This window comes from Delphinapterus leucas, chromosome 10 (genome assembly GCF_059928025.1).
Source record: "Delphinapterus leucas isolate spDelLeu-1000000601 "Yukka" chromosome 10, BTC_Dleu_Yukka2, whole genome shotgun sequence".
Taxonomy (NCBI): domain Eukaryota; kingdom Metazoa; phylum Chordata; class Mammalia; order Artiodactyla; family Monodontidae; genus Delphinapterus; species Delphinapterus leucas.
This window is the reverse complement of record NC_143138.1, coordinates 40,627,169-40,693,210: the sequence shown is the minus strand read 5'-3', so window position 1 is coordinate 40,693,210 and position 66,042 is coordinate 40,627,169. Positions and strand designations below refer to the sequence as shown.

The following is a 66,042-nucleotide window of genomic DNA, read 5'->3' as shown; positions in this document are numbered from 1 at the left end:
TTCACGTGCCATGGGTGGAGGGCTCCCATCCGCGGGTCTCTTGAGCCCTGACCGAAAGCCACGTCACCACCACCAGCATTACCTGCAGACTAGAAAAGTAATACCCACGGAGCTCGATCATTTCTCAAATGTATCTAAATGCTTCGGTGTTTACCAAAATACAAATTCATTTAAAGGCGTTACTGAGTTCCTAGTAGTTTTTTTTTTATCATCTGTTTTCTCAATCAACAGATACTAAAAGTCTAATGAGTATTGCAGGGGGACTCATAGGGAACAAATTATGTTGAAAAATGAGTCCTAGTTGAAAAGGTTAGAAGAGATACTGCTGTTGGCCAAGACAGGGGTGGAGTGAGGGGTCCAGAAAGGGGTCTGATACGGGAGAGATGGAGGCTCAGCCTGGGGAACTTGAGGAAGGCCTGTCTGGGGGCGTGTGTGTGCAATGAGCAACAGGGAAAGGCAAGGACAGGCAGGGAGACGGGACTAGAGGGAGGGTTGCGTGGGGAGGCCGAGGTGAATGCTGCTGGGGGTCTGGGCACGCAGTGGGTGCAGAGGGGGTCGGGCCACGTGGACCGGAGGTGCCTGTCTGGCCCCCTCATCAGTCTAGGCAGGAGGGGGGTTGCCTGAGATCGCCAAGGTGTGGAAGCCTTCGGGACCGCATCCCAGTACATCCGAGGGGGAGGGGTGCGTTCTGGGGAGGAGATAATTGAGAAACGGCTTGCAGCAAAAGAAGACTGCAAAATAAAATGTGTTGGGCTGCAGACTCAGAAGCAGCGTGGTTTATGGCCTGCCCTCTCGCCTCTGAAGCTCTAAGGTACGTTTTGCAGGTAGCTCAGAGCCAGAGGTTTGGTACAAGTACCATTCAGTGTATCTGTGATGCCGAAGGGAGCATTTTTTAATCTATTAGAGACGAGAGGACCAGAAAACCACTTAAAACTGCCGAGGTCGTAATGGGCAGGAGAATTTTGGAGTTTCTCATAGGGCTGAGGGTTGTGTATCATCTGGGGCCATCAGGGCCTGGAAGGCACAAGGTTATTTTCTGGGGGGAAAAAAAATCAAGTTTTAAAATCCATCCTATGAATGACTCAAGGGCTGTGGGGTGGTGAGCCCCTCCATCTGCGCAGTCCCAGCCCGGTAGGATCAATACTGAACGCTGGGGGAATTCACACATCACCTTCTCAGCCATGGCTGAAAGATGAGGCTTTGGAGAGCATCTATTTCCTGGGGAAGGCTTGATTTCCAGAATCACAGAGCAATACTTCATATTCCTGACTTATTTCCAAGCCGATGTTATCCTTTGAGGGAAGGTTTTATTCCCCCTCTCCTTTTCTCTTAACATTTAAAATCTTCCAATGTTCCTCCAGCTTGAGGACCAAATGCGATTTTAATACAACGATTATTAGTTTAGAAGCCCTTCAGCTCCTGACAAATGTCCTTAGCTGCAGCAGTGATGTTCTGAGCTTGCTGTCAGGGCGGGAGACGCATGGTGTAAAAATGACTCAAAATCCGAACGCCCTGGAAGGGCTGCTCCGGGGGAGGGCTTCTCCCTTCCCAACTCCGACAGAGCCAGACCTCATGACAGCACCTTGGGACCTTGGGCACCCCTGGCCGTGGCTGGGGACAACTCCAACAGCCCCTCCCAGGCAGGCTTGGCTCCTGGGGACCTCTCCACCTGGAAGCTGTGCCCAGGGTCTTGGATACTGCTAAACACCCAGACCTGCACATTTCCCAGCCTCTGATATCCTTCCCCACACCTTTCTCTAAGTCACATGACCAGCCACCTGCCTTATGAGCCAGAGATAGACAGTCTTGCCAGTTGTTAGTATGGCATCTTTAGGACTCTAAGAAGAAACAGCTTTTTAAGGTCAAAACACAATAGTGGGGTGGAGAAGCGTGTGTGTGTGTGTGTGTGTGTCTGTCTGTCTGTCTGTCTGTCTGGGAGTGTGTGGTCACCGCAGGCCACAGGGCTAAGCTGGTCAAGTCTGAAGGGTGAGGCTTTGCCCAGCAGAGGGCAGCAGCAGACGGGCCAGAACCTCCCAGAGAGGAGGCCCTTGGCCCAGCGATCAGGGGCCGCTTTCCCCAACTGCCCTGGGTTTGTCAGGCCTGTCTTCAGAGAGCCTGGACGGTGGCTGAAGTGCCCCTGCCTTTCCCAGATGGCTATTTTTAAAGAGCTTAGAAGTTACCATCAAGGTGGACATCCCCCCATGTTCCCATCTCTACCTGTCACCTACCTGCTTTTTCTAAAGGTTGTCTGGCAGGGGCCAGGGAGCTTCCTGACATGGGTGAGGCACACTTTGAGGAGTGGGGTGCCTGTTTCGATTCACAGGGGAGGGACCCCAAAACCGGAGACGGGGCTTGCCGAGGAGGTGGGGCGAGGGTGATGGAGGGTCCATCTGAGCAGAGCGGAAGTGGTCTTCAGCATCTACCTGGGGGTGGGTGGACCCCACACTCCCTTCGTTGGACATATGGGCCAGCCTCCCCCTACCCCCAGGTCCCTGAACAAGCCGATGCTTGACGCTCACAAGCTTGATTGCTGTTCCCTTGGCGGCCGCTGATGAACAAGATAGCAACCACATGGGAAGGATTTCTTTAGGGACCCTGCTCAGAGCAGGAGAAAGCAGGGGCAGGCTGCCGGCCATGGGTGGGCTCAGCCTGGCCTGCCGCCCCCAGGATGCCCTGGGACGGAGCACTGGGACGGCCCCAAGGACCACAGCCCCTTTGAAGAAGAGGAGTTTCTCAGATCCCCGATAAGGAGCCGGCTTTGTGGGAGCACTACGGGGCAAGGGTGCAGGAAAACTGCACAGTGGGGGCAGGAGACGCAGTTCTGCCTAGACTCCCCGTCCCTTCCTCTCCGGGACTCAGTTTCCCTCTCTGTAGTGAGAGCTGCTGACCCAGCCCTCTTCTTACCCTCCCGTGGGACAGCTGGCCTTTCAATTCAGCAAGTCATTGTGGTGGGGGGAGAATGGGGGAGCGGAGAGTGGAGGTTGGCAGAGATGCTACCAGATTGAAAGAGGCTCAGAAGACACACCGACCTGATGCCCCCTGATTGGATCTTGGTCCAAAGCATTAAAAACAATTTAGGGGGCAATTAGGGAAATTGGAATGTGGTCTGGATGTGGCCGTCTTTGGAGAGCCAATCATCTTGTCAGTGGGGTAAGGCACTGGGGTTAGGTAAGGACCTGTACTGAGGTCTCTGAGGGGAGTGCGGTGATGTCCATAGATTACTTCAAAATACTTTAGCCTTAGAGAGTACAGTGAAGGAAATATGGCAAAACTCAAACAGCTGTGGAAATCCAGACTGAGATTATGCAAATTTCATTGTGTCATTCCCTCTTTTTTTCCTGTAGGCTTAAAGTCTTTCATAGTAAAAAGGCTAAAAAATAAACCAGTAGCTTTTAAAAACTGTAGAAGCCTAGGTCTTGCCCTGTGCGATCTGAATCCCTGGGGAGGGGCACACCATGGATGTTTTCAAGGCCCCCAGAGAGTCTGAGGACTCTCTGGCAGGCTCAAGTTCAAGTCTGTTTTACTGGAGGGGGGGTAGAAGAGCCCATGGGGAGGGTGACCCTAAAGACTCTGCCACTGCCCAGGGCACTGGGGGCCCCTAGTGGTGACACATCTCTGATGGCCTTCGTCCACACTCTCCCTCCATTGGCGGCGCCCGCACCCAGGCCCCAGCCGCTGCCTGCGGGTGCTGACATCTTCTAGCCCTGTGGCCCCTCTCAGGCGGAAGGGTAGGGCTGCTGGGACAAGACATGCCGTTCCCAGGGCCCATGCTGCCCAGTTCTCCTGGGACAGCTGCCTCTGTGAAGGGTTAAACCCAGAGTGGCGTGGAAAGGATGACTGCAACCTCTGCACCTGACCCCACAGCTTCCCCTATAGTCCCGGCTCGCCTTGGCCCTCCCACCTTCATTCAGGAGTCAAAGTTCCAGACTCAAGAACATCCTAGGAAGCGGAGAGACGGGGGAAGAGCATATGACAGAATTTCTATGTTGCTGAACTGTGCCAGCACCACCACCACCACCCCCCGCCCCAAAGCACAGACACACACAGACACACCGGCACCTCCACAGAGCGGAGTCCTAGTCATGGGGTCCTGGACAGAGATGAGGCCCATCCCCTCGGTCCCCCATGGTTTGAACAGGTCCTGTGGCCGTGAGACCCTCTCTCCCCTCGCTCAGGCGCCATCAGGGCCCTCCCTGCCCATCCCTATCCCCCGAGGCAGAACTCACCAGAGCCTCACTAGTGGCAGGACTGTGGGAATGTGTGGAAGAGGGGGTCCGGTGGAAAGTAATCTTCTCTTTCAGTGCCCGCCGTCTGTGGTGTTGGGCAAAGGCCCTTCCCGGGGTCCCAGCGTGGAGAAGTCACCGTCCACTATAGCACTGGTGGAGAGGTCTGCCCAGACTCAGGTCTGCCCAGAGGGCTGGGCTGCAGAGGCCTGGGGAGGAGAGGTCACCTGACCCTCGGGAAGGGCCTGCAGGGGCTGGCTGGCATGGCCAACTGTCAGCTGGTGTTGGGTGGCTCTGGGGCAGGGCCAGAGGGTGGGAGGGTGTGGGGCGGAAGAGGAGGAAGAGGAGGAGGTGTTCTGCCCGCTGTCTGGATGGATGTCAGGCCCTGTGCACTGAGAGCCAATTGCCCCAGGCCCCTGGTTAGTTTTTGATTCCCTGTCCAGAGGGTAAGGCTGGGGTGCGGGTCATGTTCTCCCTTCCCCTGTCTCCCTGCCCCCACCCCACTCCCTACAACCTCACTGCCAGTTTGTCCCAAGCAGTGGCTGCCAGAGAGAAGGAAAGTCTCGCAGCAAGACATTCAATCAACAATCAGCTTGAGGACAATCAAGCATTTTTTTGAGGCCCTTGTGGGTGCTAGATACTCTGCTAGGCTGACCCAGGAACCTGCCAGAACAGTGCCTGTTGTTGGGAGATTACAGTCAGGGGCTTCAGCAAGTCAAAGGGCAGTTCCAGGGTAAGTGTTTGGTGGGAGGACAGTGGGCTTAGGGGGGGGCCCCTCACCAGCCTGGGGGAAGCAGGGAAGGCATCCTGGAAGAAGTGACCTGTGCAGACCACCTGAAGGAGAAGGAGGGTCGTCCAGGTTTGGTTCAGGGGAGGGTGGTGAGAAGAGCACATGCAAAGGCCCAGAGGCAGCCGGGGTGGAGGTGGGGGGTGGAGAGGTGGAGGCACTCAGGGTGGCTGGAGCAGGCAGGGAGTGGGGCGTGATGACACATGAGGCTAGGGGGTGGGAGGGGGTGGGAGTGGGTGGGGAGGCGGGCCTCACAGTTCTCTGTCTTCAGCTTCTCGGGAGGCCCTCAAGGGATTTATGCCGGGGGTTGGGGGGAGGGTTGGGGCCCTGGTGTGTGCTTAGAGGGCTCGCTCTGCTTTGAGGAGAGCGGACTGGGGAGGAGTGGATCACAGGTGGGCAGGCAGGTGATGAGGCCCCAGGTGCTGTCCTCCAGGTGAGTCCCAGCCTGGTGCGGAGAGCGGGCAGTGGGGTGGAAGGGAGCAGGCAGGTCCCTGAGGTGTTGAGAAGGCAGGCTTGACAAGGTCTGGTGACGAGTGAGAGATGGGGCGGGGTGGGGGCAAAGGGCAGAGACTCAGCAAGGGACAAGCTTCAGGTCTCAGTGACCCTGGGCCAAGCATAAGGAAGGTCTGACGTCCGCCCTTCAGGTGACTCCAGCTACCCCACACTTGTGGCCGCCGTTCTTGTGGGCGCTGCGCAGCCCGCTTGTCCTGACCCCAGCCTGTCCCTTCGGGGCTTCTCCATGTGTGGGTGCTCGGTTTTCAGAGGCCCCGCAGCAGCCTTGGGGTTAGAGGCTCTGCCCGGCCCCCTCTGCCAGCTTCCCCCTGTGGGCGTCCGGCCTCTCTCTGACTCTGGGCCGCATCCCCCAGGGTCCCCTCCCCCCCTGCCCCGGTCTAACAAGGACCCCCGCCCGCCCTGCAGATCTGTTGCTGCAGCACTGAGGCACGTGGCTTGCCCCGCCCCTCCCCGAGTTTCCACGTGTCCGTGGAGCACGCACTCGGGGTAGTCTCTCCCTCACTGCCCACTCACGGAGCAGGTGAGCACGGAGAGGAGGCAGGACTAGAACCTGGTCTCCTGGTCCCTGTCCCAGAGGTGCCCTAGGTCACTGTCCACTCAGTGCCCACAGCACCCACTCTGGGGCCTGGCACAGCCCGTGCTGCTCAATACATGTATTATCGGCAAAAGAAGGGGCCTGGGGCTGGCCGCCCACAGCCCAGCTGCCCTTCCTGTGGCCAGCCTCCTTTCCCGTTCCCGCCACGGGTCCTCCCCCGACAGGGCAGGACAGAACAGGGATTCCCAGGGCACCCTGAGGCCTGGTTTAAAGTGGAGCGAGGATCCCGTGCACCCCCAGTTGCTGCCCGGCCCAGGCCGGCGATCCCATTTCACTAGGGAAAGCAGACGGTCAGGCTGCCCCTTGAGCCTCCAGCGTGCTTGGCCCCTCACTGCCCAGCTATGCTCCGGGCTCTGGTTACCTGGCCGTGACCTCCCTTCCTCCCAGCCCTCCCCCACTTCCCCTCTCCCTGCTGGCTGGACTCAGATCCCTGTTCTGGGAAACTTAGAGCCACCACAGGCTGAGCAGGAAGCCCTTAGTGGGGCAGAGGGGAAGGGACCTCCCCCCTGGACGGCTGGTGAAGGGCAGGTGCTGTGTGGACCCAGGGCCTCAGGAGGGTCCGTTCACCTTCCAGTACCTGGTTTCTGTTTTTGTTTTCTGTTGTAAAGAGCAAGATTCCACGCTGACTTCTCATTCACCCATTTATTTCACATTTTGGAGCCCCCAGTATGTGATCCGAAACACACAGCAGTAAACAAAAGCACCCATGATCTTGTCCTTTCTGTTACGCAATTGGATACGCTGCTCTATTTCTGTTTTCTGACTGCAGCCAAGTTCTCTCCATGGTCATTTCCCTGAAGCTTGGCTTCCCCTGCAAGATGCCTGCTGCTCTGCCTTTTTCCAATGCCACCCCGTCTGGGACCCTGTGACACTGGGTCTGGCTCTTATCTCTCCTCCAGGAAATCAGTCCTGACCAGCAGCCAGGCTCTTCCGTGCACTGAACGTTCCAGACTAGCTCTCAGATGTCACCATTTGAAGGCAGAAAATGCCTGGGGCTCATAAGCACACTGCAACTATTTGGGGCCCATCCTCAAGGCAAAGGGGTGGGCTGGTCCCTCCCTGACCTTTCCCCCCACAGACTTGACTGACCTTTTAGGACACCCACACCCCCATATCTGCACTGCTGCCTTCCCCACCAGTTCATCCAACTCCACATCTTGTGGATTTCATGTCCCAAACTGGTCCCCTTTGCTCCATCTCTGTGGCTACCACCCTGCTGTCTCCGGCACCATGTCTTCAGTAGTTCCTCCCGCTGTCCTTCCTTCTCCTCAACTCCCGTAAGCCATTCTCTCCAGAATGATGTTTTGGAACAATTTGGGTCATGTCATTTACCTGCTTAATACTCTTCAGTGGCTCCTGGTCCTAAGAATAAAGTCCAAATGCCTCCCAGGGCCCAGCTCCCCAGCCCCATCTCGCCTCTGTGGTCCAACCAGACCTTGCACAGGGCCTTTGCATCTGCTGTCCCGTCTGCCCGGGATGCCCTTCCTCTACCTCTCTGCCTGGTTAACTCCTCTTCACCCTTCAGATGCCAGCTCAAGCATCACCTCCACCAGGAAGCCCTCCCTGACCTCTCCAACACTGTCACCCACCCAGTACCTTTCTTTAGAAGCACCTATCCCAGATGTGGCCTCACTCCTACTTGTGTGATTATTTGCTCCTGTGTGTTTCCCTTCCTTGAGGACAGTGACTTGGCTCATTTTGTTTCACACCATGTCCCCAGCATGTAGCACAGTGCCAGCCTCCCAGTATGTGTTTGATGAATGAATGAATGCATGAACTCATTCTGGGTCTCTGGCTTTCACAGCTGGGTGTGTGTGGAGTCATGAGCCTTTGGGGATTTCCTCTTCTCTTCCTGGCCCCGGGCATGGAGTCCTTGGCCTGGTCACTGTGATATCCTTCCTTAGCAGCTCCCCTCATGACCCAGTTTTCTTGTTCTAGAGACAACAACAACCCTCTGTGTTCCAGGACATGTCACCACCCTCTTCCCACAGGGTAAACATCATGGTGGCCACAGATGCTGCTGAGCTGCCCAGGTTCCGGCAAAAGCCCCTCCTCCCTCTTGCTGCACCCAGGCTTGGCATACCGCCCTCCCCTTCTTCCCCTTTCCCCTCCCTGGTCGTGTGGGAGCTTCCAAGACAAGTGTGCAGACCACTCCCTCTACCCACTACCCCCGCTCTGTGTGAGGAGCCCCATTTTACAGGCCAGGATGCCGAGGCTCAGAGCAGAAACACCCTCAGTTGCGTGATCCCCTCCACATTCTCTCTCTGTCTCCCTCCTTTTCCCGCCTGTCGGTTATCACCTGGGCTGTCTTGGCTTTTTCTGTCTCTGTTTTTTCTTTTTTTCTCTTGCGTTCTCTTGTTACCTTTTCTGTTTCTGCTGACACTTCTTGTTCTCATGCTGCTGTGTTCAGGCCGCATGTGAGTGTGGCGTGAGTGTGTGCATGTGTGTACTTGTGTGTATGTATGAGTGTGAGTACGAGTGTGTGCATGTGTGTGAGTGTGCATGCCGGCAGCTGCAGGTGAGCATCCAGATGTGGGTGTGTGAGCACGTCGATGGGGGGGAGCACGCTGGGCTGAACAGGTATGTCCTAATTAGTGGGCCTTTGGGATAGGCTGCTCTGGGGAGGACAGGGGTATGGGATTCTGCCCAGAGACTTGGGCCCTGAGGGACATCACATAGGCCCTGGGTGCTCCAAAGGGAACCGCAGAGCAAGGTCCCAGGCAGGGAGCCCCTCGGCTTCCTTTGTGGTTGACGTGTGGATCTCTGTCACCTGCCTCCCCAGTTCTCCCTGAGTCGTCCAGGGCCCCCCCTCCCCCGCTGGGCCCTCTGGGATTTGGCTGCCACCTCCTCCATCAGCTACCACTCCCTCCCTAGAAAGCCCAGGATGGACCACGTGCTGAGAAAGGTCACCGGTCACTGGCAGCTTCTCGCTGTCAGAGGAGGCTGGGCAGCTGGTGACTCCCCCTGGACTGGGTCTGTGCTGGCCTGACTGAGCCCCTCGACCCCACCTGGAAACTTGTAGCCTGGATCCCATCCCGGGCTCTGCATCAGAGGCTGCCCGGGCTTCTGTTGGGCTCCCAGATGGCTGATGAGCTATGACCCCTTGGGGCGGAGGGCCGCAGGCCACGGCAGGCACCCCACTTCCTCAGCCTCCACTTGACCCAGGGAACCCTGGAATCTGAGGAGACTGCACACTGGAGGGCAGGTGTTAAACCCTCTGTCAGTCGGCTGGGCTGCCTTGACCAGGACACAGCAGGGGTGTCACCTACCAGTCCTGGGAGTAATGTCAGGGGGAGGGGAGAGCATTGAGGGAGCCACCAACACGGCCACCATTCAGCAGGGGCAGGGAGTAGTCGGCGGGCACCCATTCTTCACACGCACACGTAACCTCATTTGACCCTCACATCCAATGTGAGGTTGGGGCCATTATTAACCGCAGTTTACAGCTGAGAAAGAGGCCCAGGGAGGCCTCATGGCACACAGCTGGTAAGTGGCAGAGCTGGGATTTGAACCTGGGGTCCCCCGCTCTCAACCGCTATCTTATTCACCAGGCAGCCCCACAATCACACACCCGTGGTGCAGGAACTCACTCCCCGTCGGTGGGGGGATGCCTGGGGTGATCCCCCCACTTCCCCAGCCAAGCCCAGAGCCAGGTCTGGGCTGGGGAAGTGGAAGGAGAGAGGTGTCATCCGGTGCCCACATGGGGACACAGGGAGGGGACCTGGCACAGGGCTGGTTACGTACCCTGCTCACATCTGGCTGGGGCTCAGTGAGGACGCCTTCCCCAGGCAGTGCTCAGGGGGGCAGATTCTTGTGGGCTGTTAATCCGAGCAAGAGACAATGGGTGGCACTGAGAACCCAGTTACACGTCAGGACAGCAGCATCTACCTCCTTTGCCCCTTAACTTTTATGAGGCCTCCCCGGTGGCTGATATCAAAGGCCATCAGAGGGAGGACCCTGCCCTGCCCTGCCCTGAAGCCCGGAGACTTTGCCACCGTTTCTAGGGCGGAGGACTGCCCTCCTGGAGGGCACAGGCTGCCACCTGCTTTCTGGGCATGAGGGGAGGGGCATGGGGGGACGGCCTTCCCCAGAGCAGCTCCCCAGGAGGTGAACCCACTATTCGTGCCTTTAGTTTTCACAACTTTGTTGGTTCCGCTGGTCAGAGCAATGCTTTATAGAAAGAAATGAACTCTCAGAACATCTGAGCTGGTGGGACCCACAGAGGCCACCAGCTAACCTTTTCATTTTACAGGAGAGGAGAGAAAAAGGGAGGCTGCAGAGAGATGAAAGGACTTGCCTAGAGTCACACAGCGGCCAGTGGAGGATCCAGGCTTGAACCCTCGGCCCACGCTGCATGCGATGGGGGGCTGGTGAAGAGTGTGGACTGAGATGTGGACACACCTTGGTTCGGAGTTCCAGCTCTGCCATTTCCCGGTGATGTGATCTTGGACAAGCATCTTAACCTCACCCAGCCTCAGTTTTCTCATCTGTGAAGTGGGGATAATTTTCTTAGGGTTATTGTGACATTGCAATGACATAGTACAAGTAAAAAAATGTTTAGCACAGTGTTTGACAAAAGGCCCCCTCCAAAATGTTGACTATTATTATTATTATAAATGCCAGCAAGTCCTCGTGTGAACTGGGCCTCAGTTGGGGAGGGGAAACACAGTGGCCACACTTTCCAACCCTGAATTCAGACTCATGCCCTGACATGGTTATATGGGGACAGTGGCCCAGAATAGTTGAATCTTAGGCTGTCCCCCCAATGCAGGACCCATGGGTACCACAGAGGCACATATGAGGTTCTGTGGGAGTGTAAGGAGGGAGAGATTAGTCGGCTTGCCATTGGGGGGTGCACTTCAAGGCATCCAAGCTGGACCTTGAAGGGTGCATAGGAGTCCCCAGGCAGAGAAGGGAATGAAGGAAACAGCAAGGGGACGAGCATGCATGGAGGCTCAGAGGCCTAGAAGCACATGGCGTTCCCAGAAGCCTTCAGAGTGGCTGGAGTAGGGGCGGGGGCAGCGAAGAGAGGACCTTTCGTCTCTCCCCACTTTGAGGGGTGCTGCATTTTGACTGTGAAGCTAGGACCATAGTTCCTGGCAAGGGCAACCCTTCATAGCTCACATGAACTTTTTCTGTCATTTCGCAGATAAGGAGCCAGAGGCCCGCTGAGGGGGTGACCTACTGGGGACCCGCAGCTGGGGGGGTAGAGCCAGGTGGGAGCCAAGATCCACCCGCTCTCAGGCCAGGGATTGACTAGCAGACGTGGGTGGTGGGAGCTGGGGAGGATTTACTTGGAAAACTGGGATGCACAGGGCGATGGTGCGGGGCTTGCAGGAAGGGCCAGGCTGGGCCTGTAAGAGTGATGGGCAGGGGTGACAGCTGGGGGGCGACTGACACACATTATTTATGGCTGTTTCTCCGCGAGTCCTTCAGGGCCGCAAAGGTAATTGAATAAGTGAGCATGAGCAAACGTGGGCGATCATTTAATTGTGGCAGAAAATGAAGTTGGTTGCAGCTGGGGGCTGCCAGCCCATTGCCACTGGCCCTGGTTTCTGCTGAGCTGGGCAAGAGGGGCTGGAGCAGCCATCCATCCTTGGCCCGCCCCCATCTGTCCCTGGGCAGCCGACCCCATGCCAGCAGGGCCCAGGGAGGCTGGTGGTCAGGGAGTTTGTTCTTTGGGCAGCCGCTCCCCAGGCCCGCTTCTCTGCCCCAGGAAGGCCCTGGAGGCTGCTACAGACAGTGAGGGGCCTGGGAGGACCCAGGAGGGCAGGTTGAATGCCTGAGGCCTGGTGGCAAGAACAGGGGTTCAAATCATGATATTTTCACAGCAATGTCAGCAGACATGTGAAAGGCCCTTGCTAAGTGCCTGGCACTGTTCAAACCACTAATTTTTTTTTTTTTTTTTGTGGTACGCGGGCCTCTCACTGTTGTGGCCTCTCCCGTTGTGAAGCACAGGCTCCGGACGCACAGGCTCAGTGGCCATGGCTCACGGGCCCAGCTGCTCCGCATCATGTGGGACCTTCCCGGACCGGGGCACAAACCCACGTCCCCTGCATCGGCAGGCAGACTCTCAACCACTGCGCCACCAGGGAAGCCCCAAACCACTAATTTTTATCAACTCTGGTTAATCCTCCCATCACCCTACGAGGGAAGTGGTATTGTTATGCCCAAATTGCACAGGTAAGGAAACTGAAGCTCTGGCTCCTGACTCCTGGCCCTGGATTGAGAAGCTCTGAGATTCTGACGGGCCCGATGGGGGGCTACAGCAGTGATCAGGTGAGATGTAGCAGGGGCCTGGCCACGAGGATCCCACAGGGCCCCGTAAGCTTTCTCTCCCTCACCTCTTGCCCTATTTCAGCCTGGCTGGCCACCCACTGGGCAAGACCAGGGCGGAAGACTGGATCCCAGGTTCTGAGGCAGGAGGAGGCCCTTGTAGGCCTGGGCCAGCTCATTCCTAAAGCTCTGGCCCTCTGGGCTTTGTTCCTCTGATGTCCTTTCCAGCCCTTCTGAGGAAGCAGAGAAAATTAGGCCTGAACTGTGAAAAGCCAGTTCACCTTCCCCAGTGGCGGTGGCAGCAGGGCAGCCACAGTGGCCCCGGGGCGATGCCACGAAGGCCCAGCCCAGCTGACTGGGGGGCCAGAGCAGGGCTGGGGGCTGGGCTAGACCAGGCGGGTCCCTGCGCTTCCTGCGTTTTATCTGATGACCCTACCTGCTTCTGGCCCCAGTCTTCCCCTCCATTCCCCTCCACTCCCACGCTGGCACTGGCCCTCACGTCTCACGTGGAGGGCATCCCCATCCTCTCTGTGCACCCAGCCTTCTTGGGGTGCAGCCGTCCTCACGCCTCCACCCAGGCTGCGGCAGGGCAGAGCAGTGGGGCAGGGCTGATCGTTCACCTTGCACTGGACCTCCCCGCCGCCCTGCCTGTGCCTGGAGCTTGGCTGCCCAGATAGACTTGACCAGCCACCCCCTCCAGCCTCCTCTCATGCCTTCTCTGTCCTCCCCGCTGGTGCAGTTGGCGTGCTCGACGTGGCAGCCGAATTCCCATAGCCTGTTGGCTGCATGGCCACCTGCAGAATCCATCCCGTTCTGAGTTCTGCTGCAGGGATTTGTCTATCTGCTTTCCCCTCCCTCCAGCCTGCATCCTCCATCCCATGGGGCTGTGAGGTTTTTGAGAGTAGAGGGTCGTGTTTCTCTGCCTTTCATTCATTCGTTTATCCAGGTGGCACCTGCTACATACCAGGCATTGTGCTGGGTCTCAGGGGGTTTACAAAAATGAATCAAAGATGTCCTTGCAGTTGGTCCACACGTTGGAGTGAACACCAGGTCCACAATCCCTACTAAGTGATAGCAAAGGGGTCAAAAAGAAGGAGCCACAAGGACAGAGAGGATGAACCAGGAGAGGGCTGTAGGGGAGAGAATCAGTTTTGGGAGATGGAAAGAGACAAACGAGTGGTAACCAACTAATGTCCAGCTTTCTCCACTTTGGGGAAGGCCCGCAGTCAAGGGATTCAACAAGGAACAGGGCGGGGGGGCCTCTGAAACGAGGCAACTTATACACCTGATGCAGGAGGATGGGCTGAAAGCTGAGGAGTGGCAAGACCACATCCCCTCCCCAGCGTGGCTCCAGGGGCTGGTGATGTCCTACTTCTAGATCCGGGCTCTGGACCAGGCCCTGCCTGCAGGGTCAAGGCTCCCACAGGCAGAACAAGGGAGAGGGAATACAAGGAGGCCCCATGACTCAAAGCCAAGTCAGAAGAAGCAATCATCATTTTCCCATGCGTTCCAGTGACTAGCTCTTGTCCCACGCCACTCAACTGTGAAGGAAGGCAAGAAACACAGGCCAGCCAGGTAGCCCCTCTGGCACGTGGAAAGAGGGAAAGCAGATCCTGGTGGCTGCCAGCAGTCGGCCACAAAGGGGTCAAAAAATCGAATTCCCATGCAGCCTGAGTCAGAAAGCTCTTAAAAGATGACGTCCACCAAAATGAGGAGAGAAACCAAGAAAGAGAGCAACCCAGCACCTGGCAAGCAGGGAATCTAATGTTGGAAGGTGGTGGAGGGGAGGCCCAGGACCTCAAGGTTCTGCAGGCCTGGAGAGCCTTGCAGGTCAGATTACCAAAGGGATGTGACCACCCTGAGAGGAGATGTTTCTTCTCTTTGTGTGTTTTGTTTTGTTTTGTTTTTTTCTGTGCTGCATGGCTTTGAGGATCTTAGTTCCCTGATCAGGAATTGAACCCAGGCCCCGGCAGTGAAAGCGCCGAGTCCTAACCACTGGACCGCCAGGGAATTCCCCTGAGAGGAGGCTTAAGGTCTGGTCAGAGAGTCTGGCGTAGACTGATGACAGATGCACAGAAATCTCAAGGAGCAAACAAACAGAAAGCCTCAAAAGGCAACTTACTAACTTCAGGAAACAAAAAGTTTCCCAGGAGAGAAAATGTAATCCTGAGGCACTACAGGACTCAGATTCAACCATATTTACACGTTGTGACAGGAATGTAAACAGGAGATGCTGATTTAATAAAAATGGTAATAGAAGCATGAGGCAGGAGGGGGAGGGGAAATGGCAATAGATTAGTTAAATCCTAATGGGAAGTAAAACTCTAATCTACAGTAAGAAATCAATAGAGGGACTTCCCTGGTGGCACAGTGGTTAAGAATCCACCTGCCAATGCAGGGGACACGGGTTCGAGCCCTGGTCCGGGAAGATCCACATGCTGCGGAGAAACTAAGCCCGTGCACCACAACTACTGAGCCTGCGTGCCACAACTACTGAAGCCCGTGCACCTAGAGCCTGTGCTCCCCAGTGAGAGAAGCCACCACAATGAGAAGCCTGTGCACCACAACGAAGACCCAACGCAGCCAAAAATAAATAAGTAAACAAATAAATAAATAAAATAAGTCAATAGATAAAACCTAAAATAGAAAAATCACGGGCTTCCCTGGTGGCGCAGTGGTTAAGAATCCGCCTGCCAATGCAGGGGACACGGGTTCGAGCCCTGGTCCGGGAAGATCCCACATGCCGCGGAGCAACTAAGCCCGTGCGCCACAGCTACTGAGCCTGTGCTCTAGAGCCCATGAGCCACAACTACTGAAGCCCACGAGCCTAGAGCCCATGCTCCGCAACAAGAGAAGCCACTGAAATAAGAAGCCCGCGCACCACAATGAAGAGTAGCCGCCGCTCGCTGCAACCAGACAAAGCCCGCATGCAGCAACGAGGACCCAACGCAGCCAAAAGTAAAATAAATAAATAAATAAATAAAAAAGAAAAGTCACAAATTTGTAGTATCTGCACATTGTGTGGAAATGAGACAGAAGCAGAAGAAAATGGCCAACAAAGGTGAAAGTAAGCCTGGGGGCGGGGCAGGGGAGCTTTCTTCATCAGCCATGAAATACTATTTGATTTTTACAATTATGTCCATGTGTTACTTTGATAAAAGTTAAATTTACTTAAAAAGGAGGGGAGCGTGTTTTGCCAGAATAAAAAAAAAAAAAGGAAAGGAAAGGAAGAGGCCCTCCGGCATAACGACCTAATGCACCAAGGTGGACCCCCTTGCTCAGCTGAAGCCCGCAGGTGGATCTGGGCAGGTGGGCGGGGCTGTGGTTGCAGAGGGCAAGGATGAGGGAGGTCCCAGGCTGATGTCAACGTGAGAAGCTAATCCTAGCTAATGGGTTAATCGCTCCGCCTCTCAGATGTCACAAGGGCCTTCAGCAGCTTCCTGCATATGCTCCAAAAATATTCACTGGCTGCAGTCAGTAACTCTAAATCAGAAAGCAACTCCTGGGGGATGCAGCTCAGGGCAGCTACCCTGGAGAGGTGTTGGGAGGGGACGGTAGAGACCATTCTATCCTTGCCTTCCCCGGAGGGTCATCTGGGCCCAGAGCCTTCTCTGTTCTGTATTCCGTGTCACGCACAGGAGCTGGAGGGTGAGATTTGGGGGCGGGAGCATGTCCGCACATGTCGTTTCTCATACACCCACAGGTGTGCCCAAGAGCCCACGGATGTGCGGACGTGCGCACATGTGAATGGTGTCTGGTTGGAGGGCTGCGAGTCTGTTCTGTCTGTTCTCACTCCCTGAACCCAGGAGCAGCACTGGGAGGCTTAGCTTCCGTCCCCTGCAGGTGTCTTTAGAGCTGGCCCTCACCCAATGCTGTGTAGGCAGGGAGGTAAGTCCTGAGAAACCCACTCCCCTGCTCTCTCCCTTGGCCTCCTCACATTTTTTCTTCTCCAGGATGCTATACATTCTCTCTCTTCTTTCCTTTGACAAACCTACTCTTAGGTGAGGCTCTGATGGGTTTGCATTTTTAAAAAGGACAAAGTGTTAAGCTAAAGGAATGAATTTTTAATGGTGGAATTTTAGGTCTTTTCCTCTTAGGAGAGGTTTTATTTGTTTTGGCTTTGGTTTGGTTTTGCCGGGGAAGCTTCCCTGTGTCCCTGGAGCCACCCTGAAGCCCCAGGCTCCCTCTTGGATGCTGCTGGACAGGTCATTCTCCCCACGAGTTACCAGAGCATTCCCTGGGGTGGGGGTCATTAGCTTCCTCTGGCTCCAAATGGGCCCCCAGCCAGGGAGGGTCTGCTCTCTGATCCTCTGCTCCACCTTCAGCCCGCCCCTTTCCCTCCTGCTCTGCCCTGGTACACCCTCCCCAGAGGGAGGTGAGGGGGGCTCTGGGGGCCAGGAGTGACCTGCACGCCCTCCCGAGGGGCAGGGGCTGGGCAGAGGACACCCCAGCCACCTCTGAGTCTGGTTGACGGCTGTGACACCTGGGCCTGGCTTCCCTACCTCAGTCTGGGGCGGCAGCTGCCTTCTCTGAGCGGGGAGGCCTCAGCGGAGCCAGTGAAGGAATGAATCCCTCACACACCCTCAGCCCCCAGCAGCCCACCCGGGGGCTCTGTGCACCAGAGCGGGCTGCAGGGGATGTACTGGGCTCCCCCTCCCTGCCCACTCTCAGAGCAGCCTAATCGCGGGCTGGAGGTCAGGAGGGGAGACGTGCCATCTTTGGGTACGTGGCTGAGTCCCTGCTCCTCCCTGGACCTGGTCTCCCCATCCTCATTCTCCTGGCCCTGGGAGGCCCCCAGTGGAGCTGAGGGAGGGCTCAACACAGGGCGGGCATGATGGATCCTGGCAGCCCCCACTGTGGAGATCAGAACAGATGGCCGGGTCAGCTACCCGAGTGACCCTTCTGGTGGCTGTACCCAGAGCTTCGTCTCCTGGGGTGCCAGCATCACTGTTCTGGTCTCCCCAGTCTGCCCAGAGCCCCCTTAGGTCCACTGTGTGTTCAGCCACGGGGCTCCTTATGGGAAACCTTAGAGCCCTCCTTTTCCCATCACCCCTGCCCAGACCACTGGGTGTCAGGACTCTGGCCTGACCTGCCGGACAAGCCTCAGCCTGAGCCAGAAGCAAGGCCGCCTGGCTCGGGTATCCCTGCTGTCCCCACAGCTAGTGGGGAGGTTGGTGGTGACCTCCCTTATTCCTGCTGTGCTGCTGACCCCTGCTGGCCATCCTCACACACCTGGGAGGCCTCCCCTCCCTGCACAGGCATCAAGCGCAGGGTTTGGATACTTCCTGGGACGGGGAGCTCATCACCCCAGGCAGCAGCCTGCTCCAGGCAGAGATGCTTCTGCTTCTTGGACAAGTTCTTTGTAATGAGCTGAAGTCTGAATACTGGTTAATTCCATCTGTTTATACATTGTCATCATCCTCATCATTATCGATACTGTCTATGCACCAGGCACATTGCAAAATGCCATTTAATCCTTTCAACACCTGTGAAGTTGGTGTCTATGTCATCCCATTATCTAGATGGGAAACCTGAGGTCCAGAGGAAGTGTGTCACCTAAGTATGTCACACAGCCAGGAAGTCACAGAACCTGGGCTTCCAATCCAGAGCCCAGGCCCTTGCCAGCTAGGGATGTGCCCATCCCACCCCCACTGTCCGCTTGGTCCCTCTCTCCAGCTGTTCTTACTTCTCTGCCAGGAGCTGCTACCCCACATAAACTCACACCTTCTCCCCCAGACCCTGCAGCTGGATTAACAGCTCTTCCACGAAGCCCTCCCGAGACAGACAAAGGTTATGGAGGGAGCCCTCTCCCCCAGGTATCTTCTAACAGTGAGAGGAGGAGAGGTGTCACATTCAGGAGGATTCCCATGGATCAGAAACCTTGGTTAAGGGCTTCCCTGGTGGCACAGTGGTTGAGAGTCCGCCTGCCGATGCAGGGGACGCGGGTTCGTGCCCCGGTCCGGGAGGATCCCACATGCCACGGAGCGGCTGGGCCCGTGAGCCATGGCCGCTGAGCCTGCGCGTCCGGAGCTTGTGCTCCGCAACGGGAGAGGCCACAACAGTGAGAGGCCCGCGTACCGCAAAAAAAAAAAAAACCACCTTGGTTAAGCTTTAACCAAGAGCTTCCCTAGTGTCATGCCATCTCATGTAGGGCAAGACCTTCAAGCTCATCCAGTTCCCTCCATCTATTCCATGCTAGCACCTCTGTTGAATGCCCATGCGGCCTCTGCTTACATACCTCCAGTGATGGGGGGTGCTTATTACCTATCAAGGCAGCCCAAGGCTCAAAATAGCAAGGGCCTTCCTTCTCCTACAGAGCCGAGGTTTGTCTCCTTGAGGCTTCTGCTCCCAAGGCCCAGCCCTGCCCCTCAGGGGTCATCAGAACTAGCCTAACCCTTCCCTTATGATGTTTGGAGCAAGGGACCATCTTCCTGCTGAATCTTCTCCCAGTCACAGCCAAGAGAGGGGGCCAGTAAGAGACCCCTCAGAGAAACTGGGAGGTGCTGGCCAGACAGGAGAAAGACATGTCACTCCCAGTCCTCAGCTGAGCTGCCAAAACTCTGAGCCTGGCCCTGTCAGCTTTGGGGTGCAGGGTGGAGAGAGTTCTTGGAAGAAGTGACCTGAGTCTGCCCCCACCCCTACTTTGACCACTTTGACTTTGGGAAGTCCCAGGCCTGTCTCTTGCTGAGACGTGTTTGAAGGGAGAGGCTGCCTGGGGAGGCCCTGGCCATAGGAAGGAGAGATGGGCATGGGGGCCTGATTACCAGGTGGATAGCATGGAGGGCAGTTGGGCTTGAGCTGCCTGAAAGGTACCTGCCCAACGGGACGGCCTGACCACACGGAGCTTCAGACTCAGGTGCTCTGACTCAAGGTCCCCACTAATCTCCTCAGTCCTGGGTGCTATACCTTTATTGATGCGGCCACAGACCGACCTCCCCATTGCTTCCCATAGAACTGACCATGATCCCTAAGCCCCCAGTCCCCTGCTGGAGCTCAGCCCCGGCCCCTTCCCCACCCCCAGGTCTGCACAGTCAGGTCTGTGGCCCTGAGCGCAGGCATTTCATTGCCTTCCTCCTGTGAGCCACTATTCCTCCCCCATTCCTTCATGCATGGAGGCAGGGCACAAATAAATAAATAAAACAAAATAAACATGCTTGTCCCGGTTAAGTTTCATCTCGTTAGATCCACCCCATCGCTCCGGCCTGTCAGCTTCCCTTTAGATCCCAGCTCTGTCATCTGACCTACTTGCCATCGTCCCCCACAGCTGTGTGGCATCTGCAAATTTGATAAAGTACATGGAGCGTGTTTGTCTCAGATGAAGCCTCCTCCCCCCATTGGGTGGCTGGAGCACAGCCGTGCATACATGCCTGTCCACACACACACACACACACACACACACACACACACTTCCCTCTGTCTGGGTCCTGTCAGCCCTGTCCAGCCACCTTCAAGATCCTGGTGGGGACACTGGGCACCTGTGCACTCATTGTGCACGTGTCCCTGTGGGGGATAGGCCACTCTGGGGACATCCACACCTTCTCACTCCACTGGCCACTGTTTAAACAGCCTCTGAGCTGGCCACGCCCTATCAGCCTCTTCCACCAAGCTTGGGGCAAGGCTGGCCAGCCAGCCTGGGTCTCGGCTCTCCGGGTCCTCCCTCCCCTGCTAATCAGGCAGCACATCCTCCTCTAGGTTGTGGCTGTCAGTGTAGAGCCAGCCCGACTGCCTGGGGTGAGGACTCCTTCTCCCATGTGCCTGCTGTGCACGTCTCTCTGATCCTTCTCTTCAGGGGACCCCAGACCTTGTCTTTGGAGTAATTGCATAGCTGGGGTAGCCAGCTTGGAAAGATCCAGATCCTCACTACAGAGCCTGCCAGACACTGCTTTAGCAGAACGAAAATAATCCCAGGGCCTAAACTGATCTTCCAGAATCTTCTAGTCCATTCCCAGCCTCCAGGGTGTAGAGGACTCAGGCAGGTTCCTCCTCCTCCCCTACTGCAATACCAGCCGTTCGTTCTTCCCTCTGGGCAGGTGGCAAAAGTTAGTCGCCTGTATCTGTCACCTGATGTTAGTAACAAACACCCCCAGATTCTGGGTGGCTTATGCCAACATACGGTGATTTCTCACACTACTGCACTGTGGGTCCGCTGGGGATTCCGGTCCAAGACGTCGTTGCTCCAGGACCCAGGCTGTAGAGGCAGCCCCAGCGGCGGCACCACTGCCAAGGAAATGAGGCAGATCGGTACCAGCTCTCGAAGCCCCTGCCTCCTAAGGCCATTGCCACTTCCATTTCATTGGCTAAAGCAAGTCACATGGCCAGGCCCAATTTTCAAGAGAGTAGGGAAGTGTGATCTTTTCTTGTGGCAGGAATTTTGGCAAATGGCCTCAGTGACACCTCTGCATACTAGCCGTTCCTGTCCCTCAGTCACTGGAGTTCCCACCGTACCACTTGGATGCCAGTTCTCTGAGCCCAGCATGGAGTGCTCTTACACCTCCCTCCCTATGGTCTGTGTGCCCAGGATTTGGCCCTTGTCTCTCACATTTCTGCTCTGCAGTGCGTGTATTTTCTCTCCTCTTCCGGTCTCAGTGTCCCACCCCTTCCTTTGAGAGGCCCTCCTCCCATCTCCTACCTTCAGCACAGGATGTGCCCTGGCCCAGGGGAGGCCCAGGTTCAGTTCTGAGCAGCCTCTGGTTCCGTCCCCAGTGATTGGCTGGGAGGCGGGGCCCCCACTCATGTCTGTCTGAGCCCTTCCCATCTCTCCTTCCTTTCGATGTCCTCAGAGCAGTGGTAGCCAGGTGGAGGAGACCTCTGAGAACATGTGGCCACACCCAGGCCCTGATGCTCCCCCTGCACCTGGATGGAGCTGCTCTGAGACCCGCCCACCCCTGCCTCTCAGGGGACTGGCTTACCTGAACCAATGCTTGCACCTTGTGTTGAAGTTTGTCTGTGTTTCTGTTACTTCTAACTGTAACACACACTCCTGGAGATCTTGTTCATACCTGTATCTGTTCTATCACAAGCAACAAACCACCCGAAACTTAGTGATTTTGTGTGATAAAATTTCATAGAAACACACACGAAGCGCATGTCAAACTGGTGAGACCTAAATAAGGTCCGTGCCTGAGTTAATAGTATTGTACCAAGATCAGTTTCCTGGATTTGACAATGTACCACGGTTCTGTGGGGTCATTGGAGGAATTGGGTGAAGGGTACAGGAGAAATCTCTGTACTATTCAAGCATCTTTTCTTGAGTCAAAATATTTCAGATGAAGAAGTTACAATAATCGTACAGACTTAGTAGCTTAAGACAACGCCAGGCGTTTACCCCTGATCCACTGATGTGCCAGAAGCTTCTGGATTTGCCCCTGGGGTCTGGTCCAACCTCCTTACTTGGGATGCGGGGATGGAGGCTGGAGAGGGTCATGGGTTTAGGGGCAGAGCTGGACTCCCAACCCAGGGCTCACCCCACCTTACCCCAGGGAAGCCCCAACCTCACGCAGGGCCACTTTACCAGTCTGGCATCGCTGCTTGGGATTCTGCTTTGCACATGTTGGTGTTTGCAATCAGAAAGTTCAGCGGCCCTTCCAGTGTGCTTAAATTAGTCCCCATGAAAACCAAATCATTTCATTTGCAGAGAAGGGCTTAATTGCAAGGGGAATGAGGCAAAGGGAATTCTGTTGCCTGTTTTCATTGAAGAAAATTACTGTACTTTCCCCTGTCTCCTTACTAAACAGAAGCAGCTTAGAAATCGGGCTGTAATCACCAGTGATACCTCTGCTACCCTTTCTTCTCAGAGCCTGCTCAGTAATTCCCCTCTCCTGAGACCCTGCTCTGAGCTGTTCTTGCCTGTCTGCCTGGCTTGAGCAGCCGGTTCCAGCCCTGGTGCTGGGTAGCACCTCCCCGGTTTGGCTGGAGTCTCACCTCACCCCTGCGATGTTGAGAGGATCGCCCGAGATGTCACAGGGGCCTCAGCCAGGGATTGGCCCACACTCTTGGCAGGAAGAAACATCTCATCACTTTCTTTCGAAAACACATGAAATCTGCTCCAAGCCCCCACTCACCAGGGCTGCAGAGAAGTCACATTTCGGACGAAGGGCATCCCCAATCAATATCTTATACAAATCCTGGGGCTCGTCTGCTTTGCTGCCTGGCAAAAGGTAGGGGACCTGGACCATCTTCACCACAGCTCCTTCTGTCCTAGGATGCTGTGGACTGGCAGGTCCTCGGGGCTCTGTTGGGTGTCCCCCAGGAGGAACTCCAGCAAACAGACCCCCTCCTGTCTGGGGAGGCTTGTTCCCTCTCTGTTTCTCTGCCCAAGAACCCCACCCTGGCTCTGATAGTCCAGCCCGATTCCCACTGTGGCCAGTGTTTCCCTGGGGAGGGGCTATGGACCCTTCAGGGAGCCGGGTGACAGGCTGGTAACCTGCAGGGGGCAGGAGCATGAAGAATTAAAATATGTAGCACGTCTCGTGTTAAGAGAGAAATCCAGGAGGACTGGGCCCTAGAGGGTGTGCAGGGTGGGAGGGCAGCTACAACTCCCCATGGGGATGGTGGTCTGGAGGAGGGAGTGAGCCACGTGTAGATTGGGGGTGGGAGGGATCAGCAGGGTGGGTGGAACAGCTAGCACAGAGGCTCAGAGGCTTGAGTGGGCCTGGTCAGGGCGAGGGTGGCAAGGTGTGTGGCCCGAGTCGGGGGAGAGCGAGAGGGCAGGTCAGAGGAGCCTCCCAGAGCCTCTGTGAGGTCCTGGCTGTTTGTCTGGAATGAAGTGGTTTTATTCTGTTCCGGCAAACCCACAGCAGCACAACAGATCTGAGAGCGGCTTCCTCTTCCTTTCTTTGGAGAAGGGAAGAGAGCTGGGCTGTCTGGGTTCAAACCCCGGCTCCATTACCTTCCTGACCTCGCCACGCCCTCAGTTCCCCCCCCCCGCCCCCACAACCAGGGGGGGTAACAACAGCACCTGCGGCATGGGGCCATCCTGAGGCTTCAGCGTGCTACGGTGAGCACGCTACAATGCTATCCTGTGTTGAATAATTTTATCATGTCTTTTAAAAAAAAAATTTTTTTTTTAAATTTTTTGGTTGTGCCACGCAGCATGTGAAATCCTAATTCCCTGACCAGGGATCGAACGTGCGCTCCCTGCATTGGAAGCGCAGAGTTCCAACCATTGGACCGCCAGGGAAGTCCCTATCATGCCTTTCTTAGTAACTTCCCCTGCTACGGGGATAAGTTGACTGGCCCGAGGTCCCTGCCAATAAAGGGCAGAGTTGGTCCTGAGAATGCTGTGTCCCCACCCCCACTCCCCTGGAAACACGGCAGCACCAGGCAGCATCGTGCCCCCCACTCACCCCTTTGCCTCTCTTTTCCCGGGCGCATCATGGGACCCGCTGTCCAGATTCTCTTCTTCTCTCTTGAGCTTTCTCTGGGGATGGGGGTGCAGAAGCTGGCCTGGCTGCCCAAGGAGGGCTGTTTTGGAGCAGTTGGGTTGACTTCCTGCATAACTGCTCCCCTGATCCCTCCTTTTGGGGGCGGCTGATAGGATAATGGATTTGAGTCCACACACCTGCCTCACCGAAAGGTTTTTTTTTTTTTTGAGGCTCAAAGTCAACGGTGTATTAATTAAGGGGGAACAGCTGCTACAGCAGTTCTTATGATAAGTCAGTGACAAATGGCTGTGTTTACCTTTTTCCCAAGCAGAGTCTCCGGAAGGTGGCCTGGAGCTCCTGGGTGGACGTCCACGGGCGAGATTTGTGGGCTATACCTCTCCCTCCCTCAGCCCTCAAGCTTCTTTATTGGTGCCCCCCGAGTCCGAGGGGGCCGTTTGTCACCGAGGAAGACAGGGCTGCAGCTTGCGGAGCCTTGGAAGGGACTGCGCGGAGCAGCAGAAACTTCTCAACAGTGGCCCCCACCCAATGATGCCCTCAGACCCCTTCCTCGGGCAAATCCCGCCACCCCACGCTGTTCCTTCTGAAATCAGAGTCGCTGAAAAGGGGGCTTGGCCCTTCAAAGCTGAGAAAGGGTGCAGAGTTGAGCCGAGACGCCTCGCTCGGGGCTTTTGTACCAGGCGCTCTCTACCATAAAGGAAGAGGCTGGACATTGGGGGCCTTTTGTCATTTCTTTATTTTGATCTCCCTCCTGCTGTCCAAACAGCATCACAGAAATAGAGCCTTGCGTTAACTCCCTCCTCAGCTTAAAATGAAACACGGCAGCGCGAAAATCTTGTACTGAAAACCAGAAAAAGGAAAGATGGGCTCATTTTTTTTCTGAGTTGTGTTTCTGGGTCCTTGACTATCAATTTATCCACCGAGTTTCCAGCTAATGGGAGGATAGCAGGATGGCGCTCACGTACCAGTAGGACCTGTGTGGACGGGCCGGCAGGGTGGTGGAGCAGCCTTCCTCCCAGGCTGAGAAAACGAAGGCCCCGCCGCAAGGGGTGCGGACCCCCAATGCCAGCAGCTCACCCGCTGTGCCGCCAGGGTAGAGGCAGTGCTGGTGGAGAGCAGCAGGACCCCCAAAGCACTCCCAGCAAACCCCTGCCTCCACTGCAGGTGGGGGACCCCCACGTGTCCCCCGGACTGTGCTGTTCTCCCCAGTGACCGGCCCAGAGGAGACAAGTCTGCCATCTATGTCAACCTCCTGCCTCCCAGGAGACACCATCAGCTGCCAAGAGGCCTCGTCCAACCTCACCCGCCTCTTCCTTCCTCCCCCTCCCAGGGCTGGTGCTGAGCACCTCCAGGAGCCTCTGGGGCCTCGAGGAAGGCAGAAATGGGGCAGGAGGAAAGAGGCTCTATTAGCCCCCACTCCTTGCCACCCACAGGAACCAGGCATGCATCTTGCGAGTTCACCCTGCAGGGTAGGTCGTCACACCGTGTTATAAACGTGGAAACCAAGGCTCCGAGGTATGTGGTTTGCCCGAGAACCCGTCACAGGGAGGCCGCTCCCACCTTCTCTTCCAGCTGACCTCTCCCGGGCCAGCGCTTAATGACTCAGGACGTTGCCTCTCCTCACACATTGCTTTGAGGGGAGAGGAAGAGAACCACGGACGAGAAACACATCCATTTTTAATAAACAGTTTATTTATCCAACAGTTTCAGCCCTGACAGTGAAGCCTGTTGCAGTCTCTTCTTCTGGTTGGAGCCTGATTATGAGACTGTTGCGTTGCCACGGCGCCGGCGCTCGGACTCCGGCCCCGCCGATCACCCAGACATCAGTGGAAATGAGAGAGAGTATTGCTCAAATGAGAGAGACTGGCGCTTTATTAAGGAAACAAAAAATACCAATAGGACCAGAGAGAGGTGCTTAATGCCTTTTGGAGGCAGCTGTTCCGTCTCCTCGGCTCGGTCCCTCTCCCGCCCGTCGCGGACGAGAACTTGTGGAGATGCTGCTCTGATGGAGAGGCTCCCGGCCCTTAACTAATAAGGTCCCCGCGGAGGTTTCCGGAGGTCGCTCCGCCTGCTGGGGAGGCTCTGGCGGGCGGGCGAAGGTCCGCGCAGCGGGGTCGCTCCTGGTGGCCAGCAGAGGGAGGAGATGCGGCCGCACCCAGCATACTGAAACCACTGGCTGAAGTTCCCGCCAAAGTGCGCGGGGTGGGGAGGCGTGGTCGCCGTAAACGAGACAATCTTCGCCCATAGGAAGTGCGAGGATCCCCAGGTCCCGGAGCGCGATCCGGCGATGCGCCGCGGCTGCAGGCCTGGACTGGGGAGGCCGCCTCCGGTGGGGCTGCCGCCTCCGGTGGGGCTGCCCAGATGGGTCTGGCAGCGGCTCGACCCTCCTCTCCGCTCTGGGGGGCGCATCGTCGCCGACTCCAAGCTCCTCCTGGGGCAACCCTAGCTGCTCATTCCTCCCGACCTGAGGCCCCGTGTGCCCGGGGCCGCGTGTCTAGACAGTTCTCCTACAATACTTGTTCTAATTTCTAGCACCTTACCCCTCCGGGATAAGAGGCCCAATCCAGCTAGAGGACAGGCTTTCTCCCCTCACCCTTGAGCTCCCACGTAACACCCCCCGAAGGCACATGACCAAGCTGCTCCCCAACCCCTGCCGTCCCAGCCACCACCCCGACCCACCTCCCACGGGCGCGGGGCCCACCTCCCTGCCGCGTGCTCCACACACCCAGCTGCACACTTGTTCTGCAGGGGCTCATGGCTGCTGAGCTTTTATCTTTCCATGAAAAACCCTTCTCCCCTTTCTACCAGCAAAATGGGGCAGAGAGGATCGGACCAACGCAGAGGGCAGCTGCCCACCTGGCCTTTCGAGGAAGCCCACGCTTTCCTTCTGAAAGCTCGTCTCTGAAGAGTCTCACAGAGACACCTTTGGAACCAGGGTCAGGAGGAGGGTGATAGTCAAGGCAAGTGTGAACTCAGCACCAGCAGGATGGTGGCCCTCTCACACCCCTGGAGGGGACTGGCCGGGGACAGGCTGATTGGGAACAGGCCCCGCCCAGGGTTTATCGCTCTGAGTCAGAGAAGGAAGAGGGCTTAGTCCATCTCCACACCAGCATGTCTTCTCCGGCCACGCGGTGGGACTCTGTCTGGATCCGGGATTCGTTGGAGGCCAGGAACTCCACGGCCCGGTCCCAGACCCGCTTCATGCGTCTCCTGCAACGAGGGATGGGGGTGCAGGCTCAGCAGGCAGGCGGCGCCCTTGGCCGCTGTGCCCAGCGCTGCCGAGAGAGGCAGGCTGGTCTCTGGATGCCCTCTGTACAAAACGGGGCACAAAGCTCCAAGATCCCACACAGAATTTGTCTGCGGGAAGAAGAGCGGTCAGGTACTAACTTGGCTCCTGCAGAGGAGAGAAATTTCTTGGGCCGCCGAGGTTCCTCAACATTCTCCGCTCCCAAAGCGTTCAATTAGTGAGAGCTGAAAGGGGCTGGAGCCCCCCGCCCGCCAGGTGTCCAAGTGGGAAGACTCTTGCTGGGACCCACTACTGCTGCAGCCCAGCCGGGCGGCGCCCCCCTCCAGTGCAGGCTGCATTTTAATGCCTCACGTGGGCTAATTAAAGAGTGGCCACTGGGCTGTTGAGTGCAGGCTCCACAGCACTTCAGGGGACGGGGATGAACCAGGCATCCACCCGGGGAGGCCAAGACGCTGGAGCTGCTTTTGGAACCTGAGCCACCAGGTAGGGCCCCTTCACAGACACCAGAGTTCCTGCTCTGCCGGATCCCTGGGGCCTTGCACCCCCTCGGACAGCCCCCTATTTCCTCATTCCCCCTCCAAACTAGACAGCAAGATTCCAGGGCAGTGGGGGAGGGCTGCTTTGACACCTACACTTCGATGAGCCCCGGCTTCCTGTCTGACTGCAGACCACTCCCCAGCGCCCCACACGTGCAGAGCGAATATGGGTACGTGTGGAAGCAGGGGGTTCAGCTGGGAGTGCGCAAATGGAGGGAAACTCCCAGGGTGGCCCATGTGTCAGGAGGCAGAGTGGGGTGGTGGGGCTTTCTTCCCGGAGGGTGAGGTCCTGCTGCCAACCAAACCCCACGGCTGTTCAGCAGCCCCCAACTGGCTGGTCTGGCCCTGGCCAAACAGGTCCTGGGGGCTGAGCCCCTCACACCGGGTCCCTGAGGGGGGGGCACTGGCACTGTGTGGGGGCCACGGCCTCATCCCCAGCCCCCTTCCCAGGCTGCCCGTTACCAGGTGATTACAAGCCGCCCCCGTGTGCCTCCCTGGACAAGCTCTTCACATCTCCCCCAACCTCCCACAAGCGGGCCCTCATCCACAGGGCAGTATGCCCGCGCAGGGCCCACAGGAGCTGATGGGTCCTTACGAGTCAAGAGCTTGGCTACACTGACCGGGTGGCTGAGCCTCCTGGGCTCAGGGACAGGGTCCAGGCCCTGCGGGGCAGCTGCCCGCCTGCAGTCTCTGCCGATGCACAGGAGCCGAGGTGTGGTGGCCCAAGCCCCCGATAAGCTGCAGTGCCACTTCCTGCTCTTATTAAAATGACCACGCGTGCTGCCCTTTGATGAGGGCTCAAGTGCTCCGCGCTGCCTCGGTGAGGTGGGAGGCCACCTCTCTGACACCCTGCTCCCCTTTCCTTAAGACCTGCCACTACCTAGTGGCAACACATCTTCCTTATGCATCTTGTCTTCTTTCTCCCCAGAACCAATGCTCCAGCAGGGCAGGGATTTTTGCTTCTTCCTCTCCCTGTCTCCGCATGACCCAGTAGAGTGTGGCATGCAGTAGGTGCTCAATAAACATTTGTTGAGGAAATGAATGAATGATGACCTCTCTTCAACACAGCCCCTCTGCAAGGCAGTGGGATTATCTGTGTTACAGCTCAAACAGGGCATTACCCATGGCCACATGATGATGAATTCTGACGGGTCCAGGAATTAGGGGGGAGTCTGGATCTACCAGTGGCCTCCCCTGAGAGCTGGAGGGCTGTGTGGCAGACTCACGCTGGGGACCAACAGCTAGCACAAGCCCCACACCATGGTTGGTCTGCTCTAAGCTTCCTGCCTGCCACTGTCCCGGGGGTGGGGTGGGCATGAGAGTTATTAAGCATTTTCACGTTTAAAAGGGGCCCTTAAATGCTCTACTCTTCCAGCTCCTCTTGGGGTGACCTCGACCACAGAGCCTGGCACTGGGAACACAGAAGTGGCACCAGCCCTGTGTCTCTGAGCAGGCTCTTGACCTCCCTGTGCCTCAGTGTCCTCGCCTGTGAAGTGGTATCCTCAATGTACTCCCTCCAAGGGCCATGCTGAGGGTGGAGTGAGTGAGCCGCACCTGTGCAGCGCTCAGAGCAGTGCCCAGCTCACAGCGAGCGCCCAGCAAGGGTGAGTGCTTAGCATCATCCGGAGAGGATGGCATCTGGCCAGAGACTGTGGCAAAGTCTGAGGTGGCCCCGCAGTGGGCCCTGCTGGCTGCCTCCTGGGACTCTGTCCCCCAACTCTACCCTACTCCTGGTTTTGTCAGGGATCTACCCAGCAACCGCAGCCCATTTGGAAGGTGGTCCTGGAGTTGTGCATGACAACGGCCTGCCACCCCCTCCCATGAGCCGTGCACCCTGGAAGCTGACCCCATTCACTACTGTGAAACCATGTTTCCAACTACGTGAGTGTGCCTTTGTGCATGGGAACTAGACCATGATACCTTAGATAAGATGTGTTTCTGACTGTACACCATGGTTAAAAATATTTGAAAAACAATCTCTTCCTCCTTGCCAGTGACTGATTCAAGAATAGACAAGTAACCAATTCTGACCAGTGGAGCCTCAAAGAGCTGTGTCCCCGGTGGCTTCTGGAAATGTTTTCCCTTGCTCATGAGAGCAACAGGTAGCCCATCTCTCCCCTGCTGGTTGTTGCAAGGCAGGTGTTGCTCCGGCTAGCTGCCGGCCACCATCCTGTGACCACCAGGAACTCCAGCCAGCCAACAACATCCAGAGAGCAGGACCATGAGAATCACCGAGCAATGGAATCAGAGCCCTTAATGTTCTGTGCCTGGACTTCCATTCATGGAAACCCATCAGGTCCTTCCCTGCAAAGCCCTGTGGGGAGGGGAGGGGTCGGGTCCTAGGGTTGCTCCCCAAAGCGCCATCTCTACAGAGGAGCGGGACCGTGCTTCTGTACCTCTTGTCTGCACTCTGCCTTAATAAGCTGATGGCAAGAGGTGTGGATGGCGCCCCACCTCCCGCGATCCTGGGGCTGAACTGCCCCCCTCCCCACATGACTGACTCGAGGCTCTGGGCCTCCTTCCGCGGCATTCAGTGGGGTCCGACCCGGGTCTCACCGGCTCTGTGGCGGGATCAGGGTGTCACGCACGTGTAGGATGCCCACGTATGGGTAGCGCTCCATGTCCTGCTCCCAGTCCACGTAGTGGTCCTGGACCACATCTGCAGGACAGAGGGCACTATTTAGGGTGAGGACCCTCTAGCAGAAGCCAGCAGCCCTTTCACTGGGGGCCACGCACCTATAATCTTCTTCACCATCTCATACATGGCCTGCTCTTCCTCTTCCAACTTCCGCCACCGGTATTTCAGGAGGATCAGGAGCCCCCACAGAAAGGCCAAGCCTGGGAGGGAACACAGCACTGTTAATCGTGCACACCACCTTCCCCGGCCAGGCGCCCACTGGCTGTCTCACTAGGGCAGGTCACTGCGCTGGAGGCTGAGGGGGTATGAGTACCTACTGTGTGTCAGACCCAGGGCTAGCAAGCAGGAAACGAAGGACTGGGAAAAGCAGAGGGAGGACAGGCTATTAAGTGATCATCTTCCTCCCGCCGGCTGTCTCCACAGAGGCCTCCCGAGCCGTCTGGATCTCGGCTCCTCCCAACCTCATTCTGGGCTTTCATCTCCTCCCTTGTGAACCAGAACACGGCGTTTCATACATATATACATGCCGGGCCCTTTGTATTCCAGATGCTGCTGCCGATAATGACGTCTGTGCCTGCCGGCGTGGCGGAGGGAGCCGTGTGCACGCCCAGACGGCCTGTGATTTGTAACCCAGCTCTCTCTGCAGAGCTGGTGGTTTCTGTGTCACGGCCTTTGGCCTTCAGAGACACCCCGAGGCCTCTGCTCAAAGGCAGCCCCTCGTGTCGGGAGACTCTGCTTTGCCGCTCAGCACCCTGGGCCTGCCTGCTTTCACTGGGCGTCTGTAGCTCCTGAGGAGGTGCTTACATTGTTCAGGGAGTAAAATTAGGCCAAGCTCCTGCTGGGTCTCCCCCTCGGAGCGGCCTGCGGTCTGGTGTGCCGGAAAGGACAATGCCCACCTCCAGCCCAAGCCAGCACCCTCTCGGGGATGCTGATGGCCCCCGGCCCCAAATCCAGGATGTCTTCTAGTTATCTTCCTGCTCCAGCCACCCAGTCTCCAAAGGGAAAGACGACCCGGGGCAGAGGCTGACTGGTTCACCTCCTCAGTTTCGTTAGACAGACCTCAGGTTCACTAGACAGAAACGAACTCCGAGAGACCGCGTCACCCATGCCCAGAGTGTTGCTGAGCTGGGCTCCCGGGAGGCGCAGTGGGAGGGGCAGGGTGACACAGTGATGGGACTTACACCAGAAGAAAATGAGCACATTGGTGACGGCTGTGAGCAGGGCGCGGCTCAGGCGGCAGCCGACACCCATGCGGGGGCGGGCGGACTCCAGGCAGACCACCTTGTCCACCGTGGTCACCAGCTCGGACGGGTCTTCCCCTTTCAACCTGAAACAGGACACAGGGCTGTAGACACGTTCAACAGCTCTGAGGAGCCGCTGTATAAGCCTCACCATCAGCAGCAGGAGGAGGAAGGCGGGGCTTTGAGGTCTCCGCTTGCTTATAAAAAGGACTCGCTATCCTGGCTGCACTCTTTCCAGAAATTTCCCACGTTAGCTACTTAGAAAGAATAAAACTTTAAAGACGGCAGCAGGCTTGAACCCCTGCCGCTGAAGCGACGCCTCCCTCTGTTCGGCAGAAGATTAAAGTGTAAACTGGATGCCCCCCTCCCAGCACAGAGAAATGGAAATGTTTACGGAGTCACCGGCTTTGTGCAGCACGGCAAGAATGGAAACAGAGGCTGGGAGGGGGTGCCTTTCCTCGGGGATGAGGAGGCACATAAGCTGTTTACGTGCAGAGACCATGCGGTGCTGCGAGACTCAGGAGCACGAACACCGCCAGGCTCCTGGAGGCCAGACCCCAGCCCCAGAGAGGAGGCGTCAGGACGCGCAGGGACGCTGCCGACACTCCGCCTTCTGCCGGCGAGGCAACAAGCTCCTGGTCTGGATTGCACAGCCGAATGGCTGGTGCCCAAACTGTCCGGATTTCTCATGACCCACTTTTTTTTTTTCTTTAAATTTAAGTATAGTTGATTTACAACGTTGTGTTAATTTCTGCTGTACAGCAAAGTCTCACGACCCACTTCTAACACTGGTCGTGGGAGCCAGGCTCAGCTCCCCACAGGCCACCCTCCTCAATGTGAAAAGGCAGTGTCATCATTCCTCTGCGTTAGCAGCTTCAGTGCACGCTGCCAAGGATAAAATCCGTGTTTTCTGCCTTTCCAACACACAGGAAAATCGCTCAGCCACTCAGGGAAGCTTCATTTTTTTTTTTAAGCCAAAGAATTTTAATCGTGCCATGCATCCAGTTATCAAGTTTTAGGCTGAGCTGCCCGAGGGGCTTCTGCTGGATGCACTGCTGATGGAATCAGTAATTTGCGTAGATTAGAGAGGAAGAGAACAAAACCCTAGAGTGTGCTTTAACATCAGCAGCTGTAACCTGAACAGAGACCCCGACAAACCCTGAAGGGTGGGAGGGGGCGATGAAGCCCGTGTCTCTCCAGCAGGGGACTCCGGTATCAGGCAGTGGCTGGTGCCCACCCACCCCTGGGCCGAGCAGCCAGATAGGGCCTTTCAGGAGGGTGAAGGGCACGCTGTCTCTGCTAACCATGCTCACCAGAGACAGAAACAGGTGGAACTGCCCAGCTGGAATAAAACCCAGTCTTTCCTTTTGCAATTTCCATACTGAATGAAACCAACATTCAGAATCATTTCATCTACAAATGAAAACTAGCACCAAGGAAAGGAAGTGCAAAAAAAAAGCCATCTCCAGCAAACTGTGCGGGGCCCGTGAAGGAAAGGGGCACAGACTGAGTTACCTGAAACAGGTTTAGCTGGACTGCCAGGCGATCACCCTGACACCTGGATTTTTGTGTCTCATTTTGAAACTGCTCCTTACACTGCATTCCTAACGCCTCTCCTTCCGCTGCCCAGCTTCAGGCCTGGCCCAAGATGACTTGGCTGGGAGACCTGCCCTCTACCTCCCGGCCTGAGACACCTTGATGGGCGATGACAGGGCCTCAGGTGCTTCCGGACGCCCCGCCCACACTCACCAGATGCCCACGTCCTTGTTACTGTTCAGTATCCAGGTCAGTGCGGCTTCAAACTTGGCGGAGGAGCTGCCGGTCACATTCTGTGGGAGGGGGTGGGAGATTAGTCCTCCATCTGGGCGGAGCAGTTGGAGCGATATTATTCTGCTGCTAGATTAAGGAAGCCCTCTCCATGTCCTCCGCCTGCCCCAAAGCCCTGTTCTGCTAAATGCCCAGCAAGCTGGCAGGAAGGAAGTCTGTAGCTGACGATACCAGGGAAGAGGCTATAACCAGAGCAGGTGATGTGGAAGCACACACAGGAAAACAATGCAGGTCTGAGACAGCAGAAGCATGTAATTTTCTCAAGGACTGAAGCACCAGGCCAGAGAGCTGGCAGCTCATCTGCAGTGAGATGAAAGAGTGTCGGGGTGGGGGCCCTGCAGCCAGTCCCGGCTGTGTGGCCTTCGGCAAGTCCCTCCCCTCTCTAGGCCCCAGGTTCCTCATCTGTGAAATGAAAATTGGACGAGGTGACCCCTTAGGTTTCTGCCAGTTCCAAAAATCTGTAATTCTGTCATCCTGAGGCCACACCGAAAATCAAATGGACTCAGAGCAACCCAGACGGTAATCCTGAGGGGAGAGAATGACAGGTTAAATGTCTTAAGGCTGCTGAGAAGGGGGGAAGAATGAGTCAAAGGAAGGGCAAGTCACAGGGCCACTTAAAGAAGGGGCAGCGGCAGCAGCCCACACCGCTGGTCAGGGAGCAGCAGGTCAGGAACGAGCTGCGGCAGGCCTGGCTCTGGCTCACCGCTCACCTTGGGCCCAGTCACCCCATCATTGCCTTAACTTAAGGTAGCCTAACACTCAACTGAGTTAAAACAATTTTTTTTTAAAAAAAGAGAAAGCAAACACAAAACAAAAAGGGGAAAAAAAAAAAACGCAGGGCTTGAGAGATCAATACAAAAGCACCAGGACCTCCCGGGAACGGAGCGCACTGCAGCCTACTTACTGCTATATATTCCTGGGCTTCCATTACAGGAATGCATTTGCTTTTTAGCTTCTCTGGATTTCCACATTCAAAATTACCTAGGAGGGAAAAAACACACTTTCAAATACAAAGAAGAGGTGAAAAAGATTTACCCTGAAACCAACTAAAAACTGCAGCAAAAAATCAAGCCATCAGCTCTGATGTGGAACATGTGGCCCGGCGGCTCCAGCTTCTGTGGGGCATCTTCACTCTGCAGCAAGATCAAAAGCCACTTAGCTTGGATCGATTCCAGATCATTAAAACCTGACCTGCAAAGCAGTGCAGTGATTTGCATTAAATGACTAAAAAGCTGCCCAATAACAAGGTCTGTTTGCAACTGATCCCTAAAAGGATCAGACAGGCAGCTTCGGAAGGCACTGGGATGGCACTATAAATAAACGCAGCCTAGGAAAAAAGCAAGGCAGGGAGGCTGTTGCATTGCAAGGATTTTGACCCATGACACAGGCAGGTGACCTAGAATGCCAGGTTTTGAGGGGCCCTAGGGAGGGATGTCCAAAATGCTCCATGGAAGAAGGGGTGTCTATGTGCTGGGGCCCCGATATGGTGCTCCAAAGCTCTCTTCTGAGCACCCTGGGTGGCTGGCTCCCATCTAGGATGGAGCTGGGAGCCTCCCCCTTAGTCCTGCCCAGGCTCCCAGGCCTGGCCCAAGGCCCAGCCCCTCTGAAAAGCCCCCAGCCCTAGGGGCCTCTTGTTTAGCCAAATCGGCTGGACTTGGGGCCCTGCCACAGCCCTCGGCTCTTGATTACCCACGGCGGCTCACTCACCAGGTGCTGCTTCACCACTAGGCCCCTTGGAAGCAGGGACAGTGCAGGGCTGGGGCCGTACAAGATCCTCCACCCCCATACACGGCCTGACTGCCCTTGACCTGGCACAGCCTGGGGGCTGCGATGGCCAGTCTGTGTGTGTGCTGGGGAGGGAGTGGCTGAAGATAATATTTAAAAAATCTTGAGAATGAACTGAAGCCTGCCCCTCACCCCCTAACACAGCCAAATCCTCCTATTTCAAAGTTGATCTCGTCCTTCTGGGTCCCCTGAGAATCAGCTGGCTTCTCCCGTGCTCCTGCCCCACCCAGATCACCCTGCCCTGCTTAGGCCTTCCAGGACCACTGCCAAGGTCTCCTGGTTTCCTCCTCTCCCCTTTCTCATCCATGTTTGGTCAACAAAGCTTTAAAATGATTCTGCTTGAATTGCCACTGCTCCACTCAGACTGCTGGCACGGCTGCCTCCCTGGCACCTGGCTCTCCGTCCATCACCCCCTGCTCAGAAGCCTTCCCGGCCCTCACTGCCTTCAGAAGGGACTCCCAGTGGCCTGGCAACCATGGCCAGCCAGGGTGGGACTCAACTGGCCTTTCCAAATTCCATTCCCTCTGTTTCTCCTTCCTTGTGAAGTGGCTTCCATCTCTGACCCTACAATTTCCTGCCTCTCTGGCCCCACCTTTCCCCCACAAATACGTAACTAATCCCACCCGGGCTTCAAGGCCTGGCACAGATGCCACCTCCCCTGTGACGCTTTCCTGACTACTCTGGCTAAAAGGCATTGTGCCTCCCAGAAGTTCTGGCCTCTTGGTTCTCATCCAATGGTGTTTTATACCACTCAGTGGTCAGGGGGGTAGGTAACCTCTCTCTTCTACTAGACCACAGGCAGCCTGTGGGCAGGATTCTGGGCTGAATCGCCTTGTGTCCTGCAAAGGTCAGCCAGTGCCCTGTCCATAGCTGACCTCCAGCAGGAGGTGGGGGGAGGGAGTATGGCTGAGTACAGAGCCTGCACGGCCCTGCGGCCTGTCTCACTGAGACACATACCCTCAGGGCTGCCCCTGCCTGGCTTGTGGGAAGACAGTGGGTACTAGGCCCCTTGATGGCATGAGCCAGGACCACACAAGGAGGGTGGGATGGAGGAGAACTGTCTACTAGGATCCACGGTTTAAGAGCAGAGCTTCTCGACTTTATATCCTGGGGGACTTAGTAAAATTCAGACTTTGATTCAATAGGTTTGAGATGGGACTAAGATTCTGCATTTCCAGTAAGCTCTCAGGTGACACTGATGTTGCTGGACCTTGGACCACAATTGAGTCACAAAGGTTTCAAACACCCCCTCAGGCCAGAATTTATATGCCAAGCACCTGGGCCACAGATGACTGTGACGCTCTGAGCCCAAACTCCTACCTCTCCTCCGAGGAGCTCTCAGAAGCCTCCCTGACCACCCCAGTCTCCCAGCAGTCAGGAGGGAGGAGGTGGCAGAGCTGAGACCCACAAGACTGGCCCTGAGGACTGAGGGCCCAGTACAAGTCCACCCAACCTTGACTTCCCGGCGACAGCCTTAGACAAGGGTTGGCCCTACAGGTGAGAGGCACCCCTTGAACCTCCCACAGACTGACGTCTGGTTCTCGAGTTGAGTACACTTAACACAGGCACAAGCCCTGAGCCGTCACCCACGTCATCAGTGATGTGGAGAGCCTCCTGGATGCCAGGTGTCAGGCAGGACACAGCATAATGCAGGTGCCATCTCTGGCCTCAAGGAACGTGTTTACCAAAGAAAACAGTGGGGGAGACTTCTGGATGGAGGAGATTTCAGGGGGGCATCTAGAGAACAGCACTTGGCTTTCATTTGGTTAAGAAAAGACAGACCCAAGATCATTCAGTCAGATGGGGAGACGGAGGCCCTGAGATGTCAGGGACTTGTCTGGTGTCCCACAGCCAGATGGGGACATGGGACACCAGGGCCCAGGAGGGCGGGCCGGGCCTGAAGGTGCTTGGCCCACCGCTCAGACCGCTCCACCTGCAGAGGCCTCTACACCGAGCTGGGCCGACCACCTGGTACAGGGAGGCCCTCCAGGTTGGGGGACCCAGACTCTGAGAATACCTGAGGCCTGGGCCCTTCCAGTGCAACACGGACCCCCAGAACATTAGGTGGGGGGCATCCCAGAGAAGGGGGCACATCTGCTAAAAGGCCTATGCACGTGCCAGGACCCCTGGGATCCTTCAGGAACCTATGCGTTTTGCCCAGATGCAAGGCTTAAACAAGATGCGTCTGTGGGGAGGCAGGGAAGGGGAGACTGGGCTTCTGAGCGTGTCTTCTGGGAGATGACACGGCATCTCAGCCCACAACCCACTCTTGAGGAGTCTTGGGCCTCGGGAGACCTACTCACCCGCTTGGATGGCCAGGAAGTTGTACAGCTCGTGCAGCACCTCCAGCAAGGCCGCCTTCTGCTTGGCCTGACAGAACTGGAAGGGCACGGGACAAGCGGTCAGCAAGGAGGGGTGGGTGAGGGGGCCCTGTCTGTCTGATTTTACCTGTTCAGCTACACCGTCAAGGACTCAACAGCAAGGTACACCTCATACTTTAAAACAACAATGACAACAAATTCTGCAAAGGGGTGGGCCCAGGGATGGGGCCGATAAATACTGGGTTAACTGACTGAAAAGAACACGATAAAAGCAGAGGCAGATGGACAGCAGACACAGTAACTAGGGGTCCACCATCCTGGAGGCTCCTGGGCCTCTGCCCCGTGGTCCCCGTTGGAATAAAGGCCATTGGTGGGGCCGTGGAGCAGGGGCGGTGTGGTTGTGGGGAAATGCAGGAGCCCAGCCTCCTCAGAGGGAAGAGCAAACGCTGCACGATGCAGTCTGGTCTCCCCCGTGGGCCATTCCTGTCCGTTTCTGGAGAGCCAAGTGTCTACAATCTGCCTGTGGATTGTCTACTTTGTGGATTATCTGATGCAAATGTTTAATCTTAGACTGCGTTTCCCTGGAAATGGAAAATTTCGAGCAATCTTGCAACTGTAGGGAGAAAATAAATGTCACCTGTCTGAGAAAATCAGAATATCTGCACATCTACTCCTTCAGCACCTGTAACAGTGGGGACACCGTTTTGCTAGACTTACTGGATGTGGAACATTTAAAAAAGACCGCTCTTCCTTGAGAGTGGACGACAGACCGGGTGCCATGCCGAGTGGTCTATATGTGAGGGAGCACTGCATCCTCGCAGCACTCCTCACTGTACCCCAATTTCTCAGGCGAGGGGTCCAAGGTTTAGAGACCTTAAGTGGGCCACCAAGAACCCACAGTTCATAGTAGATGGTGGAGCCACTTGGAGTGTGGCCAGTCGACTCCAAGCCCCCACCCCTCGAACTCCAGGCCTCTTCTGGGTTGTCACTGGGCAGAGACCTGCACTGGAAGTGGCAAGTCTGGGTTCTGGACCTGGCTCTGCAGCTACAGAAGGAACCAAGGTCGTCTTCCTTGTCGGGGCTCATTTGTTGCCCTGATCTAATTTGGTTTCTAACAGTCTCAGAGACCAAGATTTGTCCCTTCACATGGCCTAAAGACCCTAAATGCCTTTACAAGGTATGAAATGATGCGACCAAGATTTAGGCACATGACTATAAATGTCCAGAAACAACGGACGTGCCTCCTAGTAGAGTTAGAAACCCCAACTACTTTTTAAATGCTATTTAACAATATGGGAAAAGTTGATAAATAAGTGTCAAATGTAACTAAATACACAGAGATCCCAATTCTACAGACACACATACACAGAGAGATAAGGTGAGAAGGAAATGCTCCCAAAACGTTAACGGTGATTATCTCTAGGTCTCAGAATCACGAGCGATTTTTGTCACATTTTTCAAATTTTCTAAATATCTATTATTGTTGCAACCAGGAAAAAAAAAAAAGCAGTAGCAATTAATACTGTTCCAAACTCACAGACATTTAGGCAAAGCAGGGCTGATATCACCTAAAGGACAGAAGGTACCAGACAACGAGACAGCCCGATTAAGACAACACACCCGCTCCCAGCCCATCCCCAGGGTTTCAGCAGGACAAAGGCAGAAAGAAAAACAGAGTCACAGTCAGCTGAGAAGGGAAAGAATACGTGTATCTGAAACCCAAATGCCCCTCTGGGTTCTGGGTGAGCTTGAGCCACACAAGGAATGAGACTCAGCAAGAAACTCACCCAAGCTGAGAAGCACCTCCCAACCCGCCTGTTCCTGTGTCCACCCACCATGAAGGCCAAGGGTACCCCATAAAATCTCAGCTCAACAGAGCCCAACACTGCAACAGAAGGGAGCCTGTGATGTCGTGGCGCAGGCCCTGCCTGTCTGTGCTCGCTGAGCAAGTCTTTAGCGAGGACCTGGATGGTGCCCGACTGGCTCACTCAGGTGGGGCCGGGTGCGTCCAGCGCAGAGGAGCACCCCGGAGCTTATCTGTCATTCCGTCTTGGGCCTGATACACTCAGAGGTGTGAAGGACCAAGAGACAGAAACCAGGGAACCCGTTTCTAAATAAAAGACAAATGAAACTAACATCACCAGAGAAGTCTTACAGAAAAAGTATTTTTGGTCCCTGTTTTTGTTTTCAGCCTTCAAAATTCTAGTTTCCCCTTCTGGCCATTTTCTGGGCCACTTCCTTCAATCATCACCTGCAGTTTTTATGATAGAAGGCAGATTATAATTATGATGAGTCTGTTTTTACAAAACAACAGGGAAGCAAAGACATCTGGTGGATGAAAGCAATAAATACGTGTAATAAAAACACCCCCCAAATACGACACAGCAGAAGCCAAAGGGAAATAAAACCGGTTGTCTGCGTCAGGATGCCCCTTCGTTAACACAGGTAAGAGAGTCAACGCAGGGGCCTGGAAATGACCGTGGGTGGTTACTTTCCCAGCCCCCAGGCTGCCAGAGATGTGCACTCAGGGCTCAGGGAGGCCAGGCGTTGCACACTTAATAATGAGACTACTAAGTCGTGCCCTCTGGCAGCACGAGGCTCCTCCTGGCAGGATTTATGACCTGAAAATGTACTGCCTCGTATCTTCCCCAGACTACCACCTGTACCAGAGCACCCCAGCTCCTCGGTAATGCTGCTTTCATGACTCGTAAATGGATGGGGCTGCTCACCTTCCCCAAATATTATTTGTAGGGAACATTAAAGCTTCATAAAACAAATCTATAGACTAAGAGGGCTAACTCCACTTCAGATGTGTTTAAAACACCTCCCTGATGACGTTTCAGATCAGAACAGCATTTTCAGAGCCACAGACGTACAACTGGAGAATGTGGAATTGAGAACCTGGCCTCCTGATGCTTAAAAAGCTGCCAGCCCTTCCTCCTGAAGCGAGGGGAGCTTGTGAGGTCCCTCGACCACAACCTACTGCATCCCCCCACATCGACTTAGGCAGAAGATTAAAGTCCTTAATGCCGTGACTGATGGGAGAGTTCCCGTGACAAGCTGGGGGCTGGATCTTGGAAGGTCAACTCTGTTTCAAGTACTCCTTCACTGCCACAATTGAGTCTGACACATACATCAGGGAACACTATATGACTCTGATACATTACAGGAAGCACTCCTGAAAGCGATCCTATTATGATCTTTTTGTGGGCAAGTTTACCTCCTGATAGAGGCCAACATCCTTGGGAGGAAGAACAAAAGCTAGAGAAACTCAAACTCACCTCATCTGTTTTTGTCTCACAGTCCACTGGCAATAATTTCACTGAGACCAAGAAAAGAAACAGAGAAAATTAAAAGTGCGGGTTGTGGGAAAGGGTACAAAAACGGATCACTCTCAAAATTCAGGGTAAGTAAAACATTACCAACATAAGCCGGGGGTGATTAGAAAGATGTCATCTAAATGAGGCATTTTAAAAATGCGGACAGTAAGAAACGTAAGGGGTTCTCGGTCTTGGATTAGGGACTAGTACAGCTGTGTTCTAATCCCAGGGGAAAATGATTAGCCACAGGATACTAGATAACTATTCACTTAACCACTCTGAACCTGTTTCTTCATCACAACATGGTGTCACTAAAGCCTTCCTTGCTTAACTCAGACTTGGTCTCAAACAAGACAACACATATGATGGTTTTATAAATTGTACACGCTATGTTAAACAGGGATTAATGCTATCACGGGAGGGGAATTCCAGGTAAATCCCAGTATCTATCCAGGAGCTATTGTCTTCAAGCATCTCAGCAGTAAATACGACAGTATACCGTTTTTTGATGTCACCAATGTAAACAGTTATAGTTAGTACCAGTATGGTACCATGACACTCCTGGGACTGCTTAATTTCTCTAGCAGGTGGGTTAAACTGCTCTCATAGTCAAGAAATTATTTGGGTGTGTGCACGAGCCTGGGATCCTCGTGCCCACAGACTTGTTCATACACCCAAATATCCATCCGCTGCAACAGCTAAGACATAATTTAGCCTTTCCCTGCATTTTGGCTGTTCCTGCTAGGCGTGGAAAGATGTGGCCTGGGCTAGAGGCTGGGAATAGTATTAATCACAATCATTCTTTGCAAAGAATATTAAAAGTCAGTGAACTAGAGTCATTTTATACTTAAATTTATAAGGAAATGGTCTTTGTGCTGTTTCCTATTAGCCTAGAGCCCAGAATTATGGAAGAAGCAAATTTTCCTTTTAGGAAACACGAACCCTTAACTATTCGTTAACATACTGTATCCTGCAGACTTCTTGTTGGCATGTCTTATCACGGAACTATCTGTGGACAGAAGCATGGCTGGGGACATCCTTGAGTCACGGGACCCTCTCTTTTAACACACCCCAAGAAGGTGCTGCAGTGATAAATGCCATCATTTACATCAGTTTAAACTCTTTAAAAGGCTCTTCCACACCTGTCTCAGAGGCAGGGCTAGTATAATCCTTTGACAAATGAGGGTCCTGTGGTCCAAAGAAGTGGAGTATGTGGCCTTTTTGGTGCTGCGAAGTTGGGACCCCAACCTGAGCCTATCTGTGAGCCGTGACACCTGGGGTGCCTTCAAACGGGCACTAATGTGTGAAAGAGCAAGAAATCAAAAGGAAAGAAAGAACTCAAAAGCAATGGGGGGGGGGGACTTTAGAGGGGTGTGTCAGAGGGCTTTCTCTGGAGAGGGAGAATAAAAATGACCACAGAAAGATTGCTTCCAGCACGTGGTTGAAAGGAAGATTAGTAGGGAGAGCTAGGGCAGAAAATGAGAATAGGACAAAGTTAAGGAATCCCAGCCTCTCCTCCCATAACTGGAGGAAGAAAAGTCAAAGTCTGGAAGGAAGAAGACGGCCAGAGACATCTAACAAGGCCCGGGAGTGTTCAGCCTGGTGCTGAGAGGACCGGGGCGGAGGGGTGGGGGTGGGGGCGGATTATCCGGGTGGACACACGCGCGCTCAAGGCCCTCCCCTGCGCCGGCCCGGGACGTACTGTTGTCCTCCGCCTCCTGCGGCGCCGAGGGCTTGCCCATCTTCACCCAGAGAATGCCCAGGAAGACGAGCAGCAGCCCCAGGCTGGCCCAGAGCAAGAGCCGGGAGAGGTAGCGCTCCAGCCGCCGCCCCACCTCGGGCCGGGCCCGCGCCGCGCCCGCCTGGCCCGCTCTCGTCGCCCGCAGGCCCGGACGCGGGTCGGGACCGAGGAGGGCGGAGGACGGCCGCACCGGGGCCGGGGACGAGGCCCACCACCGACGGACTCCGTGGCCGGGACCCGGCGCGGCCCTGTCGAGTGGCCGGCAGTCCTCGTCCTCCTCGGAGCTGCCCCGGACCGAGGCGCGGCGTCTGAGCGGCGCGGGGCGGGGAGGGTAGGCGAGGCCGCGGCTCCTGGACCAGGAAGCGGTGGAGGCCCCGATGTCGCCGTAGGCCCCAGAGGTCGCGTAGGCCGGGCCCGAGGCCGGCGGGGAGAGCCAGGGCTCCGACCGCAGGGAGGAAGCGGCGGGCCGGGCGCGAAGCGGAGCCTCCTCGCGCAGCCGAGCCTCCTCCCGCAGCCGCTCCTCGCCCCTTGCCCGGGCCTCCTCCCGCAGCCGCTCCTCGCCCCTTGCCCGGGCCTCCTCCCGCAGCCGCTCCTCGCCCCTTGCCCGGGCCTCCTCCCGCAGCCGCTCCTCGCCGCGCTGCCGGACCTCGCCCCGCAGGCGGCGCAGCTTGTTGCGGTAGACGTTCCGGGTGGTGTCGGTGATGGGTCCTGGCTGGAAGCCCAGGGCCTGCAGCTCCCGCCGCAGCTCCAGGTCCGAGAGGCCGGCCATGGCCAGGACGCCAACCCCCGCCTGCCCCCGGCGCACACCGGACCCGGAACTGTTCCCGCCGACGGCCGCGGCGGAGCAGGCGGGGCCCGCGCCATGTTGAGGAGGTCGTTCTTAATCGCCATGTTGAGAAGGTCTGAACCGGCGTATGGGCGGGCCATGATGAGGAGGTCAGAATCAGCCTCCAAGGCTGCCATGTTGGGGAGGTCTGAGGGTTTTTGGCTTTTTGTTTTTGTTTTCCTTTTTTATTTCCCACCTTGCTCAGTCCTTCTCGTCTGTAAGAGCAAGTGGTGTTTACCTCTGAATCCTCCTCCCCTTGCACAGTCCCTGGCACGTGGTAGGCACTCGATAAAGTCATGTTGATTTAATGGATGAATTACTTAATGGTAAGAAAATATTGCCTGCCATATCAGTAAACTAGGGTTCTAGCCACCACGTTACAGTCACCCCCAATGATGAGCCCTGAGGGAACTCAAGAAGGAAACAAGGGATGCCCGCCATCTAGCAGCCACTTCCTACAGTGCAGCTTGAGGAAACTGGATGAGAAAACAGAGGATACTGGCCCCAGATAGCTGAGGTGCATGTGAAAGAATGGTTTAAGTGAGTTCTTCCCATAAGTGCATCTTATGTGCACATCTTAAGTGCATCTTCCCATACATAGAAAAGTGCTAAATTCCTTAACTTGAGTTATCTGGTTTTCTTTTATTGACAGTTATCTTTTGTTCCAACTACCTGGTGTTATTGCAAAAACTCCTATATATCCTGACTGCCCCTCTTCCCCTTCGGAACCGTTTTCTCATTTTCTCAGTGTTATCTGAGAGGCTGTCTCCCGGGCTTGAAGTCCTAAGAATGTCTGCTGAATAAAACATAACTCTCAACTTTTAAGTTGTGCAATTTAGTCGACAATGGTGAAAGACAAGCACTGCCGAGAGTGGGGAGATGGAATCCTTTGCCTCTCTCTGCACTTGGGGACCAATGCGTTCAGGGAAGGGCTTTGTTTGGGTTGTGGCGTAGACCCCAGGCATGCTCTGGGACCTGGTCTGAACTAAGGTCATGGTCGGCAGGCCTCTGTGTTTTCCTGGCTGTTCACTCACTGACATTGAGCCCCAAGGGGCTGCAGGCCCTGCCCTTGGCCAGGTGCTGGCAGGAAAGGAGCTCCCGCCAGAGGAGGACACTGCATCCCATCGTGGGGGCAGAAGAGGCAAATGCCCTTGGGCTCTTAGGGGCAGTTTGAGCCCGTGCGAGGAGGCCGTGTGGCCGGATGGTGGGATTTTCATAAGGAGAGATAGGTAGGAGAAGACCCCAAGATGTAATCTTGTGTCACCTGTGGATTTAGGTAGGGGGTTCTTGAATCCAGATTCCACCACTATTAGACGTGCGATCATATCCAATTAACATTTCTAGCCTGTTGGCCAGTAAACCTCATAGGATTGCTGTGAGGATTAGAAGAGGTAATTTGTATAAGGTGCTCAGGACACATGCTCCATAGTGTTTGCACTTAACCCATTTGTGTGCAGCATCAGTGCTGTGTAGAACCTCCCACCCGACAGAGAAACCCCTAAGGAAAGCATGGGGAGTGGTGACAAATGGAAGTAACACTGTGGTCTTCCTTCTGCCTCCCACTCCCTCTTTGTATTCCTTCCACATGGATCATCAACTGCCTTTCCCAGACACTTACTGCTGGTCTCGTAAGTTCCATTCTCTTTCTAATCCTCCAATTCGGTTCTCGCCTTCCCCCAATCTCGCCTCCTCCCCTATGGTCCCGTTGCCCACCCCCACCTTGTCTCCCCACCCTGGGTCCCTGGACAAGGCACCTCTGCCAGCGTTTGCGTTTGTGCCACTTGCTCTATCAGGAGCATTTATCACTGGGCACATTGCGGGGGAAATGACAACCTCCGCTTGGTCAGGCTTCCGAGCTAGCCTCGCCATCTCCCCCGACTTAGCTGCTCCCATGTGGTGCGATTTCTCTCACCAAGTGTTGTTTTCCTTTCCTCTGCCTGTGTTTGCACGGAATACCATGAATTTGATATAGTGATTGCCTAACACATATACCACATAATAGTATTTTCTTTCTTTCTGAAGCACTGTTTGCATGACAAATGAGTTGGTAACATTTGTGCTTCTCCTTGCAGCTGTGCAGTTCAATATATAAAGAATGAGCCTTTCAGCATCAATACTGGCCCCATGTATTCTAAGAGGGCTTGAAACTGATGCTTAAACAAAGTTAATGTTACACAGCATTTCGCAGAGTTACAGCCTATTTCCACACAGTGGATCTCGGGGCGATTTAAAAAAATACCCAAATGGGGCCACCCCTGGGGTGGTCCCCAGTGTGGGCTTTGTCAGCTTTCCTTGTGTTTGGGGTCCCGGCTGCTGCTACATACACCCAGGGCCAAATGACCCCCAGCCCTCCCCCAGCCCCACCCGCACGCTGTTGTCTTCCCTTCAGCCTCGAACCCATCATGTTTGCAGCAGTGCCCTCCCTCCCCCCATCCCCCAGCGCTCCATCTCTGCCTCGCTGGGTCTAGCAGGCCTTTGGGGTAATGTGCCACCACTTACAGCATATTTGACAATCATGCTTCCCTTCCCCATCCCTCCAAGAAGAAGCCTCACAATCTGTTTGGAAAATTCAGTCAGAAAAAACCTCATGAGGGACCTCCCTGGCCGTCCAGTGGTTAAGATTCCATGCTTCCACTGCAGGGGGCGCGGGTTTGATCCCCGATCAGGTAACTAAGATTCCTCATGCCGCGCCGCAGCCAAAAAATTTTAAAAATTAAAAATAAGAAAATTAGAAAAAAGGAAAATTTAAAAAAAGAAAAGAAAAAAACCTCATTAAAAAAAAGAAAAAAGAATAAAACCTCATGAGTCAATCATTCCTCCCAGGTCTCGGGCCTCTACATTTTCCTCCTGAACTCCCCGATCCAGTCCACCCCTTCCCTGGATTGATAACCCTTCAGGGTCCTCCATCAACATTCTCCACCCTCAAAGCACTTTTACCAGCTTCAGTGAAGTCAGTTTGTTGCCCATCAGCTTTTATCCACGTGACCGTCCCCACACTTCTGACACTGACCCTTAGGTCTTCCCCTCCGAAGGGCTCCATCTTAGTGCTTCTTTGCCACCACTGCCTGTGTCGTGTTGGGAGCTGCCCACGAGGCCCCTTTGGGCCTTCTCAGATCTGCCTTTCTGTGTCTCTTCTAGTTCTGCCGCTGGGCCTATCGAGTATGGGAACACACATTTCCAAGAAGAGGGCAATATTGCAAAGTCAACGGCTGTCCTGTGTGCCCTCCTTTCTCATCACTTTGTTGTGGTTTTTCTTTTTAAAGTGAGCACCTCAGGCTGCGGTTGGTCTTCCTGATTTCTTAAAGTCAAAAGAGGGAAAACAAGCTCCAATATCTAAATCTACTTCATAACCACATCCACACATTTAGTAGAGATGAGGGGCCACTTGGAGGATGCTCTGGATTCCCAAGGGGCTGCCGTGCTGCCTGCTGTCCTGCCGACCTCTCTCTGTCTCGGCAGAGCCTTATAATAATAACAGCCATAAATCTTTTAGTGGGTTCCTTTCTCATTCTCTTCCTGCGAAAAGCCCTGCACACATTTATCAGGTCCTTTAAAGATGCTTCAGACCATGGACTTGCCCTTGATCCACCTTGTCCCCAGCCTCGTGCATCCCTCTCGGCTATTCTGGGCTTCCTTCGAACCATAGCATGGGTGGCGTCACACCGTGGTGGGGGCACTGGGAGAGTATGGTTGGAAAGGGGGACGATGTAGGTGCAATTTTTGGCTCAGATTTGGACTGGAATGGCCCCAGCTCTGCCCAGCATCTTGCTGCCTCATCTCAGTACCCTGACCTATCTCTCTAGGTCAATGAAGGGGCAAACAGAGTCACAGAAAAGTGTCAGAATGGGTTTAATGAGCAGTTATGTTACCGGCTTTTCATCAGCAGCTGAAAATTAAACAAAACTCTCACTCTTTTGGCCACTTTCAAACCTTGAAATCTGTGGGTAAGAGTTCCTTTAGAGGCATGGAATACATTCCCCAATGTCAATAATGAATTGTGTATGAAGAAAAATGTAATGCTTTCAGAACATTTTCTTTTGGGCTTTGTCCATGATTAGATTACACTAAATTATAGAGTACAGATATCAGGCAATTACTCTTTGCTTTTAAGTATTCAATTTCATGGCAAATCCATGTAGCTCAGTAATTTTAAAATCACACCAACATGGTTACCAAGAAAATACCTCATCATCTCCATCTTGTGAAACTAGGCTCAGGTCGCCCTATAATTACCCGTGGTCCTAAGTGTAAAAGTACATTCCAGATGAAAACGGGTAATCTGTAACTCTCTGTAATTGCCAGGTATCTGGAGAGACTCGTAGATTTTGCTGGATAAATCTCAGCCAGATGTTGAGAAGCTGCATCCTCGCCCTACTGGTTCCTCTGGGCACTTTCCCTGTCTCTGATGCTGGCTGGGTCCTGGTCTAGGCATCCTCTACCTTTAATCAAGAGTGTCTCTCTTTACTTCTGTTTTGTGAAAACATGGTCACTTTCTCCTTGGCTCAGTTCAGAACCTCCCCAAGCTATCCCTCGCCCCTGACCCAGTTTTAATTTCTTCCAGGGCTGTGCATGTCCTGTAAGTAGTCGAGTCCGCTGTCCTGGAAATGGAGGCGCTTATTGGAGAAAAATAATTATTTGAGCCGATCATGAGAAATCGAACCAGTGGCAGGAGGAGGAGGAAAACGAGAGAAGAAAGGGGCCGACATATCTAAACAGGCGGCCAGGGCACTGTGCATAAAGAAGCAGGTGGTGGCTGGGTCCCCGTTGTGGCTCATTACTGGGAAGCACTTCAGAGGCCACCGGGTGAGGGTGGGGGACAAGTCGGCTGCAGCGCTGAGCTTTGAACCGGCCTGTTCTGCGGAACCGACAGCATCCTCACGCTTCCTAGGTGCTGTGCTTGCTGAAGCAATTCCCATTGAAAAAGATGCAGACCATCCGGGGTGAAATCTCCTAGGTGTCTCATTTCCCTCCATAGCACCCATTTCAACCCTCAGGAGCTTCGGGAAAATTCCCCAGAGGATGCTGGGACAACCCCCCCCCCCCCGCCCCAGAAACGGGCGCCCCCTGCTGGGGGTGGGGAAGGTGGTCTCACTGTAGGGGCAGATCTCAGCAGAGGGCGAGGAAAAGACGCGAAACCTGTGTTTTCCACAAGGAAAGAGACAGTGAACATTTTATGTTTTTGCTTCTTGGAGAGCGTTACTGATAACGGAGGAACTTGGTGGAACTCGGAAGGGCGAGGAGGAGTTCTGGATCCAGTTCCTCCAATCGCACGCTTTATAGCTAGATTCCTGTGGCTTTTCCTCCCTTCACGCGCCCTGCTGCAGCCCTCTCTCCCCGTTTATTAGCGGGTGTCTGGGCAGCATCTCCCGGGATCCGGCAGCTGTGCTTGGGTTGATCAGTACGTGCACTGGAAACTGTGTGAACGTGCTGTGTGCAGGCTCTGGGTCCCGTGTAAGCTTCCTCGAGGGGCATTCAGAGCACCCCAAGCGAGGGTCCTTTTTAAGGGCTGGAGTCATCTTGCTCTGACTGTTATCCACGGCTAAGCCCTTGAAGTGGCTGAGGCGGGTGGAGATATGGAATGGGCACTGTTGTCTAATCGCTGGTAACCTATGGATGGAGCTTGGGTTCCTATATGGCCCCAGTTTATAAATAAATGAACATTCATTAGCGTAAAATTAAATTAGAATGAAATCTCCCATCCAGTTTTGTTTAGAAGGCAGAAATAAAATGGGTTGGCTGTGTAATTTTGCCATAGATGCTGGCGTATGTAGTCACAAGGTGATAATAATAATAGTAATGTGCTTTTTGCTGGTGCCTCCGTCCCCAGATCTCAAGGCAGATATTACCACCTTGCTTTTGCAAAGGCTCATTGAGGTTAAAGGGCTAGCTGGAAGTTACCCAGCAAGGGGTTGAGCGCAGAGGCCTTAAAACGCTCTGGTCCATTACACCTCGAGTCAGTAAACAGAAAATGGACCAGGATTCAGGAGGCCTGAGTTACTGTGCTTGCTCTGCCACTGACTCAGAACATGGGCAAAAGATGCCGTCTCTCCGGGACTCAGTTTCCTCACCTAGAACGGAAGGGCCGGCGCAAATCTTCCGATTCCGTGGGTCTCAATTAATATTTGCACACAGAACTTACAAAAGGCACATGCTTTGCTAATATATGCACCATTTATGGCCAAACTCTCTCTGAGCTTTATTATTTCCCTCTTTATGGCATGACCTGACTCTGACTTTTGGAAATTAAAGTATTAAATAAAAGAGTCATTTCTGTATATTTCATGATTTATTTGCTGGAGGGGGATTTGCTTGGGAGAGGGTGTTTTCCTTCCGAGCCCAGCAGATGGGCCGTGCAGATGGGCTCCCGGGGCCTCTCTGGATGGGGGGTGGAGGGATCTGAGTTCCATCCAGCTTCTCCCCCAGGTGACCTGTCACTTGGCTGCTGGAGAAAAGCAAAGGAAATTTGCAGCTCAGAAGTGTCATCAGGTCCATCTGTGAAACTGCCTTCTAAACCTGCCTGCAGGTCTGAGGAAGGAGGGGAGGTCTGGCCAGACTCTCCCTCTAGCTTTCTCCATAGCCTGGGGCTAGTAATTTAACCTCTCAGTTCCTCCGCCCCAAACGTTTTCCCCTGGCCTTTCCCCTCTCCTCCTGGGGACTAGGAGAAGAAATTGGTGGCTGTTTGTCACATAGGACCTAGCTTTGCACAAGTAACTCAGGCCGACCTTGACCCGGGGAAGGCCAAATGGGGCTCAGGACTTTGATTTGCAGAATGGACGGGGGGAAAAAAAATGCAGGCTTTTGTGGCCAGACTACACCTCAGTGGCGTTTGGGGAGGGAAGGAACAGATCTGTGCAGGGGGAGGGGTCGGGGTTGCTGTCATTTGTGGTCCTCTGCCAGAAAGGCGTTAGGGAAAGGGGTCTGAGCCCTGGAGGCAGGGCCTGGAGACGCCCCTGGCTGGGGAATTGGGCCTCCCCAACCACCGGCAGCCATCCGAGGCCCGCCCCCTCGCCCCCTCCCCATACCCCCACCAAATCTGTGATTAAGCTCCCCTCGGAGGTGGGGTGGGGTGTGGGAGCTTGCGGTGGAAGGCAGCTTCAGGTTCTCAAGAGCAAAGCAGAAAAACAAATCACAGCCCCCAAACCCTACTTGGCTACGCTGCAGGAATATGAACCGGGAGGCGCCCTGGCTCCGCTTACCGTTCTGGCTGGACAGCAGCACCTCACGCATCAGACCTTTCAGGGTGGCCCCGTACTTCTCCAGCTGCCTGGAGTTCATCCTCATGCCAATTTCCACGCGAGCAGTCAGCTGTGAAATAAGGCAGAGTTAACAGGAAGGCAGAGTGGGCCGTTGACCCCTGGGTGCCCTACAGGTGGTTGGAGGGACCGCGGGGGAGCCGTGCCACTCTTCCAGCTCCTCTGGGGTCCTCTGGGAACTCTGGCCCCTCTCCCCAATTCTCACCTGGGGGCTGGATCCTGGAAGTTGCTGAGACCAGCAGGGAGGGAGGAGGATCAACCAGCCTCACCCCGGTGGGGGAAGCTGGGATCAGAGGAGGAAAGTCCCCTCCCCTTCTCCTGAATGATAATAGCTAACACGTGGGAGTGTACCAGGTGCCAGGTGTCACTCTAAATGCCTTCCGTAGGTTAAGCCTCTCAATGACCCTATGATGTAGAGACACTAATGGGGATTAATATCCCCATTTTGCAGATGAGGCAACTGAGGACAAAGAGGTCAGGTAACTTGCTCAAGGCCACCCAGGTACTAAATAGCAGAGGGAGAAGTACACCCAGAGGGCCTGGCTCCAGGGTCCATTCCCGGGACCCCCAGGCTACGCTTTCTCTAGCACCTTGGGGACACATGTAAGACCATGGAGGAGCTGTCTGGAGGCTCTCCACCAAGAGAGGTTGTTGGGGCAGAGCAAGGGGCTCCAACTGATCTCCCCCCCTCTGAGCTTCCTGGTTCAATGGTCTTGCTGCACAAGCCAAGACCCCCTAACTCTCCAGAGACCCACGATGGAGGAGTCCCAGGCCTGCTCCCCCACCTCCCACCCGACACACTGGGGGTGGGAAATGGACTCAGGAGGCCTGAAGGACAACCTTTGGGGCGGCTCTGCAGGCTGGCGGTTCCAGCCCTGCCTGTGCTGTTCCCTTGCTGTGGGAATGGTTTCCTTACTTTTAAAATGAAGAGGCTGGACTGGATGACCCAGAAAGGACCTCCTGGCCTGCATGTCATGGTTCTAAGGATAAGGAGAGGGGACAAGAGGTACCCACCCCAAGCCTCCTGAGATGTTACATTGGATATAACCTGTACCGTGGGAACCTCAGGGTCAGTGCCATAAGCTCTGTCTCAGGTGCATTTTGAGGGCAGTTCTGAGCGAGCTCCCCCTTTGCCAGGCGGAGGACTCACTTCCGGCTCCCTCCTCTAGAGCCCAGGGAGCATTCGGGAAGGAAAAGCGTGCCCCCCCTTCCTCCGCTGCAGTGACAGCACTGAGGTCACTCTCTGTGCCACATGTGTGACCTCACTGTCTGTGGACAGCATGCTGTGGGGACCCAAGGGGGTGCAAAGATCACTGGCCAGTGTTCACTGGGAGACAGGAGGTGTGAAGTCCAGCTCTGTTCTGCCTTGACCACTGCGTGACCTTGGCAAGGCCCCCACTCTCTCTAGATATCAGTCTGCCAGTCTGCCCCACCCCCTTCCAGACCCCTTTACAGGAAAGTGTTCCACACTCAGTCCTGGGACTTCTTCTTTCTCCATCCACCCGCCCCGCCCTGCCAAGGATCTCGCCTTGTCCTGGCCTGAAATTTTATATAATCGCTGATGACTCCCACATTTATGTCTCCAGACCCAACCTTTCCTAAAGTCCAGACTTGCATATCTACCTGCCGGTGCAACATCTCCACCTGGGTGCCCAACAGGCATCTCACAGTTCACAGGTCCAGTCTGACCTCCTGATCTTCTTCCTGCCAACCTGAGCCAACCACAGGCTTCACCAGCTCAGTGAGTGGCAAATCCTTCCTTCTAGGTGTTCCAGCCAAAAACCTTGAAGTCAGTTTTTACTTTTCTCTTTTTTCACATCCTATATCCATTCTTTCAGCAAATCCTGTGGGCTTGTACCTCCAAAATATTTCCAGAATCTGACCACTTTGCTCTGCCTCCCCCATGACCACCCTGGGCTGAAGTGCTCTCTCTCTCTCTCTCCTTCCCCCTCTCCTCTCCCTTCCTCCCTCTCCCCCTCTCCTCTGGGCCCACTCCTGCCTCAGGGCCTTTGCACTGGCTGTTTCTTCTGCCTGGAAAGCTCTTCCCTCAGATATCCTTATGGTTCACTCCCTCCCTCTCTTCAGGTCTTTGCACAAACACCAATCTACTCATGACACCTGCTCTGATCACCCTATTTAAAATTACCACCCACCCCATCTCCTTTCCCTGTTTTATTTTCCTCCACATCACCTATCCCCCGTGACCTACTGTAGAGTTTGCTTATTTATCCTGCTTGCGGTCTGTTGCTGATGCTTCCAGTACCTTGTTTCTGTTCTCCCCGGGAGTATGAGCTCCATGAGGGCAGAGGATTTATCTGTTTTGTTTGTCACTCTATCCCCAGTGCCCAGAAGCGTGCCTTGCACGTAAAGGAGGCTTAGTAAGTGTTCTCCGTCTGAATAAATGAGTCTGTGAAATTAAAGAGTCCTACTAGACAAACTCAAGGCTCTCTCCAGCCCTGACAATCTGTGCATCCTCACTGGGCACTCAAGGCCCTGGACCCTGGGTCCTGACGCAGTAGCTGTCTCCCGGCTCAAGTCTAGGGCAGGAAACGGCACCCCCATCGTCTCTCCCTGAGGACCACGCTGCCTTCTGACTGGCCTCCTGCCTCCGCTCCTGCCGCCTCTGTTCTTTCTGAGTCAGAGCAGATGACCTCCCTGCTCTGAACCCCCAACAGCCTCCCAGGCGTCTTGCCTGGCCCACCAGGCCCTGCTGGCCTCTTGCCCTCTCTCAGCACCCGCTGGGCCTCGAGGGCCTCCTACCTACCAGGGGCGTCCTGAGCTGGGCCTTTGCACTCCCTGCTCCTTCTTCTGGGATGTTCCTTCTCAGCTCTTTGCGTGGGTGGCTCCTCCTGATGCTTCAGGTTTCACATCAAATGTCACCTCCTCTGAGAGGCCTTCCCTCCGCTCCCCCAGCCAAAGCAGTGCCCCCAGCCCCACCGTCACTCTCTACTCTACCTCCTTATTTGGTGACTAAAACGGTTTATTGTCTCATCTTTGGTATCTGTTTCTCCCTCCTAGGATGGAGCTTGTTGCCTCAGTGTCTGGTTCACAGAACATTCTGTGGTGGCCGGGGACCATCCCCCTGCTGGGTTTCTCTGCATTGCCCCCCTGTCTGCTTGCCTTGGTAACTTCCTTTACTTCTTACTCCGAGGGTTCTGCGGAGTCCAGAGGGCCCACCTCCTCGGACCTCTGCTGTACACTCAGGGATTTCTTTTGCCCTTCGTACCGCTCCTTTTCCTAGGGGTCGAGCACAAAACTGTACAAAACTCACTCTCCCTCAACCATCCATACAGCCCCTTGGAGTCTCTACCCAGAGTGCTAAGTAGCCTGAGCTCCCGCTCAGGCCGAAAGAACCCCTTTTCCCAGGCACCTCTCACAGGGTGTCTCAGACACCCAGCGGCTTGACAATGGCCCTCGATTTGCCCGGCAACAAGTCAACTCGAAGAGGAATCTGTTCCTTTGTAGTTCAAACATTACACCCAGGTTGTTACTGTTAATTAAGTTAAAATGCTGAAAATAATGGCCGCCCTTCCTGCGTATTAAGTGTGAAAATGTGTTTTTCTTAGCAAGGAGCCTATAAAAAAGATGGTGAGGGCGCCGTGGGGTGGTCCTGAAACTGGAGTCCCTGGGAGGTGATTTATGAGGCAAGACAGGGAGATGAATTATGGAGGAAGGAGTTGCAGCTTCTTCATAAAAATGCCGGTGCCTGGCAATGATGAGGAGGAAAACCACAGAGCAGATTAACGCCAAGCGTCCTTTGATTGCCATTTTGCCAGTTCGTGTAACACTGAGTTTGACTCTTTCTGTCCAGCCCCACATCTTGCCGGCCATCCTGCTTGCTAGGTCCCTGAGCACTGAGATCAGATACACCCCCATTCCTTTGGTTTCTCTGAGGACACTCTGGGGGTTCAGCTCTGGGCCTGCCCTGGGACATGGTGATTCTGGAACAGCTGGTCATCTTTCCTGCAGAGGGAGCCAAGTGGTGGACGAAGGTAGGTTTAGGGGATCCTCTGTATCTCCTCCATCACTTTGCATGTCCACCCCTGAAGAAGGGGAGCTGGGTGCAGCCTGGCCTCTGTAAAGGATGCCGTTCACTGGGTGTGTGGAAACCTACCCCGGGACAGACTGCGTTGCTAGAGGCTGTGCCTCAGGGCCACGTGACCTCACAGAGAACTGACTCAGTTGTGGATCCCCGTTGGAGCCTTGGTCTAAGACACATGGGACATGAACGTCCATTACTTCATCCCATTTAAAGAGAAACAGGGAATTCCCTGGTGGTCCAGTGGTTAGGACTCTGCACTCTCACTGCTGAGGGCCCGGGTTTGATCCCTGGTTGGGGACCTAAAATCCCACAAGCCGTGTAGTGCGGCCAAAAAAAGAAAGAGAGAAACAAAGGTGGCGAGACACTCAGAACCCCTTGATGTGTAAAGTAAAAGGCCCAGGGAGGCAGGTCCAGCAGCCCAGTTTTCCTTAGGCTCCGCTGCCTGAGTTCCATTAAGCCTGCCCTGTTTTCTTCTGGGCTCTAAAGAGAAGGAGGCTTTGGCCACCACTCCCCGGAAAGGCACCTTCTTTCCCGCTCGGACATTTGCGCCCACCTGTCCCCCATCCTTCTCTCTCGAGGCCCTCAGCTCAGGTTCCCCTCTTCCGCACCAGCCCACCATGTTTTCTCCTGCCCTGAACTCAGCGCATACCAGCAGCATTACTTACTGGACAATTAATCACATCCTGCCTTGTGACATCTCCATTTTGTTTTCTGTTATTAGTGAATCTTTCATATGTTTGTGTCTTGGCTCCCGAGCCAGCTCCCTGAAGACGGGAGGTTCTGAGATTTCCTTGCGTGTCTGGCCTCTCAGCCGGGGTGGCCCTTTGTGCTGCAGAGATGCTCCACAAATATTTATTGGCTTGTTAATTGAAAACTTCCCCTGAAGGATGGGCAGGGGTGGGAAAAGATGTCGCCCGTGGGAGCCACTGATACCTTTGTGGCACTAGTGAAAGAGTGGAAGTGGCCGGGGGTACGGCTGGGGTCTGGGGTTATCTGGGGTCCTGGTTTTGCATATTCGCCTCAGTGTCCCTGGCATAGCTGATTAAACGTGGGTTTACTGAAGGGACACTTATGCCTCAGAGAAACTAATATGATTTCAGTGCCGAGCAGGGCTGTGGGTCAACTCGGCCACACTGGGGAGGCGGGCAGCCTGGGAATATCTTACCTGCATCCTCTGGACTTCACCGTAGGTGAAGATGGGGATGTAGGCTTCCGTCTGGGAAGCCAGCATGGTGGCTGCATGCACCACCAGCAGAAAGGCCACGGCCTTGCGGGACAGCATCCTGGAGCTGGACGAAAACAGGGAGCTCCTGTCACCAATGTAAGGTACAGGGACAGGCTGCTGCGTTGGAGGCAGGAGCCCTCAGCTCTGGTCCATGGCCCACCTGGAGCTGTGTGATCCTGAGCAAGCCACTTACCCTGTCTGGACTTGGGTTTGGTGTGGGGCTGTACCAGAGGAACTCAGAGCCCCCTCTCTGCCCTAAGCACCCAGGAGAGGCTGCCCTGCCCACTACACACACCGGGGAAGAATCATTCCACTTCGCTCTTCCCTTTGTTACTGACGAGGTCTCCTGGGGTCAGCTGGGCTAATGAAGCAGGAGGGACCCCATGTTGCAGATTAAAAAACTCTTAGATTGTCAGCAGAACCAAGCCCCAAGATCCAGAGAACCCTGCCTGCTCCCTGAGCCGATATTAGGATGATAAAAGGGATGGACCCAGGCCCAGCTGATTCCAGCTCTGCCTGGGAGCACTGGGCCAAGACCCCAGGTCTAGAGAGGAAGGGCGGAGACCCTCTGCCCATGCGGAGGCAGAGCCAGATTGGAAGACTTCAGCTTGGAGCAGCATCTAAGAGTAGAGCAGGGTTCCCATCCCTCTGGGCCAGCACCGGCTCTGGAACAAACCCTTTCCCAGCTCCAGCAAGTCCAGCTGCCTGCTGGCCGCCATCCAGAAACAACTTCCTCCCTGTAACAACCCGCACGCACCAATGCCACCAGTGCTGGCGAGGTGCCAGCGTGAGCATGTGTGAGGCCCTCCCACATCCTGGAAGTGGGTGTGTCAGGAATGGCTGGCGGGAAGGAGGGCTGCCAAGACACCAGGGAGCAGGTGGGCGTGAGGACCTCAGGAGTGCAGGGACTTGAGAGAGGGGCCGGGGCAGGATGGTCCTGTGGAGGGGGGCGTGGCCTGCTGGGCGCTGGCCTTGGTTGATTCCTTACCATTCCAAGCCCTCTCCCGCACACTCCTCATGCCCACCTGGGAGCAGGTGTGATCTAGGGAGTGGAGGAGGCCTGGGGAGGTGAAGGGACCCATATGAAGGCAGTGGGGGCTGGAGGCCTGGCCTTCTGAGGCCCGGCGCTCGTCCTAATACCCTCTCCATGTGGCCTCTGCCCACAGAAAGGGGAGAAGGGCACCACAGGAGGCAGGCCCCTGGAGCAGGGAAGGGAGACCGGAGCAGCCTCTGCAGCGGCGGTGGGGGGATTACAGGGTTCAGATAAAGAGCTTCTGGGGGTCATCTCAGGGTCCCACAGCCCTTGGGCGGGCTGGATTCCATTGGGAGGAGAGGGTCCTGCCCCAGACTGGCCTCCAAGCTTCCCTGCAGGTCCAACTTTGACTCTCCCTTTGGAGAGAATCTTCCAAGGCTGTGGGTTTGCGTCCTGCCTCTCTGCTAGGACCCGTCTCCTTGGTTGTGTGAAGGCCCCTCTGTCTTCTTGTTCTCCCACTGCCCTGTCCTACTTGGTCTCTCCATGTCGCTAAAACTCCACGAGAAAGAACACGACAGCTCAGACAGCCAAAGCCCCCCATGCCGGCTGCATACAAATTTCCAGGAGGGTGGGACGGACCACCCACCCACTGAAGACCACGTCTCAGAAACTGAGGCCCTGTGCTCTGTTGAGGTAACAGAGCACGGGTGAGGGTGGGGTGCTCTGAATCACAGTTCCTCCTTTCCTTTCCCCGTGGAGTCTCTGGGGCCCCAGCTCCCTTTCAGAGGACACAGCTGTGTCACATTAATGGTGTCCCATTTCCTTCACGGAGATGCCATGGATCCCTTCTCATTCTGGTGTTCACATTTAATTCACTCCATAAGAATCAATAAAAACTTTAAATTAAAAAAAGGCAAAAATCCAATTGCTGCTCATTTTCGTGCTCCAACTGGCAGCCGGCATGTCACCTACATTCATTTGCGTTCCGGGGAGCTCAGAATAGGAGCGAGGGCTTTTCATATGACGAGCTGCTGATTTTCCTTTTCCGTCACCGGGAGTGGGGCTCCAGGCTTCCGGCGCTCGGCTCTGGCTGAGGGGGCACCTGTCTCTTCTCTCTCTCTCCTTTAGGAACCCTGGGCCCCACTAGTCTTGCCCAGCCATGTCGTCTCCCTAGGGACCCAGCCTCTTCCCCTTAACTTCCCAGGGCCAAGACTCCATGCCAAGTGGGATGGCCCTGCACCCAGGCTGGGCTCTGGTTTGGGTTCCCGGCCTGCAGTCGATGGCACCACCGACCCCAGACAGCTTCACTTTTGCCAGGATTTGCACCCCCTGCTCCTCCCTCCAGCCTGCATGCCTCCAGGCAGCCCTGCGCTTGCCCACTGTGTGCAGCTTTAACCCGTACGCTGGAAACCAGCTCGGGGTACTCAGTCTGAAGCCCAGGTGGGTATTTGAAGGTGGCAGAGGGCCACAGGAGCGGGTCAGCTCACCCCGGAGAGCTCTGGACGGGGCGGGCTCGGCTCACATCCCATCCTCAGGCTACTGCTGATACCTCCCCCGCCCACCTTCTCTGGCTACTCACAGTGTGAGTGTGGTCTGAGTGGGCCAGGCAGAGCCTCTCTCTGCTGGTCCGCTGGTGTCTGACTGGTCTGATGGGCCCTTATATACCTCCTGCCCTCCCTTTGGAGCCCATTAACCTTTGGCCATACCTTTGGGGGCTCTGGGTGGGGAGCCTGGATTCTTGAAGCTCGTGGAAACAATGGGCAGGGCCTGCCACGCTGTGGATGTCGGGCCTTTCCTGGAAGGCCTTTTCCTCGAGTGACAGTCAGGTTTGGTGGAGGCCAGCCCCCGCCCAGATGGCACTCTCCTGTCCACTTAGAGCTCGACTGCCGCTCAGAGGGTCATTTTAACAAAAGCCCTTTCTTTTTGTTACTTAAATATATAATGTTGACCGTCTCCAGGCCACTCTATTGATCAGATTCTCTGTTGGCCTGTCAAAGTGCTGTACTAGGAAGATAACTTGTCTTTGGCCTTTCCCCTGAAGCTCCTCATGAAAGAAAGGACACTAGAGTGTGTGGCAGCATTTCAGTAGATTAGGGAAAAGCAAATGGCAGTCCAGACCCAGGGCCGTGGAGGCCCAGAGTCTCCGTGGAGGGCCGGGGAAGGCGTGATGCTTTCAGTACAAAAGGTTTGCAGCCTAAATGGGGAGAAGGGACACCTATCCTGGAAATCTTTTGTGGTAATTGTGTCATTCAAATGGTAACTTTAAAAATATTCAAAGAGGGAAGAGGTGAACCTATTCTGCAGTCAGACAGGGCTGGCTGCTGCTGGCTGGTGCCCTTTCCAAATACAGTGGCGACCCTGGCACCACTCAGGGGACGCTCGGCACACGTGTTCTCATTAAATCTCAGCAACCCCATGAGGTTGGTGCTCCTATTTTCCCCATTTTACAGATAAGGAAACTGAAGCACAATTAAATCCCTCTTCTGTGACCCTACTGCAAGATCTCTTCATATAAAGGTCAAGGCTGGATGTGACCAGGTGTGGCAGAGGGTGGGAGCGGGGGCTTCTGGGATGCAGGATACACACAGGTGCAGAGGATGGTGGTGTCCTGGGAGGTCCACTGTGTGGTTGGAAAACGGTCAGTCTGGGAGCCTTAGAAACCAAGTAGAAGGATTTAGATTTGATGGGGGAGGAAGCCGGGGGTCCTCACGGTGTCTTGAAGGGGATACAACAAACGTGTCGTGGTGGAAGATCACTCAGTGTCTGGGTGTAGGCGTAGGAGCAGGGAGAGGCGGGGCTGGGAGACCAGTGGGGAGGTGGCTGGGCAGATTGGTGTAAAGTCCTGAGAGTCTGGTAGGCAGAGGCCTTTCCCCAGGTGAACCTTGTTGGCCATTAGTGTCTTCCAGAGAGGCTGCCCCGAACATTCAGAAGCCCTGCTCCTCATCCAGGAACGCCTATCCTGTCGTCCTTCCATCAGCTCTGGCTTTTGCCCTCTGAAAGAAGCAAATGTTTGCAGTGCTTCAAACCCAACCCAGATAACCTCTAAATTCCCTGCTCAGCAGGGCTTCCCACCAGCTGGGGCTCTGTGTTCTATTCCAGATGCAAGGTTAGACCTCTTCCGGTGTGCTGGATTGGTGACACACTTGTGCATTGGGTCTCTGGAGTCTGAAATTTATCTTAGAGGAATTAGAGCTCAAAATGCCAGGGCTTGGAACTGAATTGCCATTTCTTAACCCTGGCCTGATCAGAGTCTCAGTGTCCCCGTTTCGAAAGAGACTTTTAACCCAAAGTCAGAGAGCTTGGTGGGGGCATAGTAGCCTGAGGGCTGTGAAGGAGCCCTTCCCAGGGTCAGGGAAGCTCGTGGGCTCCTACGGCAGGACATGTCAGGATCTGCATCTCCAGCGTCTCGACCAGGGGTCAGTCAATATGGGTCAAATCCAGCTCGCCCTCTATTTTTTTTTTTTTTTTTTTTGCGGTACGCGGGCCTCTCACTGTTGCGGCCCCTCCCATCGCGGAGCACAGGCTCCGGACACGCAGGCTCAGCGGCCATGGCTCACAGGCCCAGCCGCTCCGCGGCATGTGGCATCTTCCCGGACCGGGGCACGAACCCGTGTCCCCTGCATCAGCAGGCAGACTCTCAACCACTGCGCCACCAGGGAAGCCCTCGCCCTCTATTTTTATATAGACTTTGAGCTAAGAGTAATTTTTACATTTTTAATAATTAAAGAAATCAAAAGAAGAATAATATTTAGTGACAGGTGAATTGATATGAAATTCACATTTCCGTGTCTATAAATAAAGTTTTATTGGAACACAGCCATGCTCATTCTTTGCTTATTGTCTATGGCTGCTTTGGGGCTATAGCAGCAGGGTTGAATAGTTGAGACATTAATGCCCACAAGGCCAAAAATATTTATTATCTGGACCTTATAGGAAAAGTTTGCTGACCCCTGACCTCGACAGTGTCTGGAGTGTGAAAGCTGTTTGGATACGTAATAAATATCAGCCAGACATCACATGTATCAGTTTTAGAAAAATCTCACAACAACCCTATGAGGCTGGTGTGGCTACTATCCCATTTTATAGGTGGGAAAACTGAGCTGAAACAGCTGGCCTAACGTCACACAGCTATTAAAATGGCAGGACCAGGGTTCAAACTCAGGAGTCTGGCTTTAGAATCCAGTGTGCTTTTTTGCCTCTCAGTATCTGATGAGTGAGCACATGAATGCTTACAGCTGGGGAAGGCCCATAACAGAGGCCAGGTACAAATTCTCCAAACCTGTGGCTCTCTCCCTAAGCCATCTGCCTGGCAAGGCATCTGACTGTGACGCAGTCCCAGCTGACCAACTGGGACACGCATAGACGGTTCTCGTATGTTCTTAGGTTTGGAGAGACCAGATCTGGACCCAAGAAGGACTGCAGCTGGCAGGGGGTGGGGGGGGGGGCGCGGCAAGCCTGTCTGCCAAGCACGGGGGAGATGCGAAGCTATTCCTGCCCCCCGCCCCTTCACACTCTGCTGGGCCAGTCTGGGCTCTGGTCCAGAGACACCTTCAAGACACTCTGTCTGGGCTTCCCTGGTGGCGCAGTGGTTGAGAGTCCGCCTGCCGATGCAGGGGACACAGATTCGTGCCCCGGTCCGGGAGGATCCCACATGCCGCGGAGCGGCTGGGCCCGTGAGCCATGGCCGCTGGGCCTGCGTGTCCGGAGCCTGTGCTCCGCAACGGGAGAGGCCACGGCAGCGAGAGGCCCGCGTACCGCAAAAAAAAAAAAAAAAAGGCGCTCTGTCTGAGAAATGATTAGGAGCCTGGAAACCGGAGACAGGCCTGCAATGAGGGATGGGGAGAAGGGAAGTGTTGGAAACAGTAAATAACCTGGGATCAATTTTCTGGGCGTAAATAGCATTATCCTGAATTGCTTCTGTGATTCAGTACTTCTGATCCAAGCAATTTGCAGTGCTACGCTATGATATCTGCAGTTTGGTGTGGAAGGAAGGCAAATCGGGGTTCATAAAGGGCTACTCCTCGTAAGGCAGAGAGGGATGTAGACTATGGGGGAGGGGGCGGGGGGGGCTCAAGGTCTGCTATGGGGTCACAAACAGGGTTAGCGGCACCAGCCACAAGGACATGTCCCTCTTGGCGGCAGATCTTGTGGGTCGGCCCTTTAGGAACCGACTCAGCGAGAACAGGCCTCTTTTCCCCTAGCTGTCAGGTGCCTTGGCCTCAACGTGTATTTTCCACTGTCACGGTTACTGCTTCAGGAATGGAGAGGTGGCCGGATAACAAGCCTGATAACGACAACTTTGTCTTTATCATGTACACCGTCTCTCCTCCAAATGCTCAATTAGTGGCTGTTTCTCCTGCTAGAAACTGGACAAAAATAAGACGAAGGCATAATCTGATGTTCTTCGTTCTCCAAATGGGAATTGTCCCGGATGTGCAGCGGCTGAAGCTGAGGGGAGGCATAAAAACCTAATGCAAGTCAAGAGAAAGGAAGTTCCCAAAACCCAGAGGAAATGACTCAAACCACATGTGGGCACTTGATTGCCTCTTTCCCCCGTGTTGGGCAGAGGTATTAGCAGCTTAGCTCTCCTCTCCTCATGACCTTGAAAATATCATTTGCGGGGTACCGCGGTAACATCTTCATTAATGGCCTGGAACAGGGAGGCAACGGCATGTTAATTACATTTGCAGCTGAGACTAAATGGGGAGATGTAGCCAGCGTCAGGATGGACAGAGACCTAATGCAAGAAGACGTCAGGAGGTTAGAACTGTGAGCTGGAAACGGGCAGGTGAGTTGCTGGATATATGCCATCGAGGCCCCGAGGACACAGCACGGAGGATGTGGGTGACAGGCAGGGGTCGGCAGAGAAGGAAAGCTGCGACTGGGGGCTCCTGGGGGGAGGTGTGGCGGCTCGAACACTGTTTCCCCTCAAAGAGGCAGAGGGCGTCTAGAGGATGACAGAGTTCAGGTGAACAAAAATAGCCCGGGATTGCTGGGAGTGCCAAAGCTTACGGCATCAAAATGAAAAATGAAAGGTTTCCAAAGGTCAGCTTGCCCAGAACTCTGGGAAGAATTAAACGTGCACTGCTTACCTTATGCCAAGGCCAAGGAGAGGCAAAGAACCCGCTTCTCAAGTGCGGGAGCTGTGGGGGAGGGGGAGGGATAGCTGTTGCTTCCCCTTCGGTTCCAAGCCCTTGATGCCCCCCACAGAGCCGGGGGTGTGCGACTGGGCTCACGGGCAAAACTCCTAGCCCATGGGGACGGCATTTAAAACTGGGGCAGGCAAAGCACCGAGAGATGTATTTTAGGCAATGACTGTGCCCTGGCCCAGGGGACACAGGCTTCGGTGACCTGTGGGGTATTTTTGTTCTTTTCCTTCTATGGCTCAGGGTCCTTTTTCAGAACACACAAATGATTCATTGAGAAATGATACACAGCAGGCACCACTGTGGCCCAAGAACCCCTGGTAGAGAAGCAGTGCCAGTGGCGAGGAGGACATACACATGCAGAGGGTCCACCCAGAATTAACTTCCAATTTGTTGAGCTTCTTGTTTGTGTGTTACATCTGCTACTTCAATGAACATTCCTGTGTCTCCGGTTTCCTGTAGAGCCCATCCCACACTCGACCACAACCTGGACCCGAAACAATCCGATAAGATCTATTCGGTTCAGCCGCCTGGACTGTTGACAGTGTGCACAGAACTTCGGGACTTGGCTGAGTTTCACAATAGCATTCCTGCCGACCTCCCGGTCAATACATCCCTGGGTGGTTAATATACCCCTAGAAATGTCCCAGTCACCAACTTGCTTCTGGGTTCCCTTTCTATTTATGGGGGTTTATCACGAAAGCTGCTGCTATAAAACTTTAAGAAGAAGAGGTCCCATAACTTTCCTTCCAGGGACAGGGCGCGGGTGCTAAGAGCTGGGTCTGTGGCCCGGACTTCGGTGAGATCTGTTCCTTCTGTGAATTGAACTGATAACACTGGGTCTCCTTTTCATTGAATTTTAGCTATATGTATTTATTTTTATGGAGATGATAGATGTGTGTGAAGAGAAAGCAGATGGCTTTGCAAGTGACGAATTAATTTTAAGGAAAGTTTGGCCTCTCATAAGCTGAAGCACTTCCTTTCTCTTCAACCCCTTCGGGGCAGGCAGCTCGCAGCTCCCTGATCCCAGGGCACGAGGTGCTAGAACAAGGAGGCAGAGACAGCTGACACGTTTTCATAAATGATCAGGGAAGTTGGTGCTTGAGAAAAGTTCGTGCTTTCATGTTTAAGAAGGAGAGAAGTCTTGGTAGAGGTTTTATGCTGTGTGGATGGGAGCCAAAGTCATTTCAAATGTCAGCCTAATCCAGGGTAGATTCAGGTAAAAGGTGTTAGCTGTCCCAACTTCTTCTCTTCCATTGCATCACTGAACCTCAGTCGCTGACCTTCCCACATTTGCTGGGCTGACGCTTTTTGGATCTGGGGGGCTGCCAACGGCTACTAACGGGAGCAGCGGGCCACATGCAGCCTCTGCCGTTGACAGCTGTGGCAGTCACGCAGGCTCCTTCACACCAGCCCACTCTGGAGGCGAGTGGCAGGGAAAGGGGGAGGATTCTGTTTCCTCTGTGGTCCAGCGCTAGGGTTGGGTGGCCAGGTGGGGTCTGGGCAAGCGTGGTGGGCAATGGAGGAGGGTGAGTTTACCCAGGAATTCAGGGGGCATTGTTTGCTGCTAAAGGGGCCATTCACAGCTCCGGCCTCTTCATGAATGTCTGGCTGAGCAGAGACCTGGTCTCCCACGACAGTAAGCGTGGTCCTCAGGTCCTGAACCATTGTGGTCTATCATGCACCACATCTAAGTGAAGGAGGTGCCAAATAAGGTCCTAAAATCCCAGCTGGGATAGCAAGGCAAGACAGAGGCATGATCTCGTGCTCACGACATAGGATCCAGGACATCAGCAAGATGAATTTGGAGAGAGCAGTTTAGATAGTGGCAAGCCTTGACTACTCTACCCTAGACTTAACACAAGGAAGAGCTGCCCAGAGCAGCCCTGAAGACAAGGGCATTAGAGCTCACCCTCACCGCCCCTGGGAGCACTCAGAGCACTGTCTGTTTCCTTTTCCACTTCTTAGAATATGATTTTTCTTGAAAGCGCAACCAAGTTATTGGGAAACTGCAGCCCCAAACACTGCAGGACTTTGAGGGAACACCCCCCAGTCTCAGGCAAGACCCAATCACAGAGATAATTCGTTTAATCATTATTCACCCAGGGCCCATAGCATGAATGTTTGACTGTCAGAACTGAATTCCACCCTAAAGAAAAGCTATCCTCAGAGAAGATTTGCAGTTGTTCTTTGTAAAAAGGAGAGAAAAAAGAGGGAATTTATTTAAAATAGACACGAGTAAGCTCCCAAGGGACAGGAGACATAAATTGCAAGAACAGCTCCTATCAGACTTGAATCCTCCCGGTTTAGGGTTCTACTGAGGAGGAGGGAAAATGAAAGGGAACCGAGTATCCCCACTCACTTCCAAGTGACATCAAGGCAGTCAGCTTGTGACAGGAAGATTACCTGCAGGAGGGCTTTATTTGATGTGAAAAGGGTTAACGTTATTTTAGTAGATTAGAAATTCTCTGGGTCTCTTAGGGGTGAAAAGCAAATTCAGAGCTTTTACATGAAGGGATGTGCATGAGGCCTTTCTAGATACTGGCAACAAAAGCGGGGGAAATGGCCAGACTTGCTTTGTGTTTTAACACACAGGCTCGTGAGGATCATGGTTTTTATTATTCTCAGTTTAGGGATGGACTTGCTGGGTTGTGGGGAGGTGATAGGGTGCAAGGGTGGGACTATGTTAAAAGCTTCAGCCAAAGACATTGGGTGTGGACTGATAAAGTAATCACAGTCCATATCCACAGAAGCACATGCTCTGGTGGACAAGGAAGACGAATAGCCAGGAATCAATGCTGAATACCAGGAGAGGGGAGTAAGCTCTAGAGGACTCCAGAGGAGAGGACTTCCTTAAGGCCAGTCATCAGGGAGGGCTTCCGAGGCAGGGTGGGATGGGAGTGGGGTGAGCAGACTTTGGCTATGTGGTGGGAAGGCATGTGAGACTCAGAAACCTCCATTCCCATGCCACCATTTTCTCCCTTTCCGACTCTTTCTCTTTCCTCGTCGCCACATTCCTCTGTCCTCAGCACCTCCCCCCACGCCACCTCCACCCTCCCCAGAGACTGAGGACACATTTCAGGCCAGCCGTGTTATTGGATTTTAAATGATGCTATGGCTTTTTAATTCTTGCTTTAATTGCCTTT

General features: G+C 54.6%; 2 protein-coding genes across 4 annotated transcripts; both read right to left on the bottom strand.

Moving 5' to 3' along the window:
* Positions 1-25,447: 25,447 nt before the first annotated feature.
* On the bottom strand, positions 25,448-43,238 carry LEMD2 (LEM domain nuclear envelope protein 2). 3 transcript variants are annotated; one of them, XM_022581629.3, is made up of 9 exons: positions 42,393-43,235; positions 40,652-40,692; positions 37,353-37,428; positions 34,169-34,245; positions 33,187-33,266; positions 31,378-31,523; positions 30,295-30,396; positions 30,115-30,217; positions 25,448-26,985 (listed from the first exon to the last, which is right to left on the bottom strand). In XM_022581629.3, exons 1-9 carry the CDS (start codon positions 43,198-43,200, stop codon positions 26,835-26,837), a joined length of 1,584 nt encoding a protein of 527 aa, XP_022437337.2. In that variant the 5' UTR covers positions 43,201-43,235; the 3' UTR covers positions 25,448-26,834. The 3 variants fall into 3 exon arrangements, with proteins under 3 accessions (XP_022437337.2, XP_022437340.1, XP_022437339.2); XM_022581632.3 differs by having other exon boundaries at positions 43,078-43,230; XM_022581631.3 differs by having other exon boundaries at positions 26,873-26,985; positions 30,115-30,234; positions 42,393-43,238.
* A 6,493-nt stretch (positions 43,239-49,731) lies between these two features.
* On the bottom strand, positions 49,732-55,892 carry MLN (motilin). Its single transcript, XM_089918867.1, is given in 3 exon segments — positions 49,732-50,562; positions 53,631-53,747; positions 55,718-55,892. Coding segments are annotated over 3 exon segments (663 nt in total). The 5' UTR covers positions 55,835-55,892; the 3' UTR covers positions 49,732-50,133.
* Positions 55,893-66,042: the final 10,150 nt, after the last annotated feature.

What these genes read in the sequence shown, in the direction of transcription:
- LEMD2 (XM_022581629.3), bottom strand. Translation starts at nt 43,200, where the DNA reads ATGGCCGGCCTCTCGGACCTGGAGCTGCGGCGGGAGCTGCAGGCCCTG. An exon ending in GCAGGAGGCGGAGGACAACA is followed by an intron (nt 40,693 to 42,392) that starts GTACGTCCCGGG and finishes TCTTGGTCTCAG; the next exon opens with TGAAATTATTGCCAGTGGAC. An exon ending in TGTGCTCATTTTCTTCTGGT is followed by an intron (nt 30,397 to 31,377) that starts GTAAGTCCCATC and finishes GTTCCCTCCCAG; the next exon opens with GCTTGGCCTTTCTGTGGGGG.